The 69,927-nt window shown below is 53.9% G+C and overlaps 2 protein-coding genes across 4 annotated transcripts; one reads left to right on the forward strand and one right to left on the reverse strand.

Moving 5' to 3' along the window:
- Nucleotides 1-32,779: 32,779 nt before the first annotated feature.
- On the forward strand, nt 32,780-36,184 carry FXYD4 (FXYD domain containing ion transport regulator 4). Its single transcript, XM_040970405.1, has 8 exons — nt 32,780-32,835; nt 33,882-33,984; nt 35,059-35,091; nt 35,176-35,199; nt 35,546-35,620; nt 35,706-35,736; nt 35,912-35,949; nt 36,057-36,184. Exons 2-8 carry the CDS (start codon nt 33,945-33,947, stop codon nt 36,074-36,076), a joined length of 261 nt encoding a protein of 86 aa, XP_040826339.1. The 5' UTR covers nt 32,780-32,835; nt 33,882-33,944; the 3' UTR covers nt 36,077-36,184.
- A 7,959-nt stretch (nt 36,185-44,143) lies between these two features.
- Nucleotides 44,144-59,360, reverse strand: HNRNPF (heterogeneous nuclear ribonucleoprotein F). Of its 3 annotated transcripts, XM_040970498.1 has the most exons (5): nt 59,285-59,321; nt 58,850-58,913; nt 50,996-51,127; nt 49,874-49,935; nt 44,144-46,250 (listed from the first exon to the last, which is right to left on the reverse strand). In XM_040970498.1, exon 5 carries the CDS (start codon nt 46,197-46,199, stop codon nt 44,955-44,957), a length of 1,245 nt encoding a protein of 414 aa, XP_040826432.1. In that variant the 5' UTR covers nt 46,200-46,250; nt 49,874-49,935; nt 50,996-51,127; nt 58,850-58,913; nt 59,285-59,321; the 3' UTR covers nt 44,144-44,954. The 3 variants fall into 3 exon arrangements, with proteins under 3 accessions (XP_040826432.1, XP_040826434.1, XP_040826433.1); XM_040970500.1 differs by lacking the exon at nt 58,850-58,913 and having other exon boundaries at nt 59,285-59,360; XM_040970499.1 differs by lacking the exons at nt 58,850-58,913; nt 59,285-59,321 and adding an exon at nt 58,448-58,549.
- Nucleotides 59,361-69,927: the final 10,567 nt, after the last annotated feature.

Raw genomic sequence — 69,927 nt, forward strand, 5'->3', positions numbered from 1 at the left:
GCAGGAGCGTGGACATGCCGGGGCAGGACCAGGGGTCGAGCCGGGGAGACCCGGCCTTGCACGGTCCACCCCTGACTGGGGACCCCTGCAGGGCAGTGACCCCCGTTAACACGCAGGGCTAGACGCCTGCGAGCCAGGACCTGAGCTGCTCGTTCAGGGAGCCATTTTCTTCCAGGGTGCAGACATGTTTAGTGGCTCAACCCCTTACCAGACTGGCTGCCGGTGGTAATGCCTGCATCCCAGGTCAGAGTGCCTGGGCCAAGACCCACCGACCTGTGCAGGCAGCAGGCGACAGCCTGCGTGCGCGGGTCCCTGCCACCCTTGTGCGGGACTTGCAAAGGAGCTCCAGCTCCCAGCTCTGGCCTGGGCCCCGGTCCTGCCCACAACAGGCATCTAAGGAATGCATCAATGGATGAAAGATTTTTCTCTGTTACTCTGCCTTTTAAATAATTGTGTTAACTTTATTTAAAAATTTTTTTTTCTTTTAATTGCAAAGTCAGATAGAGAGAGGAGAGACAGAGAGGAAGATCTTCCGTCCGATGATTCACTCCCCAAGTGAGCGCAACGGCTGGAGCTGAGCCAATCCGAAGTTAGGAGTCTGGAACCTCTTCCAGGTCTCCCACGCGGGTGCAGGGTCCCAAAGCTTTGGGCCGTCCTCAACTGCCCTCCCAGGCCACAAGCAGGGAGCTGGATGAAAAGGTGGGACAGCCGGGATTAGAACCAATCCATATGGGAATCCTACCGCGTTTAAAGCAAGGACTTTCACCGCTAGGCTAGCGCACCAGGCCCAATTATGTTACCTTTAAATTAAAAAATTTAATGTTCAAAATTTAAAAAAAAAAAGACTAGCCCGGCGCCGTGGCCTAGCAGCTAAAGTCCTCACCTTGAACACGCCAGGATCCCATATGGGTGCCAGTTCTAATCCCGGTAGTTCTGCTTCCCATCCAGCTCCCTGCTTGTGGCCTGGGAAAGCAGTTGAGGACAGCCCAAAGCCTTGGGACCTTGTACCCGTGTGGGACCCGGAAGAAGTTCCTGGATCCTGGCTTTGGATCGGCAAAGCACCGGCGTTGTGCTCACTTTGAGAGTGAATCATCGGATGGAAGATCATTCCTCTTTGTCTCTCCTCCTCTTTATATATCTGACTTTCTAATAAATAAATAAATCTTTAAAAAAAAAATCTCAGATGAAAGCAGCTGGACTTAAAGCTTTGCAACCATTGGGGCTGGTGTGGTGGCATAGCAAGTTAATCCTCTACCTGCTGTGATGACATTTCTTATGAGCAGCAGTTCGTGTCTTGGCCGCTCCATTTCCAATCCAGCTCCCTGCTACTGGCCTGGAAAGCAGCAGAGGATGGCCCAAGTACTTGGGCCCCTCCAACCACGTGGAAAACCCAAAAGAAGCACTTTACTCCAAACAGGCTCAGCTCCAGCTTTGTAAATAGCAGGGAAGCTGTTCCTTTGGAAACCAAAAAGGATGGACTTGAACGAATACAGAGAAAGCTGCTCTCTCTGGATCAGATGCCACGAGTGGCAGAAACGCCCAACACCAGAGAAGGGAGGGAAGACAGCTGTGGCCAGTGCCCATTTCCACACGGCACAGGGCTGGGCCTTGTGGCAGCCTTGGCCACTTTCCCTGCTGGAGGCTGGGAGCTCTGAACAAACCCCACACTGCAGGTGACACCTGCTCCCAGAACTGTCACCCAGCCTCTACAAAGCCCTCCCTGTGCCCGGCTGCCGTGACCATGTCCCACAAGGGGAGCCACTTAAACAGCAGCAGTTGTGGGCTCAGTGCAGTAGCCTAGTGGCTAAATTCTCACCTTACACATGCCAGGATCCCACATGGATGCTGGTTTTTATCCCAGCAGCTCCACTTCCCATCCAGCTCCCCCCTGCTTGGGACCTAGGAAAGCAGTAGAGGACGGCCCAAAGCCTTGGGATACTGCACCTAGAAGAAGCTCCTGGCTCCTGGCTTCAGATTGGCTCAGCTCTGGCCAATGCAGCAGACAGAAGATCTTTCTGTCTCTCCTTCTCTCAGTATATCTGCCTTTTTTAAAGCAGGTATTTCCTCTCAGTCGCAAGGGCCATGTGTCGGGCATGCAGGGGCCATCAGGGCCACCCCTGGGAGTGGCGTGCTGTGGCTTCTGGGACGTGGCAGCCACCAGCACCCCCAGCTCTTGCCCTGCCCCACATCTGCTTCTGCAGTCACGTAGCCTTCTGGTCACCCTCTGCTGCTCTCCTCTAAGGACATTTGGTGTGGCATCTAGGGCCCCCCAGCTCATCCCTGCACACCCTGACATCAGTGGTCTGTACAAGAACCTTTTCCCCAAATAAGGCCGTGGTCACGAGTGCTGTCAGGGCTAAGACACATTTCTTTGTTTCTTTTTTGTTTGTTTTTAAAGATTTATTTATGTATTGGAAAGTCAGATATACAGAGAGGAGGAGAGACAGAGAAGAAGATCTTCCATCCGATGATTCTCTCCCCAAGTGACTGCAACGGCCGATGCTATGCCGATCTGAAGCCAGGAGCCAGGAACTTGTTCCGGGTCTCCCACGCGGGTGCAGGGTCCCAAGGCTTTGGGCTGTCCTCGACTGCTTTCCCAGGCCACAAGCAGGGAGCTGGATGGGAAGTGGAGCTGCTGGGATTAGAACTGGCGCCCATATGGGATCCCGGGGCGTTCAAAGCGAGGACTTTAGCCGTTAGGCCACGGCGCCGGGCCCTGTTTGTTTCTCTTTTGTGGATGCAAGGTTTCTTTGGGGGTATCTTTCTCCCAGCATCTCCGTGATCAGCAACCCGGTCTGCCACAGCACATGAGCTCACACACCGGCCCACGGCTGCTTTGCCTGGGCCTCTGCCCCGCTACTGCTTCCCAGCACCACCGCCCCGGACCCGTGGGACAGCAGAATTTTGAGTTTACCTCTGTCTAACCAGCTTGATCCTGAGCTGGCCTTGCACCCCTGTCTTCCACCTCTGTCAAATGCCCCAGAGGGACCCCTCCTGCAGGCCCAGCTCTTGTCCTGGTGGAACCGTAGTGGCTGACATGAAACCCCAGGCCCCAGCTGGTGCAGCTGACCTGAGCCATCCACCTGCTGGTACCGGGTCAGGTGGATTGCTACCCTCCTCCTACAGATGCTGGGGGAGGGGGCTGGCAGAGCTCAACACAAAATGGACCTTTCTGCTTCCAGCAGGGTCCTGTAGCAGGTTAGAGTGATCTTAAAAATATGTATATATTTATTTAAACAGATATAAGCAGAGACAGATCTTCCATCTGCTGATTTACTGCCCCCAAATGGCTGCAATGGTTAGAGCTGGGCCAGGCCAAAGCCAGAAGCCAGGGGCATCATCCAGATCTCCCGTATGGGTGCAGGGGCCCAAGCACTTGGACCATCTGCGGCTGCTTTCCCAAGTGGCTGGGCAGGCAGCTGCATGGGGAGTGAAGCATCAAGGACTCAAGCCAGCATTCAGACTTAGAACACTGCTCTCCAACACTGGCCCCAACATTGTGTAATTTAATTTTAAAAATGTGAAGACTTATTTATTATTTGCAAGGCAGAGTTACAAAGAGAAGGAGAGAGAGCTTGCGCTTCCATCTGCTGGCTCACTCCCCATATATCCACAACGGCTGGAGCTGAGCTGATCCGAAGCCAGGAGCCAGGAGCTTCTTCCTGGTCTCCCACACGGGTGCAGGGTCCCTAGGCTTTGGGCCATCCACCACTGCTTTTCCAGATCACAAGCAGGGAGCTGGATGGGAAGTTATGACAGCTGGCTTAGCATACTATGACATAGAGTTAGCCTCAATTTCATTTAAAACTTTTTATTTTCATCTTTAATCTTTTTTTTAAAAGATTTATTTATTTATTGGAAAGTCAGATATACAGAGGGGAAGGTCTTCCATCTGATGATTCACTCCCCAAGTGAGCGCAATGGACGGTGCTATGCCGATCCAAAGCCAGGATCCAGGAACTTCTTCCAGGTCTCCCACACAGGTACAGGGTCCCAAGGCTTTGGGCTGTCCTCAACTGCTTTCCCAGACCACAAGCAGGGAGCTGGATGGATTAGAACTGGCGCCTATATGGGATCCCAGGCGCTTTCAAGGCGAGGACTTTAGCTGCTAGGCCACGCCTCTGGGCCCTCATCTTTTAATCTTAAAGTCAATTACAGAGAGAGATCTTCCATCCAATGGTTCATTCCTTAAATGGCACAACAGCCAGGGCTGGGCCAAGCCAAAGCCAGCAGGCAGGAGCTTCTTCCAGGTCTCCTGCATGGTAGCAGGGGCCCCAATGACTTGGGCCATGCTCCATGGCTTCTCTCAGCCCTTTAGCAGCCCCGACTTGAACAGGCACCCATAATAAATGCGGGCATTGCAGGCACACGCTTAGCCTGTCCCTTGAATTCTCATAGTCGGGGTACACCAGGCCAAAGCTGTTTGCCCAGAACTCACTCTGGGCCTTTCAGATCGATAAATTGGGGGGTGGGGGCGGGTTCCTGTCCAGCACGCCCCCCCCCCCCAGTGCCCACCAAGGGGATGAGGCAGCAGCGGTGTTCCTCAGCACGAACCGCCAGAGACAGACTGATCAAGCAGGTCCATTTATTGTAAGGTACACACAAGCATATATAGACTAAGAAAGGGGGAAAGGCAGAAGGGCGTCTCCCGACAGGCCTCTCATCCAACAGCACTTGTAATTGGCTAGAAGGCCTGTCCATCTCTCTGGATCCTCCAATTATGTCACAGGTCATGTACAACACTCACGCCTGGCAGGCACACTGAGTCACATCAACCCGGTAAGCTGGCAAGTAGCATGGATGGCGCCTGACTTCTCAGCGTTGCTTGTCAAGGAAGCCCCAGCACAGCTCGTCCAAGGCCAGAGACTGGGGTGCAGCCCACCACTCTCACCTGTACGGCCAGTGATCAGGTGAGTCTGAGGTCTCGGTGAGCCAAGACCGTTGTCAGGGGTTCCCCGGGCACAGAGGGCGCCGTGTGTATGACCTCCCACGTAGGCCAAGCAGGCAGAGCTCCAGGGGCCATCTCCCACAATTTAAAAAGCTGAAACCACTGAGCACCATTTTACACTCGGGGTGGCTATTAATGAGCACACAAAGCGCTGACTGGGTGTGAGGAAGCTGGAAATTTGCACACGTGCTGCGAGGGGTGAGAGGGCACCACTCTTCCAGCAGACAGCCGGTCAGGCACTTAGCAAGTGCTGCACCCCTAGCCATATCCAGGGATAGGCATCCCGGTGCAGCACGGCTAAGCCAGTTCCAGGAGCCCTGGGCCATCCTCGACTGCTTTCCCAGGCCACAAGCAGGGAGCTGCACGGGAAATGGAGCAGCCGGGCCATGCACCAGCGTCCATATGGGATCCCAGCACATGCAAGCAAAGATTTAGCCACCGGGCCTGGCTGCCTCACTTGCAATCCAGCTCCTGGCTCCTGGCTTGGGATCGGCTCAGTTCTGTCCATTGAAGCCATTTGGAGAGTGAACCAGCTGATAGATTTTTCTGTCTGTCCTTCTCTCTATAAATCTGCCTTTCCGATAAAAAATGAACATATAAACATAATGTCCACACAAAAAGTAACATTCGAGCTGGTTTATTTTGTAATAGCTTAAAACTATTGTGGTGTTGAAGGTTAAGCTGCCACCTGTGATGGCTAGCATCCCAAATGGGCGCCGGTTCAAGTCCCGGCTGCTCCACTTCTGGTCTAGCTGCCTGCTGAGGCACTGGAAAAGCAGCAGAAGCTGGTCCAGGTGCTTGGGCCCCTGCATCTACGTGGGAGGCCAGGATGAAACTCCTGGCTCCTGACTTCAGCCATGCTCAGCCCTGGAGTTACAGCCATCTGGAGAGTGAATCAGCAGATGGAACTTTCTCTTTATTTCTCTCTCTGCCTTTCAAATATTTAAAAGAGAGAATTTTTAAAAGTGAAAAAAAATAGAACATCTTCAGAATCAAGGAAAAAGATCAAGTGACTGTGGATTAAGGACAATTGAAAACATTTAGGAACCAAGGCTGCGGGGGGCATCTGGCACGGTGGTTAGGATGGCACTGGGATCGCCCACATCCCAGTGCCCAGTTCCAGGTCGCGGCGGCACATCTGACTCCAGCTTGCTCCCGATGCGCACGCTCGGATGACAAGAGGGGGGCGATGACAAGAGTGCCTAGGCCCTGCGACCCACGTGGCAGACCCAGTCTGAGCTCTGGGCGCTCAGCTTTGGCCCTCTCTACCCTAAGTTACCACGGTCGTTTGGGGAAGGAACCAGTGGTAAGAAGGTCTCTCTCTCTTCCCCTCCCCTACCCTCTTTTCCCTCCTACCCCCGTGACTGTCTTTCAAAAAATAAATAAAATGAACCTAAAAGCAAAGGAGTTGAGACAGCCCGGTCATATCTGTATACGTGCTTCAAGTCTCAGCTCCTCACCCAAATTCAGTTTGCTGCTCATATGGACCCTGGGAAGCAGCCAGGGACAGTCCATCATTGGAGTCCTGTCACTCAGCTAGATCGGGATCCTGACCCCCAAATTCCACCAGGCCCGGCCCTGCGTTGGGGAATGGACCAGCAGAGCGGAAGTTTCCCTGTTTTGTATACGTATGTGTGTTTCTCTCTGCCTCTTAAAAACACATAGATAAGCCCTACGTCCCATTCAGATCCTGACTGAGCAGGCCGGCTCAGCTCCACACGCTGACACTGCAGCGCAGGCGCCGGGCCTGGCTCAGCCCCGACAGAGGTACACAGGATGCGGCTGTCACAGGAGGTGGAACAGCTGAAGAGAGAGAGGTGTGGGCAGAGAGCTGTGGAGCAGCAAGGACGGCAGCTGGGAGCAGGAAGCTGGGGGTGGCCGTCCTGACTAGCAGGCAGCGGGCATCGGTGGGGCAGGAGGTGGAGGGCTCTGTAAAGCCACATGTCCCCGTGGTGGTCACTTACACCTCCTCCCAGGGGTGGGAGACTGCTAGGAAGCCGAGCCGGACTCTAGCTTCTGTCCTGTCACCACCTGCCACATCAGGCCAAAACCGTGCAAGGCTCCCAAAGCTGTGTTGTGCCGGAATAAAACCGTCTGCCCTAAAAAGTTATTGATTGATCGATTTAAAAGCATAGAGACAGACAGCTCACATCCACTGGTTCGTTTCCCCCCAGATGCCACAATGGCTAGGGTTGGAGCCAGGGCCAGGACCAAGAGCCCAGTATGCAAGCCAGGTCCCCACACGAGAAAATAGGACCCCTAAGCCCGCTTCAGCGGTTAGACCTTCAGGACTGCTGTCTGTTCCCCAGGCCCCCACCTCCGGCTCGGTGAAGTGGCTGGAGCGGCTCCCAGAAGTCAGTGCACCCAGAGGCTTGCCCACAGGTGCCCGGTTAGCACAGGGGCACCCACAGGCAGCTGAGGGGTGGGAGGCAGGGAAGAGCCACAAGGCGGGTCCCCAGGGACCTGGCTCACCGTCCTGCTCAGCTGGCTGGAAGCTGCGGGTGCCCTGTGGATGCCCTGTCCCTCCAGGTTTTTTATGCAGAGTTCACTGCATGGACAGGTTGAAAATGCAGACAGACACAACTGGACAGAACAGGAAGGAACTGACGGTGGTGACAGACAGGCTGCTGACACAGGCCCTACTATGTGCCTGGCCCGTGGCAGGGCTGCAAGCATCTAGGTGCAGGGGACACGGAAGGCAGTCAGGGAACTGAAGGTGAGAGCTTCTGAGGGACAATGTCATGGCACAGTGCGTTAAGCTACTGCCCGGGATGCCCACTCACCACATAGAGTCAGTTCCAAATTCCTGTTCCGCTTCCAGTCCAGCTCCCTGCCCACGTACCTGGGAAGGACATAGAAGATGGCCCATGTGCTTGGGCTCCTGCACCCACGTGAGACACGCATGTTTCTGGTTGTCTCTCTCCTTTCCCTTCTCTTTGTCACTCTGTAAATAAATGAAAGGTTTTGTTAAAAGAGTGGGTAATTGCCCAGCAGGTAAGATGCCCCTTACTATTAGGAATTCAGTTCCTGGGCCCAGCGCCGTGGCCTAGTGGCTAAAGTCCTCACCTTGAATGCCCCGGAATCCCATATGGGCGCCGGTTCTAATCCCGGCAGCTCCACTTCCCATCCAGCTCCCTGCCTGTGGCTTGGGAAAGCAGCTGAGGATGGCCCAAAGCTTTGGGACACTGCACCCGCGTGGGAGACCTGGAAGAAGTTCCTGGCTCCTGGCTTCAGATCGGCATAGCATCGGCCATTGCACTCACTTGGGGAGTGAATCAATGGACGGAAGATCTTCCTCTCTGTCTCTCCTCCTCTCTGTATATCTGACTTTGTAATAAAAATAATAAATCTTAAAAAAAAAAAAAAAAAGAATTCAGTTCCTTCGGGCCAGGCGCGTGTACCAGAACCCTGGCTCCATCGGCCACTTTGATGGGCTGATGGGCAGGGGGCACGGCCTGGTCTGACTGCTTAAAAAGCAGCCGGCTCCATCTTAGTTGTGGCAGCCAGTGCGCCTGTCAGCTGCCCACCAGTGAGCTCTGGGGATTTGGGGTTGAGGAAAGATTGCCTAGGGACATCCACGGATAAGGCCACCACATGTGTAGGTGCGGAATGAATCCTGCGAGACATCCAGCAATAGGGACACTATACTTGCAGGTAAGCGAGGGGACAGAGACCTGGTGGTTTGGAGGAGAGGGGCTGGAACATCTGTATGGGTCAGACTGATTACCAGCCCGCATGGGAGTCCTGAGATGAGCTTGTTACCACAGAGCATCACTGACCACCACACGCCAGCCCACATGAAAACTAGGGTTGGGGGCCTGTCCAGCAGGGCTGGATCCCACTACCTGACTGAGTGTTGGAACAGGGGATGGGTCACAGCAGGCAGGGCCATGACACTAAGCAGCATTCGAGAGAACCAGGTCTGTGAGTAGATTTTGCGGGGGATAAGTGGCCCAAACCCTGTGGAAATACAAGTCCCACTGGTTAGCTCAAGAGTTGAGGTAAAGATGGGTTGAATTAGGTGTGATCATGGAACCCGCCAACACTCACAGGCACTGGGACCTAGACTAGGCTGGGCAGGTCCAGGCTACAGCACCCACATGTGCATCATAAAACAGGGTGTGGGGCAGGCCGGGCAGCAGCATCCACCAGCTCATACAAGGCCAAGATGGAGGGGCAAGCTATGCTGGGCAAGGGCCTGGCACCTGCCAGCGCATGTAAGATCTGGGTCTGGGAGTAGGCCAAGTGGGGGAACCTGGGAAACTCCCCTGCAGGGTCATAGATACTACTGGTGAGCACGTGGTCCAGACCTTGGGGTCAAGCCAGCTGGGCAAGGTAGCTCCATCTGTTGGCAAGTGTGGGTTGGTTTTGGAAGGGGGCAGACAGGGAAGGGCCCAGCAAACCCTTAGCCCACTTGTGAGTATAGAAACCAGGCTGGAAGGCAGGTCATGCTGGACTAGGCTGTCACACCTGCTGGTTTGCATGAGCCAAGGATGGGAACAGACTGTGCAGGACCAGGTTCCAGCACCTGCCAGTGAGAGTTGGGACTGGGGGCAGGCCAGCTCAGGCCAGGCTGCTCCATCCAAAGGCAAAGGCCAAGATCAGAGCAACCACTGGCACATGCAAGATCTATGGCTGGGCTGTGGTTCCCACTGGTGACTATGAGGGCCAGAGTGGGGGCTGCCGTGTGATCTGGACATGACTGCATTGTCCCTCGGCACATGTGTGGACTGGATCTGGGGTGCATCAGAGTTGTCCAGACTATAGCTCCCACTGGTGCTTGTGAGAACCAAGGTGTGTGTAGGACAGGCTAGGCTAGGTCTCTGCCCCTGCTGAGCCATGTGTGAGCTGTATCTGGGTGTGGACCAGGCTTGGCTGGGCTATAACACCCAACAGTAAAAACCAGAATGGGTGAGGGCTGGTCAGGAAAGGCCACTGTTCGTGCTAGGACAGGAGGTGGACTAAGTAGGACTGGCCCGTGGAGCAACCAGTGGATGTGAGATCTGGCATTAGGAGAGGTTCTGATTGGAGGATCTTAGGAAACTCCTTTGTCGGGAGATAGTCCCTGCAGGTGAGCGCAAGAACCACAATAGGGAGCAGCCCAGACCAGGCCAGGGAATGGTACCCACCGGCATACATTTTGGCTCAGGTTGGGAGCGAACCAGGCTGGGCCAGTTCATATCACTTGTTGGTGAATCTGAGTGCCAGAATGGAGTGTGGGTTGGGCCAGGTCAGGCCACAGCACAAGCCAGTTCAATGAGGATCAGGACTGGGGGCTGGCTGGGCTGAGCTAGGCTGTAGTCCCCACCAGCATGAGCTGGAATTAGGGGTGGGCTGGGCAGGGCCAGGTTACAGCATCCAACCAGCAAATGCCAAGGTGAGGTGGGTCATGCCAGACTGGGCCACACACCCAACCAGCACTCCTGAGACTCAGGGGGAGAAGGGGGTGAACACAGTAGGGGGACTACATGAGCCTCCCCTGCTGGACCCCCACTCTCACCGGTGAACATGAAAGTTGGGATGAGGGCAGACCAGGCCAGGCAGGGCTACAACACCTGTTGGCCTGCATGTGAGCTGGGTCAGAGACAAGCACCAGCTAGTAGATGCTAGCACAGGGGGCAAATTCTGTCAAGTCAAACTACATAACCACCTGGAGAATACAATATCCGGGAGTGAGAGTGGGCCCAGTAGGGAAACAGTGGGCACCTCCTTCTTGGGTTGCCACTCTGACTTTTGAGAATGAGAACCAGGACTGGGACAGGCATGGCTAGACAGAGAGTGGCACCTGTTGACACATGTGTGGGCTGGAGGGTGGGACTGGTTGGTTGAACTAGGTTTCAATACCCATTGACATGCATGAGAGATGAATGGAATTGGGGACAGACTAGAGCAGTCTGCTGTACATACCGGCAAGCACGGGAACCAGGGCAAGGGCAGGCCTGGTGGGGGATACTGCAGATAGCCACAACTAGGCTGCAGCTCCCGCTGGTTTGCATGAGGGCCGAGTGTGCAGTGGACAGGATTGGGATGGGCTCCAGCATTCACTAATCTGTAGAAGACAGGGCTGGAGACAAAACTGACTCAACAATTGTAACTACCAGTGTGTGCAATAGACTACCAGACCCTGTTGAGAAGCACACGCAAGAATCAGGTCTCGGAGGGCCCGGAGGTGTGGCCTAGCAGCTAAAGTCCTCACCTTGAACTTACCAGGATTCTGTGTGGGTGCCAGTTCATATCCCGGCAGCCCCACTTCCCATCCAACTCCCTGCCTGTGGCCTGGAAAAGCAATCGAGGACGGCCCAAAGCTTTGGGAACCCTGCACCCATGTGGGAGACCCAGAGGATGCCACTGCCTCTTGGCTTCAGACCAGCACAGCTCTGGCCATTGCAGTCACTTGGGGAGTGAGTCAACGAATGGGAGATCTTCCTCTCTGTCTCCCCTCTTCTCTATATATCTGACTTTCCAATAAAAATAAATAAATCTTTAAAAAACAAAAACAAAAACAACTTCCCTGCCTATACTTGCATGGGAAGACCGGAAGAAGCCCCTGGCTCCTGGCTTCAGACCAGCGCAGCACTGGCTGCTGCGGCCCTCTGGGGAGTGAATCTGTGGCATCCAACCCGAGCCTCTCCCCCAACAAGTGCAGCCCAGACAACTCTGCAAAGCAGGAAAGCTTATCGAGGAGGCAGATAAACAGACCAGCCGGCTGCGGTCAGCTCTCCTTTCTAGCAGAGAGTGACCCCGGGGTGAGAGTTAGATGGGTTTTTATAGACAGAGTGAGTTGTAAGGTCATGGGCACCAGGTGAGCTGGACAGCCACGGGAGGCTGCCGTGGGAACAATGAGTTGGCTCAGGCGGCCACAGGAGGCAGTTATAGGAACAATGGGTGAATAAATCATACAGTATTGGTTCCTGGAATGGAGGGTTGCTGGCAGGGCACGGTAGCCTAGTGATCTGACCCCAAAAGCAAGAAACTGGCACAGCATTTTGCACAGAACAGGTTAGCAAACTCATGCAGGCCTGAACCAAAGTGACTCCATTTTGTGTCTGGATTTTATAAACCAGCAAAGAGAAGATGTCACTCTCTCTGACTCTCTCTGTGGCCAAGTGTGTCCTCGTTACGAATAAAATCAGCCTGAGCCTGCGCGTGCTGGGCTCAGAGGGCGACCCGGAAGCCCGTAGTCACAGTGAGAGGCCACGGCGAGTGTGGCCCTGGTCACCGATCATCTGTTGGTATTAACGGGGAGCTTAACAGGGGCAGCTGTCCAGGTGACCGCATGGAGGTGATGGGGCGTGGAAAGAAGCAGGACTGGGAGCTTGGGAAGGAGGGGTGAGCGAGTGAGGGCGCCCCTGGTTCTGCCGGAGAGGACTGCCAGCCACGCCATGGGGCAGAGCCCAGGCCCGCAGCCCCCAGGCCAGGCCTGCCCGGCTGCAGGGAGCACAGTGTCAGCCCCGCCGCCCACGCACTCTCCCCCACGCAGTGTGGATGCACGGGGCGACGGATGACTTGGCAAGGTGGGTTGTGCAACAGATCTCACCACCCGATTGACTCTGAAGGGCCACATTCCAATGTAGGAGCCACTCATTTCTGGAATTTTCCACGTAGTATTTTGGCTCCACATTTCACTGTGACTCACTGAAGCTACGAAAAAAAAAAAAAAAAAGTTAAAATGCTGAGAAGGGGGAACGCTGCTGTCTTGCATACACATCTCTGTTCCCACGCAGAGTGCGGGCCGGCTTAGCTACTGTATATACCAAGAGCAGACAAGCGTAGGGTTCTCATCCACACCACAAGAATACAGCGATGTATGCAGAACAGTGCTCCAATTCTAAGTAAATATCATGAAAATGCACCTATCAAATACGTATTTTTGAGACCCGCTGCGATGGTTCAATGGCTCAATGCTCACTCTGCAGCAGCCCATGCACCTGAGCCCTCTCTCACCTGGGAAGGGCCCGCCTCTGTGGAACCTCCTCCAGCTGGGTTTCTTGGCTCGAGACAACCCCAAACTGCACCTGCGCACTCCTTAAAAATCACTGCCCCCCTCTCTCCCCTTCGGCACTGCCCCCAGCCAGCCTCCAGGCCACCTGCCTCACCTCTGCTCCTCCCACCCTGGTCACTCCCCGCACTAGCAATCTCCTTCTTAGCTGCCCACTCCACCCAACACACACACGCAGACAGACCCCGCTGCAGACCAAGGCCTTGCACAGGGAGCATGGAGGCGGCAATACGGTTCCCGAGCACGGTCGATTGAAAGAATATTTCAGACCAGACACGGCACAGGACAGGAGATGCCCGCAAAGAGGAGAAAAAAATTTTTTTAAGATTTATTTTTATTATTTTTCTTATTGGAAAGGCGGATATACAGAGAGGAGAGACAGAGAGGAAGATCTTCCGTCCGATGATTCACCCCCCAAGTGAGCCGCAACGGCCGATACTATGCCGATCCGAAGCCAGGAGCCTCTTCCGGGTCTCCCACACGGGTGCAGGTTCCCAAAGCTTTGGGCCGTCCTCAACTGCCTTCCCAGGCCACAGGCAGGGAGCTGGCAGGGAAGCGGGGCTGCCGGGATTAGAACCGGCGCCCATAAGGGATTCCGGGGCATTCAAGGCGAGGACTTAACCACTTGCGCCACCGCGCCGGGCCCTAGAAATCTCCTTCTTAGCTGCCCACTCCACCCAACACACACACACATACAGACCCCGCTGCAGGCCAAGGCCTTGCACAGGGAGCATGGAGGCAGCAATACGGTTCCCGAGCACGGTCGATTGAAAGAATATTTCAGACCAGACACGGCACAGGACAGGAGATGCCCGCAAAGAGGAGAAAATTTTGATGAGATATTCTGGAATTTGACAGCCTTCAAAACCTTTGCAAAAAAAAAAAAAAAAAAAAAAAAACCAGCAGGGATGGGAGGGGGAGTTGGGCAAGGTAGAAGGGAAAATCCCCAAGCTTATGGTACTGTACCGTGAAAAAATTAAAAAAAAATTAATTAAAAAAAATAACCCTTTCTAACACATTCCACACAGTCAACAGTGAGGCTGATAAATTGCCTAGGTTATCGGGAAAATGCAAGGCAATGAGGCGTGGCTCAGCCATGCAGGAAACGGGTTTATCTTCCTCTGTGCTTCACTGACTTAAGAACCCCCAGGCATGGTCCAGCCAGGGTTATCTTTCAAATTAATAATGTGACAGGTAAAAATTTTAAAAAGATTTATTTCTTTTTATTGGAAAATCAGAGTAACCGAGAGAATAAGACACAGAGAAAGGTCTTGTGTCCACTGGCTCACTCCCCAAGATGTCTGGCTGGGACAATCCGAAGCCAGGAGCCAGGAGCTTCTTCTGAGTCTCCCACACGCAGGTGCAGGGTCCCAAGGCTTTGGGCCGTCCTCGACTGCTTTCCCAGGCCACAAGCAGGGAGCTGGATGGGAAGTGGAGCAGCTGGGGTATGAACCGCTGCCCATATGGAATCCCGGTGCATGCAAGACAAGAACTTCAGCCACTAGGCTACTGTGCTGGGCCCAATGAGCAATTAAGGTTTAAAACATGTGGGGCTGGTGGTGTGGCAAACCAGGTTAAGCTGCTCCCTGCGATGCCAGTATCCCTCGTGAGTGCCTGTTGCATCCTAGCTGCTCCACTTTGGATCCAGCCTCCGGCTAACACACTTAGGAAAACACGATGAGGGCCCTGCACCCATGTGGACACACCCTGATAGAGTTCCAGGCTCCCACTTCCGGCCTGGCCCAGGCATGGCTGTTGTGGCCATCTGGGGAGTTACTAAATACAAGATCTGTCTCTGTCCTCTTCTCGGTAATGCTGCCTTTCAAATTAAAGAAATAAATATTTTAAAATAAAAATTGGGCCTGGCACAATAGCCTAGTAGCTAAAGTCCTCACCTTGGACACACCCGCTGGAATCCCATTTGGGTACCAGTTCTAATCCCGGCAGCTCCACTTCCCATCCAGCTGCCTGCTTGTGGCCTGGGATAGCAGTCGAGGACGGCCCAAAGCCTTGGGACCCTGCACCCGCGTGGGAGACCCAGACGAAGCTCCTGGCTCCCGGCTTCGGATAGGCTCAGCTCCGGCTGTTGCAGCCTTTTGAGGGTGAACCAGTGGATAGAAGACTTTTTTTTGTTTTCTCTGTAAATCTGATCTGCCTTTGCAATAAAAATAAATAAATCTTTAAGAAAAGAAACGACATGGGCGCCGGTTCTAATCCCGGCAGCCCCGCTTCCCTTCCAGCTCCCTGCTTGTGGCCTGGGAAGGCAGTCGAGGACGGCCCAAAGCTTTGGGAACCTGCGCCCGCGTGGGAGACCCGCAAGAGGCTCCTGGCTTCGGATCGGCATGGTATCGGCCCGTTGCGCTCACTTGGGGAGTGAATCATCGGATGGAAGATCTTCCTCTCTGTCTCTCCTCTCTGTATATCCGCCTTTCCAATAAAAAAATAATAAAAATAAATCTTTAAAAAAAAAAAAAAAAAAAGAAAAGAAACGACGCATGTGACTTTGGGGTGTCACCGGGGGCCTCCACACGTGCCGTTGGCTTGCATTCGTCCCACTCTGCGTAACCAACCGAATGTACAGCGACTTGAAAGACAATCTCCACGCGTCCATCCGGGTTCTTTTCTCACGGCGCTTGGTCCAGTTTCCACGCCTCGGTTCCCTTGTTCCCGGGCGGCGGTGGCACTCAGGGATTCCCTGAGGCTGCTGAGTACCCATGTGCCCCACATGCACTGGGAGAAGCCAGAGCTGCGGACGGCTGTCCCCCACGGCGCATCAGAGTAGAAAAGCACCGAGACCCACACAGCCTGCTGCGCCCACGCACAGGATCAGGGTCACCACTGCCACAGAAACAGAGGAAGGCAGCAACCCTTACCCTTCCCTCCAGGGAAAAAGCTGGTTCTCCACTCATTGGTTAGTGGCTTTGGACCCTCTGTGTGGAAAATTCCGGTGTTGATCGTCAGGAGTTAATATATTAATATTTTACTAATGTATTGAGACTCCAGGAGGGCCCAGCACGGTGGCCTAGTTGCTTAAGTCCTCGCCTTGCACGCGCCGGGATCCTATATGGGTGCCGGTTCTAATCTCGGCAGCCCCCTCCCATCCAGCTCCCTGCCTGTGGCCTGGGAAAGCAGTTGGGGACGGTCCCTGACACTGGCCACAGGAGGGAGTCTCTGCATCCCCACACCATCAGTCAGTGCCTGAAGTTCTCTGAGCCAGTGCTTCCACCCAAAGTTCACACTTTTTTCTTTTTTTTCTCCAAAGTCAGAGAGGAGGAGAGACAGAGAGGAAGATCTTCCGTCCGATGATTCACTCTCCAAACAGCCTCAGCAACCAGAGCTGAGGCAACCCGAAGCCTGGAGCCAGGAGCTTCTTTCCAGATCTCCCAGGTGGGTGCAGGGTCCGAAGGCTTTGGGCCGTCCTTGACTGCTTTTCCAGGCCACAAGCAGGGAGCTGGAAGGGAAGCAGGGCCGCTAGGATTAGAACAAGCACCTATATGGGATCCCGGCGCGTGCAAGACGAGGACTTTAGTCACTGAGCTACTGCACCGGGCCCCAGTGTTCACTCTTGAATGCCTCCTACACCTGGGACTGCACAGCGCAGAAAGCAGGAGCAGAGAACTCCACCCGAGCCCCCCACCCTCGGCTTCCCTGGGCCCATATCAGCAGGAATCGGGAGTCAGGAGCAAAGCTAGGACTCAAACGCAGGCATGTGATGTAGGACTCCGGCAGCCCAGCGGACACTGAGTGGCTAGCCCGGCATAGCACAGTGAGCTCATTCAAAACTCAGAGTTAGAGAGAGATGCTTCCGTCCTTTGTCTCACTCCCTAAATGTCCCAGCCGACAGAGTCGTGCCAGTCCAAAGCCAGGAGCCAGGAGCATCTTCCAGGTCTTCCAGGTGGATGTAGGGGCCCAAGGCCTTGAACCACCCTCCTGTGCTTTCCCAGGTGCATTGGTAAGGAGCTGGACAGGAAGTGGAGCAGCCAAGAACAGGAACTGACATATACGGGATTGGTCTGGTCACATGACCACACCAGCCCCCTGTCTCTCACTCCCTGTCACTATGTCCTTCAAAAATAAATCCAGCGGGCCCGGCGCTGTGGACTATCGGCTAAAGTCCTCACCTTGAATGCGCCAGGATCCCATATGGGCACCAGTTCTAATCCCGGCAGCTCCACTTCCCATCCAGTTCCTTGCTTGTGGCCTGGGAAAGCAGTAGAGGACAGCCCAAAGCCTTGGGACCCTGCACCCACGTGGGAGACCCAGGAGAAGTTCCTGGCTCCTGGCTTTGGATGAGCTCAGCTCCGGCCTTTGTGCTCACTTGGGGAGTGAATCAATGGACAGAAGATCTTCCTCTCTGTCTCTCTTCTTCTCTTTATATATCTGACTTTGTAATAAAAATAAAATAAATCTATAAAAAAAATACACTGCCTACAGCACCATATCTCACCTGGGCTCTGGTTCCAATCCAGCTCCCTGCTAAATGTGCCGGGAACACAGCAGAATGCAGTCGAGATGGTGGGACCCCGAAAACGCTCACAGGAAATCCAGATGAAGCTGCTGGACTCAGCTTGGCCTAGCCCAGACCACCGCAGCCAGCTGGTGTGTGTGCCAGCAGATGCAAAATAACTTCCGTCTGTGTCTCTCCATCTCTTTCTATAACTCTGATCTTCAATAAACAAACAAATCTTTAAAATAAATAAAAAGTAAATCTTTTAAAAAAAGAAAAGACACATCAAAGAGAGCTATTTTTACACGCACAATCTTGGTGAGCCACTGTGTGGTTTAACTGGGGGAGCTGTTTGTGAAGTGAATCATGTCCTAACAAAGCTGTTTTAAAATCGCAGTAAAAAGAAACCACACACGGTTTTATAAGGACAGCGGCAGTTAAATGCTGGCTGGCGCTGGGGCCAGGCAGCACCTGCCACTGCGTGACTCACGCCAGCTAGCCCCGTGCCTCTCACTTCCTCATCCTCCCACGGGCAGTGGGGACAAGCATTGGGTGGTGCACGTGTGTGAGGGGTCAGAAGCTGATCCACCACAGAGCCAGAGCTCAGGGAACCCCCAGAGGCACAGCGAGCATGGGGTTTCCCATGGAAGGAACGTTCCAGAACAATAAGAGGCTACTTGGGTCAAGTGCTACGGGTGAAAGACAAAGAAGACGGAGGCCAATGCAGAAAATAGGTGCCTGGAACATGAATGGTCCAAAAATTCTTTTTCCACTGAAAAGAAAAACATAAATTTTTAAAAAGGTTTTTTTTCCACTTCCTTATGATCAAACTACGGGCCTGGCGCCATGGCACGGTGGCTAAATCCTTGCCTTACATCTGCTAGGATCCCATATGGGCACCGGTTCCTGTCCCAGCTGCTCCACTTCCCTTCCAGCTCCCTGCTTGTGGCCTGGGAAAGCAGTAGAGGACGGCCCAAAGCCTTGGGACCCTGCGCCTGTGTCAGAGAAATGCAAGAGGCTCCTGGCTCCTGGCTTCAGATGGGCTCAGCTCCAGCTGTGGTGGCCACTTGCGGAATGAACCATCAGATGAAAGGTCTTTCTCTTTGTCTCTCCTTCTCTCTGCAAATCTGATCTGCCTTTCCAATAAAAAGTTTTTTAAGATTTATTTATTTTTATTGCAAAGTCAGATATACACAGAGGAAGATCTTCTGTCCGTTGATTTCACTCCCCAAGTGAGCGCAATGGCCGGTGCTGCGCCGATCTGAAGCCAGGAGTCAGGAACTTCCTCCAGGTCTCCCACATGGGTGCAGGGTCTCAAGGCTTTGGGCCGTCCTCGACTGCTTTCCCAGGCCTCAAGCAGGGAGCTGGATGGGAAGCGGGGCTGCTGGGATTAGAACTGGTACCCACATGCGATCCCAGTGCATTCAAGGCGAGGACTTTAGCTGCTGGGCCACAGTGCCGGGCCCCAATTTTTTTTTTTTTTTTAATAAATCAAACTCTCACAGTGCCCAGATTCTACTGTCTATGTTGTCACTTAGCAATTTTATCTTAAAAACAGCAATACTATAAAACATCATGGACGTGATATCCTGTGCAACTACGCTTCGGATGAAAACATTTAGCAAGCAACATGCAACTGCACAAGAAGCATCCTGGCAATACAGGTAGCTTGCTGCCTGCGCCATCAACGTCCTATATGGGTGCTGGTTCAAGCCCCGCCGCTTCACTTCCAATCCAGCTCCCTGCTGATGACCTGGGAAAACCACGGGGTCGGGGGGAATGGCCCATGTCCTTAAGCAGTTACCATCCCTGTGGGGGACTAGGAGGAAGCTCTTGGTCCCTGGCTTCCACCTGGCACAGTCCAGTTGAAGTAAGTGAATGGGAAGTGGAGCAGGCAGGATGAGAACCAGCGTCCATACGGTGTGTGCAAGGTGAGGACTTCAGCCGCTAGGCTGCTGCACCAGACCCGCCCTCTTTGTAGCTCTTTCAAAACAAACCATTCCACAGGCATGTCATTTCTCCAGCAGCACACCAGAGGCAACAGCCGGGGCTGACACTTTCAACAGGTTGTGAGGAAGCCGGCAGACCCCCTAGGGTCCCTGGCTGCCTGTGAGTGGGGGGTCAGCACAGAGAGACGGTGTGTTCCAGCAGGGTCTCAAGCTCGGTGTGCCACTCGGAGCAGCAGCGAGAGGATGAGTCCACCGTGTTCCAGAGGCCAGACGGACTTCAGGGGGTGGGGCAGGCCCAGGCTGATGCGCCGGCCTTCGGTTTGACCACTGCAATGGGCAGCGTGGGAGCGACCTGGACATCCACATCGGAGACCTGGCGCGTGGTACCAGGAATCCACTCCCCTGGCACCGCCGAGGGGCGCAGGACGCAGAGCGGAAACGCTTCCCCATCCCACGTGCTTGCCTTCCCCTCTCCATCCGTGAACAAGCCCCACGTGTAACTGGGATCTCACCTTAGAAATAAGTTTTTTTAAAAAGTCGCTGCCTGGGCCCGGTGCGGTGGCGCAAGTGGTTAAAGGTCCTCGCCTTGCACGCCCCGGGATCCCATATGGGCGCCGGTTCTAATCCCGGCAGCCCCGCTTCCCTTCCAGCTCCCTGCCTGTGGCCTGGGAAAGCAGTCGAGGATGGCCCAAAGCTTTGGGACCCTGCACCCGCGTGGGAGACCCGGAAGAGGCTCCTGGCTTCGGATCGGCATAGCATTGGCCGTTGCACTCACTTGGGGAGTGAATCATCGGACGGAAGATCTTCCTCTCTGTCTCTCCTCTCTGTATATCCGCCTTTCCAATAAAAAAATAATAAAAATAAATCTTTAAAAAAAAAAAAAAGTCGCTGCCTGGGCGTGGCCTAGTGGCTAATGTCCTCGTCTTGAACGCCCGGGATCCCATATGGGCGCCGGTTCTAATCCCAGCTGCTCCACTTCCCATCCAGCTCCCTGCTTGTGGCCTGGGAAAGCAGTTGAGAACGGCTCAAAGGCTTGGGACCCTGCACCCGCGTGGGAGACCCAGGAGAAGTTCCTGGCTCCTGGCTTTGGATGAGCTCAGCTCCGGCCGTTGTGCTCACTTGGGGAGTGAATCAATGGACAGAAGATCTTCCTCTCTGTCTCTCCTCCTCTCTGTATATCTGACTTTGTAGTGAAAATAAAATAAATCTTGAAAAAAAAAGGTTGCTGCCTGCTGCCCAGAGCTGGGCCATGGGTGGCCTTGCACCGGCCCCGTGCGAGGCCTCCTAGATGCTCTGCGCCTGCGTCAGGGCTGCTGGGGCCACGCAGGGGTGCACGTGCTTCTGGGAGGGCTTTGCCACTAGGGAAGCCTTGACACCCGGGGCCGGCATGTCCAAGCACAAAGGGCCACCCGGGGCAGCCCGGGGATTCTGTCTGCAAGCCTGGGCTTCGAGCCCCACCCCCACCAGCACCACACCCCTAACCTGTGCTTTAGTTTCATCTAAGCCCAAGTTTACATCCTTAGATACACAGAGAGGAATATCTTCTGTCCGATAACTCAATTCCCAAACAGCCGCAACAGCTGAAGCTGAGCTGATCTGAAGCCAGGAGCCAGGAATTTCCTCCAGGTCTCCCATGCAGGTGCAGGGTCCCAAGGCTTTGGGCCGTCCTCGACTGCTTTCCCAGGCCACAAGCAGGGAGCTGGATGGGAAAGGGGCCGCGGGAATTAGAACTGGCGCCTATATGGGATGCTGGCGCGTTCAAAGCGAGGACTTTAACCGCTACGCTATCTCACCGGGCCCTACATTTTAGAGAGAGAAAGGCCTGTGTTTATTTCAGGGCACAGCAGTCTGAACCTGCTGCTGGAGACAGGAGGCCGGCAGAGGGCAGGGGGAGCCAGCGCCCAGGAGAGACAGGGGGCAGGGGAAGACGGTCCCCATGAGGGCACCCACTCCATCCAGGTACCGTCCAGTAGTCTCGGTCATGGAGGGCAGGCCCAGTGGGCACGTGCTGAGGACTGGGATGCAGACAGCCCTGGAGCCCCCCACGGGGCAGGCTGCACGCTGAGGGATCAGCATGCATTGCTGGAGGGGGTCGCGGGCACACGCACGCACGACTGCTGCGGGTGGAAGGGCTTGCTGGCCAGGAGCAGTGGGGCACAGGGGGGTGGACAACTGCAAAGACAGGAGCAACACAGAGCTGGCTTCGTCAGGGGTCGTCGGGGAAGGCGCGGTGCCCAAGGCCCGGCGCGTCCGGCAGGAAAGGGCACCGGGCCCGGCTCCCCCAAGCTCACGGTCGCAAGGAGGCCCTCGCAGGCAGAGACCCCAATGGCGCAGGCCCCGAGGCCCCGAGGCCCCGGGCGGGCTCCACACGGCCGTCCCGCAGGCGGCAGCGCAGGAGCCGCGCCGCTCGAAGCGCCCGAGCCGCACGAAGCACCCGGGACGCGCGGCCATCACAGGGAACCGGCCGAGCGGGCCGCGTCACCACAGCGCCGGGGCTGCGTGACCGGCAGCTCCGGACGACAGAGTCAGCCAATCGGCGTGAGGCGTGGGCGGGACCACCGTACGTCACAAAGGCCGCGCCCGCACATCCGGGGCCGCGGGCCGCCGCTGCCGCCCTCCTGGGCAGTCACAGAGGGCTGTGTGTTCGCGGCCGCTCAGAGGACGAAGGCTGCCGGAGCCGGCCCAGGCCTCTGGGGACCCGCCTTGTTCTAGAAAGAGCGGCGTCATGCCGTGGGCAAGTGAGTGGGCCACGTTGGGGTGCAGCGCGTGAAGCTGCCACCTGTGACACGGATACCTCACTTGGCCAATGGTTCGAGTCCTGGCTGCCCTACTTGTCATCCGACTCCCTGCTAATGGTCCTGGGAAAGCAGCGGAGAATGGACGGAACCCTTGGGGCCCTGCACCCACATGGGGGTCCTGGGTGAAGCACCTGATTCCTGGCTTCAGATCTGATCAGCTCTGGCTCTTGCGGCCATTTGGGGTGCATGCACGACCTCTGTCTCTGCCCTCTCAGCAACTCTACCTTCTTTGTTTTTAAGATTTATTTATTTTTATTGGAAAGGCAGATTTGCAGAGAGGAGGAGAGACAGGAAGATCTTCCGTCCGATGATTCACTCCCCAAGTGACCGCAACGGCCGGTGCTGCGCTGATCTGAAACCAGGAGCCAGGAACCTCCTCCGGGTCTCCCACGCGGGTGCAGGTTCCCAAAGCTTTGGGCCGTCCTCGACTGCTTTCCCAGGCCACAGGCAGGGAGCTGGAAGGGAGTGAGGCTGCCAGGATTAGAACCGGCACCCATATGGGATCCCGGGGTGTCCAAGGCGAGGAGTTTAGCCGCTAGACCACCACGCCAGGCCCCAAAACAAGTCTTTTGAAAATTTTCAAAATAGGTATGCGTGTGTGTGTGTGTGTGTGTGTGTGTGTGTGTGTCTTAGGCAGAGCCTGATTAATCCCAGAGTGAGAAAACAGCCCAGTCATCAGGGTTCAGCTATTGTTCTGGCTGGGGAGGGGGGCGGGGCGGGGATGTGCTTAGCCCTGGGCCAGTGGTCAGTCTGCTCCAGTATTATCTTTACAGGTTGGGTGTTAACAGCCCATCCCATCTGACCCTTGAACCCAGGCTTCTGGATAGACCTGGCCTAAAACAACTTGTGGAGTGCTTTCAGACGCCCCGCTGCTCAGGGCTGAGGACACTTGATCTTAGCCTTGGCTTTAATCCATGGTAGCAGCCAAAATACTCAGCAGGTGTCTTCCCACGAGTGGGATTGGCGGGCAGGCATTCTGGTGCCCACTCGGGACTCAGAGAGGCAGGGTTCAGTCTCAGGTCCTTTCCTACGCCAGGTTCCCACTAGTATGTTCCCAGGGAAGGCAGTGCTAATGACTCAGGTGGTTGGGTCCTGGCCATCTCCGTGCAAGTGCTGGGCTGAGCTCAGGGCTCTGGGCCTTGACCCAGCCCCGCCCCGTGCACCACAGGCAGAGCAAACCATTTAGATGGAAGACTTTCTGCCTCAGCTCTTTTTCTGACTTGGATTTTTTTTAAATAATCTCTTAATTTCCACACCAACTGGTCATTTCGGTACAATTACAAGTGTTTGCGCGGTGGTCTAGCGGCTAAAGTCCTCACCTTCAACACTCCGGGATCTCATATGGGCACCAGTTCTAATCTCGGCGGCCCCACTTCCCATCCATCTCCCTGCTTGTGGCCTGGGAAAGCAATCGAGGACGGCCCAAAGCCTTGGGACCCTGCACCCGTGTGGGAAAACTGGCAGAAACTCATGGCTCCTGGCTTCAGATCGGCTCAGCTCCGGCCGTTGCAGCCACTTGGGGAGTGAATCATCAGATGGAAAATCTTTCTATTTCCCCTCCTCTCTGTATATCTGACTTTCCAATAAAAAATTTAAAAAAATTTTTTTTTCATTTTACTTGAAAGAGTTACAGAGAGAAAGATCTTCCATCTGCTGGCTCACTCCCCAAATGATCACCACAGCCGGAGCTGGGCTGGTCTGAGGCAGGAGTTTCTTCCAGATGTGTCAAATGGATTCTGGATCCTGAGGCTTTGGGCCATCCTCCACTACTTTTTTTTTTTTTTATATCTTGACAATCTTTACATAGTTAAATAGGGTAAAAAGGTTCAAGGGCTACAGGAAAGTAGGTAAGACTATTGGTTCCATATTGTTTCCTTCACGTATCTGAGGTAAAGCGGGATATTGAGGGAGAAGCCCCACCCGGTTTCCCACCCACCCCAGGTCCTGCATGTGGGGCATGCTCTGAGATACTCGCTCAAGTGGTTTTGATAGTTCACCAGTTATGAATCGCTGCCAGTCTCACCTCTCCAAACACGATGAGGTCGTTGAAAAATCCACTGATTGACATTGTCCATCACAGCGTCTCTATTTGCCTGGTATTTTGTTGCCAGCCTATAGCTGAGGTGGTTGATTAACTTGTTCCATCTTCTGTCTTTTCATGGTTAGGGTTCTGAGTCCGGCATTTCAGTTGGGGAGATCCCCAAAGAAACTTTGTCTGAGGTGTTCCCAGGCCAGATTCTTGTATGTGCTAGCAAGCACAGGGCCCGGCACAGTCCATCGCCCCAATCAGTGGTGGTTGCAATTGCTGGGTTGATTCTGTTTTCAGCCCCGCCTTCCACTGGAAGCAATGGGTGTTGCAGTTCAGACTGGTTCTGCACAGCCCATACTTGGCCCTCACCTAAATCAGTGGGAGCTGCAGCCTGGTGAGAGCGACCCACAATACCCCCCACCAGGCCCACCCCCTACCCTGGTTTGCCAGTATGTGTAGCAGACCAGTCCAGTCTGTCCCACCTCCCCCTGGTTCTCGTACATGGCAATTGGCATTTAAGCTTAGATCCATCTAACCAGATTAACAATCAAGCCCTCACGGGGGTTGTTGAGTGCCTCTCTGTCTAGCCACCCCAGCCCCTGTCCTAGTTTTCATGCCCTCCCGTGGGAGTGGTAACCCAAGAAGGGGGAAACCCACTATTTCCCTCCCAGGTCTCTCACTCCCGGACCGTGCACTTTCCAGGTGGTTCTGCAGTTTAACTTGACAGAATTAGCCCCCAGTGCCAGTTTCTGCCAGCTGATGCTGCGGCTATGCCCAAACAACCCTCTCCCACTCTAATTTTGATTGCACCAGTAGGAATAATCAGCCCAGCCTGGCTTTTTCCTGATCTAGTCCACATGAGGCCCACTTGTGTTGTAGCCCTGCTTAGTCTGGTCTGCCCCCATGCCAGTTCACGCTCTCCAGTGGGAGTAGCTGTCCAGCAAGGGAACACCCTCTTATTCCCCCTGCCGGTTCTGCCCCCTCCCTTCCTGGTTCTCACATGTGCTGGTTGGGCACTGCGGTCTCATCCGGTACAGACAACCCCACCTTGGCATTCCGTATTGTGCACTGGTTTTTGTTGCGACCGAACCTGGCTCGACCCTCACTCTGTTCTGGTGCTCGGATTTGCCAGTGGATGACGTGAACTGATTCAGCCTGGTCTGCCCCCGACCCATGCCTAATGTGTGCCAGTGGGAAACTTCTCGTGGCCTACTCTAGGCTGTTTCCATTCATGCTTCTTGCGCTTACCCGCAGGGTCTGTGTCCTGCCAGAGGAGTTGCCCAGGCTCCTCCATCAGAACCCCTCCTGATGCCAGATTTCGCGCATACCAGGGGGTCCATGAGCCAGCCCTCCTCAGTTCACCTCCTGTCCTAGCAGGAACAGTGGCTTTTCCTGACTGGCCTTCGACCCAAGCTGGCTCTGGCTTCCTTGACTACTTTTTCAGGTCACAATGAGGGAGCCTGATGGGAAGTGAAGCTGGGACATGAACCAGTGCCGATATTGGCACTGGTGAGGCTGGGACATGAACCAGTGCCGATATTGGCACTGGTGAGGCTGGGACATGAACCAGTGCCGATATTGGCACTGGTGAGGCTGGGACATGAACCAGTGCCGATATTGGCACTGGTGAGGCTGGGACATGAACCAGTGCCGATATTGGCACTGGTGAGGCTGGGACATGAACCAGTGCCGATATTGGCACTGGTGAGGCTGGCACATGAACCAGTGCCGATATTGGCACTGGTGAGGCTGGCACATGAACCAGTGCCGATATTGGCACTGGTGAGGCTGGGACATGAACCAGTGCCGATATTGGCACTGGTGAGGCTGGGACATGAACCAGTGCCGATATTGGCACTGGTGAGGCTGGCACATGAACCAGTGCCGATATTGGCACTGGTGAGGCTGGGACATGAACCAGTGCCGATACTGGCACTGGTGAGGCTGGCACATGAACCAGTGCCGATATTGGCACTGGTGAGGCTGGGACATGAACCAGTGCCGATATTGGCACTGCAGGCATAGCACAGTATATACTATCACACTAGCCCCTCTGTCTTTCAAATTCTTCTTTTTTGTTTTTTAAATAAGTTTTTAAAAGAGTGGATGGTTCATTTCAGGACGTGCAGAAACACGTGAGCCAGAAGTCTCCATGTATTTCCTTTTTTGACACTCTTAGATGTTTTTAGTTATTAATAGAGGAAGTGGCTGCATTGTCAAAAAGAATCTCGGGCCCGGCGGTGTGGCCTAGCGGCTAAAGTACTTGCTTTGAATGCACCGGGATCCCATATGGGAGCTGCTTCTAATCCCAGCGGCTCCACTTCCCATCCAGCTCCCTGCTTGTGGCCCGGGAAAGCAGTCGAGGACAGCCCAAAGCCTTGGGACCCTCACCCGCGTGGGAGACCTGGAAGAAGTTCCTGGATCCTGGCTTTGGATCGGCATAGCATCGGCCGTTGCAGTCACTTGGGGAGCAAATCATCGGACGGAAGATCTTCCTCTCTGTCTCTCCTCCTCTCTGTATATCTGACTTTGTAATAAAAATAAATAAATCTTTAAAAAAAAAAAGAATCTCGAGTTTTGCCTTGTGTATGCCTGAGGTTGCTGGGGTTCCCTAAGTAGAACAGGCTCCGAGCCCTCCCCGCTCCTCAGATATGCCTGCTCTCAGCGTGGGATACCTTCCTGCGTGGACACACTGGAAGGGTTCAGTGGATTGCTGGTCTTTGTCAGTTAGGGGGCAGTCCTTGTGGGGGCACCCTCTCATCCTCTGGCATGGACTGGACATCAGGGAACAGTAAAAGCACATGGGGACCGCACCTTTCTGTCGCTCCCTCGACTTGCTCCTCCCTAAGCTCACAGCTCCTCTGGTGCCTATAGGGCCAGCCAGGCCACCAGGATGGGGCACTTGGTGCCCACCAAGCCACCCCTGCAGGTGCAGGCCGGCCTCAGGAGCCCACGACACCCTCTTGCAGTTCTTCCTTTTTTCCGATTCAGTTGCCATTTCAGTTTCCATCCTGGGGCATCCAGAGGGTGAAGGCACAGCCAACCACGCCTCCTGGGAGACGATGACGCTGCCCCTGGAGGAGGCTGGCAAGGCCCAGCGGCTCCGGTGAGCATTCAGCCAGACAAGGGACAGCAAAGTGGCAACTGGCGAAACCCTGGGCAACACACGAACAAGGAAGGGCAGCTTTCCGGGCATGATGCCAACAGGGCACAGACTGATGAACCAGGACATCACAATTGTTGCCAGTTCTGGAACACCAAGTTCCTTGTAGAGATCTCTCTGTTCAGAGGTATCCTGAATAGTGCCACACCTACTGTAAGCAACCCGGAAAACCAGACCCAGAACATTCTCGGCCTCCTCACGCCCGGGGCAGGACCTATTCCAGCATATAGAAAAAGTGGTGCCTTTCTAGTGCCCAGGTCATTGTTTTGTTTTGTTTTTAAGATTTATTTATCTTTATTGGAAAGGCAGATTTTACAGAGAAGGAAAGACAGATCTTCCACCTGCGGTTCACTCCCCAAATGGTCACAATAGCCAGAGCTGAGTCAATCTGAAACCAGGAGCCAGAAGCCTCCAAGACTCCCACGCAGTGCAGGTTCCCAAGGCTTTGGCAGTTCCCTGCTGCTTCCCCAGGCCAGAAGCAAGGAGCTGCATGGGAAATAGAGCAGCCAGGACACAAACCCATTGCCCATCCAGGTGTCGGTGCTTGCAAGTGGTGGATCAGCCAGTCGAGACATCACACCAGCCCCATGCCCAGTTCGTTCCCTCCTGATAGTGCTATGAGAGAGCGATGCCAAGGCATTATCCGAGGCCGGCGTTTGGAGCTGGGTGTTAAACAGCTGTCTGTGACGCTGGCATGCTGTGTGAGCATCGTTCCACTCCCGATGCACCTGGGGAGGGAGCAGAGGATGGCTCACATTCTTGACCCCTCCACCCCTGGGGACTCAATCAATGTGGGGACCATCTCTTTCTCTATAACTCTGGCTTTGAAACAAATAAGTACATCTTCTGATTTTCCTCTCTGTCTCTCCTCCTCTCTGTAGATCTTTGTAATAAAAATAAATAAATTTTTTTTAAAAAAGAAATAAGTACATCTTTTAAAATATTTAACCTACAGGGCCAGGCACTCTAGCCTAGTGGCTAAAGTCCTTGCCATGCACACACTGGGATCCCATATGAGCGCCAGTTTGTGTCCCAGCTGTTCCACTTCCCATCCAGCTCCCTGCTTGTGGCTTGGGAAAGCAGTGCAGGATGCCCCCAAAGCCTTGAACCCTGCACCCTCCTGAAAGATTTGGAAGAAGCTCCTGGCCCCTGGCTTCGGATTGGCTCAGCTCCGGCTGTTGTGGCCACTTGGGGAATGAACCAGTGGATGGAAGATTTTTCTTGTCTCTCTTTCTTTCTATAAATCTGACTTTCCAATAAAAATAAATAAGTATTTTTTTAAAAGAACCATTTAGCCTACAGATATAAACAGCAATGACCAACAATAAAGCATAATAACAATAAAAAGGCACATAATAAGTGGGGTCAGTGCGGGCACAGAGTTGGCCAATCCCAAGAGTGGGCTGGCTGGGAATGCTGCTGGATCCTGTAGTTAATGGATTTCCCTCTCATTCTGTCCTGGGACACACCTTCATTCAGGAGCTACTGCAGTCACCCTTCTGGGCTGTCCAGAAACCGTGTTCCCTGCAGTCTGAAAATGCAGTCCAAAAAGGTATTTTGAAAGAGAGAAAGATCACACTCAAATCATTTGTATTATATTGTGAAAAACTGTTCTATTTCATTAGTTGGTCATTATGGTTTTTAAAAATTATTATTATTGAGACCCTCACCCACATGGGAAACCCAGACGCTCCTGGTTCCTGATCTCAGATCAGCTCAGCTCTGGTTGTTGTGGCCACTTGGGGAAGTCCACCAGCAAATGCAAGATCTTTCTGTCTCTCCTCTTTGTAAATCTGCCTTTCCAGTGAGAATAAGAACGTGTGCCCTGGGAGGCAGCAGGTGCTGGGTCAAGCCCGTGGGTTCCTGCCATGCATTCGGGAGACCCGGCCTGAGTTACTGGCATCTGCCTGGGCCCCCAGTCATAGCAGGCCTCTGGGGGGGATATCTTTGGTTGCTTACAGTTCCTTTATGTCTCTATCTTTAATTTTAAAATAAAGCAGATAGACCAGTGTTTACTAAACTTATCCATCAGGGTGGCCAGATGCTTTCTGCCACGCAATTGGCCTGCCAGCGAAGGGTGTTTTCAGGAAGTCCCAGCCCAGCTCCTGAGCATGCATTCCTGAACAGACCCCTGGAGCCATGCATTGCAGCCTGATCTCATGCCTGCAAGCAGCTGAGGCAGCTGGGTTGAGGTGGGTGGGGAGGGACAGTGAGAACCACAGGAAAGCCAACCTGGGATGACTAGGCAGAGTCAGCCAGGGCACCTGAACTGCAGGTGGTGCAACTCAAAACCTACAAGGGCTCACCACAGAAGCCTAGTGGCTGAAGTCCTCGCCTTGTATACACTGAGATCCCATATGGGCGCCAGTTCTAATCCCAGGCTGCTCCACTTCCCATCCCAGCTCCCTCCCTGTGGCCTGGAAAGCAAATGAGCACAGCCCAAAGCCTTGGGATCCTGTACCCACATGGGAGACCTGGGAAAAGCTCCTGGCTTTGGGTCGACTCAGCTCTGGCTGTTGCAGCCACTTAGGGAGTGAACCAGCAGATGGAAAATCTTCCTCTCTGTCTCTCCTCTCTGTACACATGCTCTTCCAATAAAATTAAATATATCTTTTAAAACCCACAGGAGTTGAAAGACTTAGAGCAAGGTAAAATGAGCAGCCCCAGCATCAATTCTCTTTGGTTGGTTGGTTGCTTGCTTTATTTATTTAAGATGCAGGTAGATAGATGAGGAGAGCTCCCACCCAGTGGCTGGATTCCCAACATGACCACAATGGCCAGGCCAACACCAGGAGCGGGAACTTCAGCCAGGTCTCCCAACCACCAGAGCCATCAGCTCTGCCTCCCAAGGGATGTGTTAGTGGGAAACTGGAGTCAGGCGCCGGGCCAAGACAATAAACCCAGACGGACACTCTGGTGGAGATGTAGGGACTTGGTCTCTGGGGTACACACCTGCTCTCCACTTTGGCCTTTCCTCCCTGACTGCAGCCAACAATGCCAAGGATACTGTGGTCAGGGGAGGGCAGTCTGTGGCCCAGAGTGGCTGCTGAACATCAGGGGTCACACCTAGCTCCCTCTCTGCTCTGGTCAGTCATGGCCACCTGGCCTCCTCCCAGTCCCACAGACACGCCATCCTCTTCTCCCAGCTCTGCCTGTTGCTTTGTGAAGCAGGAAGCAACCTCGACGTTCCCTGAACAAAGGGAATGGAACAAATCACTCCAGACTGACAGAGAAGGGCCAGCACAATGGCTCAATTGATGCTGTCAGCACCAGCACCCCACATGGGTACCAGATCGGGCTCCGGCTGCTCCACTTCTGACCTAGCTCTGCGCTATGACCTTGGAAAGCACTGGAGGATGCCCCAAGTCCTTGGGCCCCTGCACCCAGGTGGGAGACCTAAAAGAAACTCCTGGCTCCTGGCTTTGGATGGATTCAGCTCTGGCCACTACAGCCATTTGGGGAGTGAACCACTGCATGGGAGAGCTTTCTCCGTCTCTCCTTTATTCTGTAAACTACATTTCCAAGATTAAAAAATATTGACCAGGGACCCCTGCCTACTGTCCTCCAACTAGAAGGATGGGTCCCAGAGCCAGCCAACTCCACACTGGCAGGAATACACACATGCCTGCAGGCCTGGGCAGAAAAAGCCTAACCCTGCACCTGCTAGCACCAGCATCCCATATGGACCTCAGTTCCTGTCCCCACTGCTTCACTTTTTATCCAGCTCCCTGCTTGTGGCCTGGGAAAGCAGTCAAGGACGGCCCAAAGCCTTGGGGCCCTGCACCCACCTGGGAGACCTGGAAGAAGCCCCTGGCTCCTGCTCAGCCCAGCTCTGGCTGTTGCAGCCATTTGGGGATTGAATCAGCAAAAGGAACATCTTTCTCCTTCTCTCTGTGACTCTTTCCAAGAAAAGTAAATAAATCTTTTTAAAAAAAAAGGGAAAGTGACAGATGGGTGAGCAGCTCCATGAGAAACCCTAGGAGGAGAAGCCGAGGCAGTGAGGGTGGTTGTGCCTGGCACACGCAGGGCTGGAGTCTCCCCTCACTGCTGGCAGCACGGCTGGGGTCTCTGCTCACTCCCCACTGAGGGCCTGGGGTCTCCCCTCACCACCTACCACATGGCTGGAGGCTCACCTTGCTGCCCCTCTCCTCTAAGATTCCCTGTGTGAAATGCAGTCACAAAATGGCGTCACTTTGGTTCAGACCTGCATGAATATGCTAACCTGCTCTTCATGACAAAATGCTTTGTACAGTTTCCTGCTTTGGGGGCCAAATCACAGGGAGTAACAGTTCCAGGAACCAATACTGTATGATTTATTCACCCATTGTTCCTATAACTGCCTCCTGTGGCCGCCTGAGCCAACTCATTGTTCCCACGGCAGCCTCCCGTGGCTGTCCAGCTCACCTGGTGCCCATGACCTTACAACTCACTCTGTCTATAAAAACCCATCTAACTCTCACCCCGGGGTCACTCTCTGCTAGAAAGGAGAGCTGACCGCAGCCGGCTGGTCTGTTTATCTGCCTCCTGGATAAGCTTTCCTGCTTTGCAGAGTTGTCTGGGCTGCACTTGTTGGGGGAGAGGCTTGGGTTGGATGCCAAACCCGCCCTGCAGGTGCTGACAATGACAAGTGCTGCATAAGCCTCCGGGGCAGCACAATGAGAACCATTACCTGAGACTTCTTAGATGCCGCTTCTGCCAGGCCCTGGGCTACACTGGCAAGACCCCAGCCAGGGGGGCAGTACATCCATATCCGTCCTCAGCCACACCATGTGCACTCTGCCCTCATTCTCTGCAGAGGGTCAGAGATGACAGGGGTACCAGGGCTTAAACTCCCTTCCCCTCCAGCTCCTGCCTCTAAGACTCCCTTTTTGCTCTCCATCTCTGACCTAGCAACCTGGCACGTACAGTGCCCTCCCTGGCTAGAAATACCCCCACCCCCCAATTCTTTGCCAGCCACCCCCATAGAGCCCTGGACCAGGACAAAGTGGAAGGCTATGGTCTGGCCTCCTGGAGTCCCCTCCATGCTGGTACTGGGAGGTGTTGGTAAACCCCCTGGGCCTATCCTTGTTGATTCCAGCCTTGGATCTCTGCAGGCCAAGTGGGACCAAGCAGAGTCACGGCATGGTCAAAGGTCCCCTCAGCTCCCAACAGGGATCCTGGAAGCCCCACTGCCCGAGATCCCAGGGACATCAGCCTCATAAGGCACAGAGGGGCTCTGAGGTCAATCTCTTCCCTCCCCTCTCCCTCATCCCGCAGCTCCCAGGAGCCAGCCCTGCCCTGCCCTGCCCTGGGTGTGGCAGACAGGCCCTTGTCCTTAAGAACCAGTGGGGAGGGAAGCTGCTGGAGTCTAAGGAATCTGACCAGTTCCCTCCAGCCTGCAGGCTGTGTGGCCCTGGGCGGGGCCACCCAGACTTAAAGAGCGGAACCCACCCAGGCCCTAGTCATCCATTGCCCCAAGCAGCCTCTGTGGCCCAGGTCTCGCTCCAGTTGCTCCGGCTGCAGGTGAGCTCCTAGATGCAGCAGGCAATCTGCAAGGGTGGAGAGGGTGGACACAGGGCCCGGAGGGGTGGAGATGCTCTGGGATTCTGAGTAAGGGGTCCCTGTTTGGGGGAGGTGGATGAGGACAGCAGGTAGCAGCTCTGGGGCTGGGGTCCCTGAGGACCCAGGAGTTCACGGGGACCGACCAAGCACAGAAGCAGCCCAGCTTCGGGCGGAGGCGGCCACCAGCCTAAGGTTTCAGAAGTGCTGTCCCCCCTCTTTCCTCTCAAGGCTGATGGATCCATCCGCCTGCAGGTGTAGTTACTGTGTCGGCACAACGGTCATTGCACTTGACAAAGGGGTGCTCACTGAATTCACTCGCTGCAATTTTACAAGGGCTCAGTGTGCTGCGATTCTCCTCCTTTGGTCGGACACTGGGGCCTGGGCAGGTGTGGGGTGACCTCCTCTGGGTCACGCGGGTCTGGGACTGAATGAGAATCCTTGGTTGGGGTGTTGAGCACCTGATAACGCAGGAATGCCATGGAGGGGAAGGACCTACCTCAAGCTCTGATCCAACCCCAGGGCCAGGTGGCTAGGCTTCTGGGCAGCACAGGAGCAGAGTCCCTGGGCAGTGCCAGTGTTCACTGAGGCACACTGCCTGGATCCCTCCCCCCCCCCCAGTGGGGCTGGACGGGCACAGGAAAGCCAAACCCTGGGGCCACAGGAGGCCCAGAAGTTCATCAGCAGGAGCCTGGGGAGCTGGAGGCCAGGCCCCTGGGGTGGGGTTGCAAGGGTGGTTCCAAGCCTTGACTTCCAAGAAGCTGCACCTGGCTGTAGGAATCCGGTCCTGCCTCCCTGAGCACCCTTATTTTCTCCTGCGGAAAACTGAGCTGATAAGGGCCTCCTTGCTGGGGTGGGGAGGGGGCTGGGGGAGGGGAGCAGGAAGGAGCAGCATCTGCCACTCACAGGCTGCGGACGCTGCTGCTCTGAGCCCTGACCTAGAACCACTGCAGGCCTCGTGACCCCTGCTCACCCGTGTCAGAACACCGACTGCGCTCTCCCACCTCCAGGCTCCGCCGCCTCCTGCGGAGTGTGAAGCAGCAGACCCCAGCCCCCACCCTGCAAGCCCAGGCATGGAACGAGGGATCTGGGCCCTTCTCCTGGCATTAGCAAGTAAGTTCCCCAGCTCCTGGATGGGACCCTCCTCCACACTCCGCACCCCCAGGCAGAAAGCAAACAGCGCCCACCAGCAGGGCCCGGTGCCCACTCCACGAGCACAGAGGACAGCGGGGGCAAGGGTGGGGGGGGGTGCAGGTAAGACAACTCTCCAAGGGGCTGCCAGGAGTATGAGAAAAATTGAACCATGTGTAGCAGGGGCACAGGAACAGCAGACGGAAGATCTCTAACTCTCCCACTCTAACTTTGCCCAGTAAAAAAATAAATCTTTTTTTTTTTTTTAAGATTTATTTTTATTACAAAGTCAGATATACAGAGAGGAAGAGAGACAGAGAGGAAGATCTTCCATCTGATGATTCACTCCCCAAGTGACAACAGCCGGTGCTGTGCCAATCTAAAGCCAGGAGCCAGGAACCTCCTCCAGGTCTCCCACACAGGTGCAGGGTCCCAAGGCCCTGGGCCGTCCTTGACTGACACAAGCAGGGAGGCAGATGAGAAGCGGGGCTGCTGGGATTAGAACCGTCACCCATACGGGATCCCAGCATGTTCAAGGTGAGGACTTTAGTCACTAGGCCAAACTAGATAAATCTTTTAAACAGATAAGGAAGGATAGCAGGAGGGGCTGGTACAATGGATCAACTGGGCTAATAATCCTCCAACTCCCAGAGCCTGGGTTTCCATATGGACTCCAGTTCTAATCCCAGCTGCTCCACTCCCTGCTTCTAACCTGAAAAAGCAGTCAAGGACGGCCCAAAGCCTTGGGACTGTGCACCCATGTGGGAGACCCAGAGGAAGCTCCTGGCTCCTGACTTCAGATCAGTTCAGCTCCAGCTGTTGTAGCCAGTTAGGGAGTGAACCAGAGGATGAGAAGATCTTTCGGTCTCTGTAAAATCTGCCTTGCCAATACAAATTCATATTAAAAATAATAATAAAAGGAAAGGAAGGCTAGCAGGAGGCAGACATGGTGTATGGGGCTGGGGAAGGCCCCAGGAGGCTTCTGGATGCCTGGGACTGACCTATGGGTGACCTCGGGCCGTCACCCACCCCTCTGCTTCTCCTCCCACCCCCCAGGCCTGCCTGCCTTGGAAGCCAATGACCTGCAGGGTGAGTGAGGCCCGGTATTCCCCCCCACACCCACTCCCCGCCCCGCCCACTCCGGCCCCTGACTCTTGTCTTCCCTCCCCGCAGATGAGGACAGTCCATTTCACTACGGTAAGTAAGGCTGGCCGGGCCAGCCACAGGAGCTGCTGAGGGAGGGCTCAGGACATGCAGGAGAGCGTGGGCCCAGAGATTTCACTACCGGACCTTCCCTCCACGCTCCCCGCTCTCTGCTCGGGCCTCCCCTGCAGAGCCTTTCATTGCTCAGTACCTTCCACTCAGCTGTGTCCCCGTGGCACACCTCCCACCAGATGGCCAGCCCGCGGTGGGGACAGAGGCGCCACGGGCTGGGGGTGGGTATCTGTGTGCCGCCTCCCCCAGCAGGTGCTGGCAGAGCAGCCGCCGGGTGAGGCAGCCCTGGCCAGCCGGCCAGCTCCCTCACTCCTCAGTGCATCCGCAGACTGGGAAAGCCTGCAGCTGGGCGGGATGATCATCGCGGGGCTCCTGTGCGTCCTTGGCTTAGCCCTGGCTCTGAGTGAGTGCACTGGCGGGGGGGGAGGGGGGTAGTGCTCCGTGAGCGTCGGCTCCTGGGGACGACCTGGTTCTTCCTCCCCTCGCAGGTGGCAAGTGCAAGCGCAAGGGCAGTAACAGGTGAGAACGCGCCCTCTGCTGGGCAGCGGGCTTGCTCCGCGGCTCGCGGTGGCACCCGAGGGACCCTCCGCCAGGGTGGGAGGCTGGAAGCACGGGCGGGCGGGGGGGAGACAGGGAAGCTCCCAGCACCAGCAGCAGCCAGCCTGCTGCTAATCCGATGCTGCTCTCCCCGCAGCCCCTTACCTGAGAAAGCCAAGCCGCTCATTACTCCAGGTGAGCGGGCCTCCTGGGCGGCAGAGTGGGGAGGGCAGGGGGCGTGCCCGCCTAGGCACTGTGCCTAAAGGGCCTGCCCTCCTCCTCCTCCTCCTCCTCCTCCCCAGGTTCCGCCCAAAACTGCTGAGTACTCGCCGCACCCCGGATGCCACAGAGGACCGCGCTGGAGGCCTCTTTCTCCTCTGGCACCTTTTGACTACTAGACTGCAAAGAGCTTCTTTGTGCATTAAACTGATGTCGCCCCTCCCTGCTGTGGCCCTGAGAGCCTCTTTCTGTGCAGCGAGGGGGGAGGGGGTGTCTGGTGCCCGCAGTGGCCCTGGGGGGAGGTGGAGAGGGGTGTCCTTGAGGGCCCCACCTTTCTATTCACTATAGGACACACCACAGTATCCGCGCTGTCAGTTAGATGACCTCAAAGCTTGCCTTGGGTTGGGTGCCCGCACCTGCCAGCTACTTCCTGTGGTTCACACAGGCCAGGAAATGCAGCAACCGTTCACCGACTGGCCCCACAGACTATCTGAGCCTCACGTCAACCCACAGAACCCTCCCACCCCAATCTCCTGTGGAGCCCTGCGTGGCAGCCCTGCACACACATCAGAGCTCCTTGCTTTGCCCGCATGCCAGCGCTCGTGAGGCCTCGCTGGAATTCTCTTTTTATTGGAAAGGCAGATTTACAGAGGAGGAAATATAGAAAAAGATCTTCCTTCCACTGGTTCGCTCCCCAGGTGGCCACAACAGCTGGAGCTGAGCCAATCCAAAGCCAGGAGCCTGGAGCCCCTTCAGGGTCTGCCATGCGAGTGCAGGGTCCCAAGGCTTTGGGCTGTTCTCAACTGTTTTCCCGGGCCACACGCAGGAAGCTGGATGGGAAATGGAGCAGCTAGGATTAGAACCGGCACCCATATGGGATCCCAGTTCATGCAAGGTGAGAACTTTAGTCACTAGGCTACCGCTCCAGACTCCCCTCCCCCCCCATTTTTTTAAGCTTATTTATTGGAAGTCAGAGTTAGGGAAAGAGGGAGATAAAGAATCTTCCATCTGCTGGTTTACACCCCAAATGGCTGCACTTGCTGGAGCTGGTCTGGTCTAAAGCCAGGAGCTTCTTCCAGGTCTCCAAGGTGGGCAAGGAGCCCAAGCCCAAGACCCTGCATTGGACTACTGCTCTTCCCAGGTCATTAGCAGCGAGCTGGATGGAAATCAGAACAGCCAGGACATAAACCCAGTGCCCATATGGGATGCGGACACTATAGGCAGAGGCTAAACTTAGTATACCATGGCACCAGCCCCAAATCAAAAAAAAATTTTTTAAGTGAAGGTTGGATCCATCACTGTGGCAGAAGATTGCCACGTGTTAGGGGCCCGGCGCAGTGGCACAAGCGGTTAAGGTCCTCGCCTTGCACACCCGGGATCCCATATGGGCGCCGGTTCTAATCCCGGCAGCCCCGCTTCCCTTCCAGCTCCCTGCCTGTGGCCCGGGAAAGCAGTGGAGGATGGCCCAAAGCTTTGGGAACCTGCACCCGCGTGGGAGACCCAGAAGAGGCTCCTGGCTTCGGATCGGCATAGTATCGGCCGTTTGCGCTCACTCGGGGAGTGAATGATCGGACGGAAGATCTTCCTCTCTGTCTCTCCGCCTTTCCAATAAATAAATAATAAAAATAAATCTTTAAAAAAAAAACCAAGACTGCCACGTGTTGCATCAGTATCCCATTGTGGCACTAGTTCACATCCTAGTTGCTCCACATCCCTGCAGCTCCCTGCTAATCCATCCAGAAAAGGCAGCAAAAGAGCCCAAGGGCCCAGCGCAATGACTCAATGGTCAAAATGGCCAAAATCCTCGCCATGCATGCACCAGAACCCATGTGGGTTCCAGTCCATATCCCAGCTGCTCCATCCAGCTCCCTGCTTGTGGCCTGGGAAAGTAGGCAAGGACGGCCCACATCCTTGGGACCCTGCACCAGCGTGGGAGACCTGGAGCAAGTTCCTGGCTTCAAATCTGGCGCAGTACCGGCCGTTGCAATCACTTGGGGAGTGAAATCATTGGACGGAAGATCTTCCTCTGTCTCTCCTCCTCTCTCTATATATGACTTTGCAATAAAAATAAGTAACTTTTTTTTTTAAAGGCAAGGTCTCTTAAGAAGCAGAGAAAGGCAGCAGGGACAGGAATGCAGAATGTTGGTGATAAGTCAGAGGGGAGGCCAACATTGGACGAGGTCAGGCAGGGAGCCAGCCAGGAATCCTCAATGCACACCCTGAGGGGGTGGGCAGTGCCTGCTGGGGTCCTATCCTGAGGCATGGAACCTGCCCCTGCCCAGCATGGAACGAGGGGGACACAGCTGTCCACCCCTGCCACGGAGTTAGGTAGCTTTCTAATTCCTGAGGGAAACAAGTGCTCCTCCTTCCCAGCCTTGAAGTGGAAACTCCAGGAGTCCCTTTGTGGGATGGCGTGGGAACCCCCCATAGACACAGGTCCCCAAGCCCCAGGCAGACACAGCAGTGCCACCTAGGTGACGCCAGTGTGCCCAGCCTCCTGTGGGATGGGATTTCAGAACACTGTGTACATGGGGAGCCCAGGGTGCTAACAGGCCACCCCGTACCCAGGTAGTCCGACCTGGAGCTGTGTCTCCAGTGCACATTTTTCTGGCATTTTACCCCTGCTTGGCGGAGAAAAGCACATGTTGGGACACACAAGAGGGGAGGGTCTCTGCCCTAAAGGACCCCAGGGATTCTCCAAATGGAACATCGCACTGCTGCCCCACACATTAATAGGCCTTGGTCTTTGCACATCAAAATAAACTTAAGTCTTTTTTTTCCCTCTGTGAATGTTGAATACACTCACCTCCACACTCGTATATCACTCCTGTTAAGTTTATTAATTTTTTACAAGATGTACTTATTTATGTCATTAAAAGGCAGAGCAAGAGATCTTATTTTTAAAATATTTTTATTTGAAAGGCAGATTTACAGAGAGAGAAAGATCTGTCTCTCCCTCTCTGTAACTCCTTAAAGTACAATAGATTGAAACAACACATTTTTTAAAGCAACAATTAAAAAGAAGCTAGGAAGACCACCAGTACACTGCGGCATAGCCAGTTAAGCCACAACCTGCACAAGGTTGGTATCCCTTATGGGCACCCACTCAAACTGCTCACTCCCCATGCAGCTCCCTGCTAACGCGCCTGGGAGAGCAGCAGAGGATGGCCAAGTGCTTGGGCCCCTGCACCCACGGGGGAGCCCGGAAGAGATTTCTGGGCTCTGTCCTTTGCAGGTGTTAGGGGAGGGTATCCGGGATCAAAGATTCTCTCCCTCGGCCTCCCTCCCTTCCTCTCCCACTGTGTGTGTTACCCTGCCTTCCAAGTAGTAAACATTCAATAAAATATGAAGCTATGCACGGGGCAGGCATCACAGCACAGCGGGTTAAGCCTGTAACGCTGGCATTCCGTACCAGTGCTGCTTCGCATCCCAGCTCCCAGCTCACGACTCTCGGAAAGCAGCACACAGCCCCACCCAGCCACCCACTCGGGAGACCACAACGAGCATCTCAGGATCCTGACCCAGCCCTGGCTGCTGTGGCTGGGTGTGAGCCACTGGGTCATCTCGTTCTCTTACCCACTCTATCACATACATGAATCTTCAAAGAGAAATATCAACAGGGAGGGAGATATGCTGTGACACAGCGCATTGAGCTAGTACCCTTGATGCTGGTTGGAGCCTGGCTGCCCCGCTTCTGCTCCAGCTGTCAGTGTGCCTGGGAGAGGCACCGGAGGATGGCTCCTGCACGCTCGTGGGAGATCTCAATGGAGCTTCTGGCTCCTGGTTTTGTCCTGGTTCAGTCTCAGCCTTTGCAGCTTTCTGGGCAATAACCCAGGAAATGGAAGATTTCTAACTCTTCCAAGTAAACAAATCTTTAAAAAAAAAAAAAGCTGCATGTATTTAAAAAACAGGCAGGCTTACACTCCATGTAACATATATACTTTGAAATTTTTTTATTTGGAATGCAGAGAGCTTCTCTCCACTGGCTTACTCCCTAAATACCTGCAGCGGTTTGGGTGACAAGCCACCGCCTGCCACCTGCCAAGCTGTGCAGCTGCAGGGAGCTGGACTGTGAAAACCAGTTACAGCATCCCAAGAGGTGGCTTCCACCTGTTGCACTGACACGTTTTTCACACATTCTTAAATCCCATTTCTCCACCAACTTCCCGAATCTCCCTCCTATTATAATTCCATGTCTAGGAGCAAATTTTCAGAGATAAAACGTAAAGGCGCCCTAGCAGCGCAGCGTGACTGGGACGTGCCTGGCTGCAGAGGGCTGTCTCGCACAGGCAGTTTGACATGGCTCCAGACCCACCTTCGCATCCGTCCTGCCTGGACGCGGCTTTGGGGATAGTTAACCACCAGGCCTCCTGGGGAACAAGTGCCTTTAAGACTCGGGGTGTGTCGGAGACGAACACAGTACCTCTGTGACGAGGTCTGCCATTTGCAGCAGAGAACAGCTGACAGGTTCTTGCTACCCCAGACTCTCCCTTTTCATGGTGATCCGAGTTGCACTGTGCCATACCTTGACCTTTACCCTGGAAGGAATGCTCCAGCTATGCCAGAGGCCTCAGGTCGGTCAACGCTTCCTGCAAAGGTTGGCTGGCTTCTGTAGGCCACGTGTTCTCAGATGCAGCTTGTCAGTGCTTTGCTATGATCCTCTCTGAGGGCTGCTGGAGAGAAGCCACAGACATGGCTGTGCTCCAACATTCCTACAGGGACAGGCAGGAGGCTGGCTCTGGGCCAGATCCCTGCCCACGGACTACCAGACAAGGTGTGCCCCACCCCGCCTCCAGCGCCCAAGCGCCTGGCCACTTAACTCCGCACCAAGTCTACCCAAGTATGTCACACCAACGCAGATCCCTGCTGGCCGGCCCATGTCACCAGGGCAACAGCACCTTGAGTAAACGGGGTATGTCTCGAGGTCGTTGTTTCTACAATCAGCTGTAACTGTGATTGAGCTTCAATTCCTAGCGATTGCTATCAGCTGTCACAGCCCACCTTTCACATTGCAGCTGGACGGGCAAAAGGGATTGGGGTCTCCACGTGCAGCCCAAACCTCCGAAGCCACACACGCTTCACGGCCCTTCTGTCCTTATTCCCTGGTTCTGCAGTGTCACCTGGCCTGTCCTACCACTACGGAGTCTGTCACAAGCCAGGGACTTGGTGAGACGTCTCAAGTACTCCTTGTGCTGACAAGCTGGAGATCTGCAAAACCTTGGAGATGGACCTGAACCCACACCTGCCCAAGCCAACTCAGAGCCCACAGCAGACAGCCCTGCAGATGGCTCATTCCCTCAGCCTGGACTGGGCGGTTCAGAGCATTCGTTGTTGACCTGTAAATCCATGCGGCTGCCTTTCACCCATCCACCTTGACAGCCTCTGGACCCCAGACTCGATTTTGCTCAGGAAACATCCAATGCAAACAGCACACATCAGCTTCCAGCCCACAAACTACTGAACCCCAGTGGCACTGGTAAGCTGTCCTTGCTTGTCACCCAGGGACAAAGGAAACCAGGCCCACACCAACCCAGGTCCCTCAGGACAACCATGCTTGGCAAACATCTGAGAACTGCCACTGGACATTCATAAGTGCCAGCATCATGGCCCAGCAGGAGAGCTTCCCCTCGCAATGGCAACAGTCATCAGAGTTCTGATGGGGCTGTTATGTGGCCCACCTGGTAAAGCTGCCCCACCTTGAACAAGACCTGGCCACCCCATTTCCAACTTTGTTTTCACCTGGAAATCACTGCCCCCACATGAGCAATCAAGAGAAGGCTCCGAGTTTTTCCATCTAACCCATACCCCGCCCAGCCCTGGCAGGCTACCTGTGGAGGTCTCCAGTCTTCAGACACCTTTGCCTTCCACACAAACAAGCCTTGAAAAGTTCTGGCCACTCATGTCCCGGCTCCTGAGTAATGCACCTGAGAACACATCAGGCAATCCAACAACTTTGGCCCTGCTGCTCTGCCATGAACTAAGAACCACAGGTGGAAATGTCCTAAAATCAGGACTTGCGGGGGTAGAGGGATGCACCTTGGAGGTGCCAGCAGCCCATGGCCTTTAAGAGGACCGCAACCCCTGCTTCCTCCAGGTCTTCCGACTTGGAAGCCAGCACGGGATGGGTAGTTACTCTCCCCTCATGGCATATCTCTGGCTTGCTGTTTTCTCTTGTACATGGTGGAAGAGCAGCCAGCAACAGCCAGTGAGAACAGAAAATGGAAGGACTCTAAAAAACGAGTTATAGACACTACAGGAAGACACTGAGGTTATATCATATGGCTATACTTGAACAAGCAGCAACTCCCTTGCTAGGTTGCAGCTTCTGATGAAGAGTGCAAACGAAGCTGGGAGGGCAGGCCAGTCCACAGCACACACACGGACAAGAGTCAGAACAGGGCACATAGGACAGACTGGGTTGGACCCCAGCACCCACCAACTCACACGAAGGCTGGGTGTGGGCAAGGATGCTGCACCCCACAGTGCTGGGACTGCAGGTGGGTTGAGCCAGGCTGCAGAACTTGCTGGCAACTGCCAAGTCTGGGCCATATCATCACTATAACTCAAGGGCTGGGAGAGAACCTGGCAGTTTGTGGACACTCCCTGATAAACTGCAACTCCTGCTGCCAGGAAAACCAGGTCTGGGGTCAGACCAGGTCAGGGTAAGGTGTGACACCCACAGCTGAGAGCCAGACAAGAACAGAACCCACCAGGCTGGGCCACAGCATGTGCAGACTGAGGCAGTGGGTCAGCCTGGTGTGGGTTAGTGAGGGACACAATTACTAGGATGCAACACCTGCTGGTGTGCCTGAAGACAAAGTCTGGCAGGCTGAGCCATGATACCGTGCTGGAGGATAACTGACCAGGCAGCTGCTTCCACTTGTCTTGCCATGTGGTGTGGTTGGCCAACCACACCTGAACCTGCATAGGATGGTGCACACAGGACTCAAATCTACCAACCCCAGTGAAATTTCTTCAAGGATTCCCCAACTAGATGGCTGCATTCAAACCCCAACCAGAGTGGGGGGGGGGGGGCGGGGGACGGGACAGGACTGTATGGATCAACCTTAGAGAGCTGGTGTCAGCACTGGGCTGCCTCACTGCAGTGCACAGCACTCCCAGACACACACAAGGGATATGAACCAGCTCATTCAGATCAGAGCTTGTCAGAGCATTAGATTGCACAACTCTCCTGGCCAAGCTTTGCTGCAAGTGTCTGGGTCTGTGAATGCACAAAGCTAGACTTGGTCAGCCCACAGAACTTGGCAGCACCTTCCAAGCTATAAAGCTGACATCAGAGAAGCACCAGAACCACTCAAGTTAACACCCTGGAACTCCACCTCCCCAAGTGCTGACGATTTTAAGGAGTGGGTCCACCCCCTCCCTCCCCACAGACTCGGGACAAATGACACGTTGCACCCACTTTGCTCTGTACCCACACCATCACCACCCTAACCGGCAATCAGCATATGTGCAGCCCATAACTATGCAGACAGTATTAAACAGAAATTTTGCAAAAAGTAAATATTTGAAGAGATATTAGCCAAGACCAGACTTCTGGCTCAATACTTTAGCTAGTCTGCAATGCTGGCATTGGATCTGGCTGCTTCACCTCTGGTCAAACTCCCCACAAAAACGCCCCTGGAAAAGAGCTAACCCCAGAGTCTTGAGCCACTGCTGTCACCACCATGGGAGTCTGGGAGCTCCAGACCGCTGGCTTCCACGGCCACAGGGGAGCCAATTCGCAGAGGGAACACACCGCTTTCACATCTTAGAAAGCAAGCAAGTAGATAAGCATACCAAGACTGGCTAGCCAGTTGCTCTGATGGTTTTTATTCAGGCTACATCAGAAGACCAGAAACTGGTAATGACATGAAGTTGTTTGGAATCTGGATGTTGTTTCCCACTACGCAGTAGCATTTTTTGGTGGTGATCCATGTAACAGGTAATATGCAGCCTGCAGCAACTGGCTATTGCTAAACCCCAAATTCTGCTTCCGGATGTCCAGAGTCTAAACGTGGGATAGTTTGTAGCTTGGAACATAAACTAATGATTACCTCCAGCACTGAGGGAGCCCTCAGGACAGCATCAGCAGTCAGGAACAGTGTACACAGGGGCCGGGGGGCTACGCTGCTATGCCACACTTCCAAGGATGTGTGTCTAGTCACCATTTCCAACATGCACAGTTTATCTTTATTAGATTTTTTATTTTAGCCTTATTGTAAGAATATAAGGGAGATCATAGATTTACTAAATTATTTCACACCAAAATACATTACGATTAAAACGAATTTTCAACCACCCAATTTTGCTACCTTTTGCTCAGCAGATAATCTGTGCCAGTCATTGTGAAAAAGTCTTTATTTTAAGAAAAAAATTTAGTTAACAAAAAAATTTAACAAGTTTCACTTAGCAAAATACACCCCAAAGGAAATCACAGTACAAAGAAAGTTTTAAGTCAAGGCCTCACCAATTCCTACAGTATTAGTATTGTGTCTCAATTCTCAAAACTAACTTTTTAAAAAGCTTAAACTTAACCTAAAAGATTTTAAATGAAAATATATATAAACTAGAATGAACAAACATGAGAAATGCTTCTCTTTGAATCAGGGATCTAGCACCTTTGAGTTTTCCAAAAAAGTACGTCTCCCCAATGTGTTCACTGTGGTGTGGTGTACAAGAGCCACGATTTAAACAGACTGAAGCTACTTTAACAACTCAGGTAACATCACTCTGGATACTACTAAAATGTTAATCGAGAAAAGCGGAAAATAGTTTTAGTTTACTCAATATCACATGCTAGAAGAAAAGTTTGCATGAGAAAACACTGAAGAGGTAATTTTTTTTAATCCAGATTTCACAAACTCATGGTGCAAAATGGGTCCCACCGCTTCCTCTAGGGTAGTAACTGCTCTTTACTGCTTGTTTGTTGGCTGCCTGTGAAAATTTGATTGAAATAACTCAGATTTCTCTCTACAAAACTAGTCATAGCCACCCATGCTGTTCTGCCCGCTGTAGCCAGTGCCGTAGCAGCCACTCACTGACTGGCTCTCGAGGCCACTGTAGGTGGCCTGTGCGGCAGACACGCCCATGCCCTGCATCACCTGGCTGCTGTACGCCCCGTTGCTGGCCCCTGTCGTCGAATTCAGGAACAGTTCTATGTATCTGTGCTGCATGTTGGCCCTATCCTTCGACATAGCTGCCACGGCTTCCTCGTGGGTGGCAAACTCCACATCAGCTTCGCCCGTCACTCTTCCATCCGGGCCAATCTCGATGTGAACTCTCACCGGGTTGAGAGGAGAGAAGAAATTGTAGATGTCGTTCTCGGTCGCTTTGTAGGGCAGCCCTCTCATGTGCACGCAGTGGCCGGTGGTGCTCTGCACGGCGAACTCGCTATCTCCGTATCTGTGGTCATACATTCCTGAGAGACAGTAGCTGAGGTCTCGGCCAAACAGATCAGTGGTAAAGCCGTAGCCATCGCTGAGGCCACTGTACTCCTCATAGCCCCCGTAGCCGGCGCTGTAGGCGCCAGGCCGCATCCTCTCCAAGCCTGCCTGCTTTACAATGCCAATATACCTGCGCGCAGTACCGGGCCGGTCATAGGGCCCTGGCCGCTGAACAGACATGAACTTGAGAGGAGGATCGGAATAGGACCTCACTTCCTCCTGACTGCTCTTGAACACCTCGATGTATCGGTGCCCTATTCTCTCCTTGTGCTTCCCTAGTGCCTTCTCGGCTAGCTCCTGGGAGGCAAACTGCACAAAGGCCTCCCCTGTGATCTTGCCCTCGGGGTCCACAGGCAATGTGATCCCGTTTGGCACGATCTCCAACCCTGAGAAAAACTGAACAATTTCTTCCTTGGTGCATCCAAATGGGAGTCCACGAAGCCGCACGAAGCCATCAGCGGTGTCAGCGCTGTTTGGACCGCTGTGCTTCAACACCCAATCCATCTCGGTTCTGTGAGACTTAAACACCTCAATGTATCGATGCCCCATGCTTTCCCTGTCTTTTTTCAGGGCCATTTTTACATCATCTTCCGATTCAAATTCAACGAATGCCTCACCACTCTGCCTGCCTTCTCTAGTGTAGACGAAATGAACCCCCGCGGCCCCATCGTGAATCGTGCAGTCAGACAGGAAGTTCTGCACGTCCTCAATAGAGCAGGACCAGGGCAGGCCACGGAGCTTGACCACAAAGCCTTCACCTCCCTCAGGACCCAGCATCATGGATTCTTGAGTGGGCAGATGTCAGACAAACGTGGGTGCAACTTTTTATGGCTAAAAAACAAAGACAAAAAAAAAAAACCCTTCACATAAAATTCATTTACTGTGTGTAACAGAATGCAGTAATCAATTTCATAGGCCAGAAAGGTAAAGATGAAACAGGAGACATTAAGACATTACACCCTTCCAATCACACAGGGGCACAGGCTCGCGGACGCAGCAGTTAGGCAGCTGCACACAGGGCCTGCACCTCTCAAGATCGCTACCTGTCAAATAACAATTAAAAAACAAAGGCAAAAGCCTACAAATTCTACAGATCAGCTGATGTAGTGTATGGATTTCACTTTCTTGCCTATGAAATGCACCTACCTTTTATCACAGGACGAGTTCTGTGAAATGCCCATCTCCTACTGTGTAAGAGGGAGAGTGGCACCTGGGCGTCCCTAGTTTCACTTAACCCAGACATGATGAGAACTTTCTATGAGCTCCTCACTAAGCTTCCTCTTAAACTCTTAGACTTTATAATGAACCACTTTCTGCGGCCTACTATTTCTGTTCAAATAAGGAACAGGCACGGCACACCGGCTTGAAACCACAGCACAATGCAATACGGACTCACTATTCCCACAATGTGCAAAACAGCCTAAAAATGTCTAGCAAAGTAAACGCCAAGCAAATGAGGTCACACTGAAGACAAATCCAGACACAGAAAAATGACAAGCTTGGTATACTCAACTCTACATAAAGAGTGTGCGCATACACACACAAAAACAAGAATGACCGTACTGTCTTGAAGACCTCGAAGAACCCATCTGGAAGGAAATCAATATCCTTATCAACAGGTCTCTGAGCTGTCCTTGCTGAGCCAGGAAGCCAATCTTGAGGATATAGCCATTCAAACCGATGGCCCCACACTGTGGGGGCTAATCTTCCACCTTGCAGTGCTGACAACAAAACTCAGGCCATTACATGGTGGGAGCTCTTTAAACACGCAAAACTGCAGACACATTTAACTGAAGGAAAACCAAGCTCACAAGCTTGCAGTTAACAGGAAACACACAATTACTTGATCGTCAGGGAAGGCTCAGCTGTAACTTCAAAAATTTGGTGCAGCCATTTGATACGTGACAACCTTCACAGAGAGTCAACGTGCTGAATGCGGACTTCTGTAGCTGGGCGTTCCGCACCTGTGCCACCAACCCAACACAGGACAGGAGGTGCTTACAGAACTACCCATGAAGTCTGTGCTGAACACTCGCAAGCAGTAATCTCCAAACACAACTACCATGTATGCAGTTTTACACCAATGTCACTGCATACAATAACCACAACCAACTGGGAATCCTGGTGGAAATACCCTGCCATGATGAGGAAGACCCCCAGTGCCAAGGCCATATGGCCCTGCCAAGGCAATTGCAGACAGAACTCAACTTCAATAAACCTAGGGAATGCAAATTTTTAAGTTGACAATTTTGTCTGAACTGATATTCTAAACATCCAAAGAGCACTAGGCAAATAGTCCAACCACAAAACAAAGACCCGTAGTTCTTGTTGATTAACAGACGGCAGGGTAGCCTCCAAAACAGAAGTCAAGGGCTAAGCAGCCTCTACTGAGGCCTCACGCAGGAAGTAGCACTAAGCTGGCCTTCATACATCCTGCTGCATTGAAATCATTGAGTACAATGGAGCATGCATCCCTGCTTCCAGACCAAAGGTGGAAGCTGTTGGACATGTGTAGACAATGGGACGCTGGACTGCCTGACATTGCCTGAACCAACAATGTCAGGTACACTTAAATAAGAGACTAATAGATTGTAGATTCCTTATGAAGGACTACATCATTGTAGTAAAATGGGGGAAATCTGTCGGGGGGACTTTGGGGGTGGGGAATCCCAGCCTGCACAAAATTGTGCCACATCATTCAAAGTAAAACCAGATTTTTAAAAAAAATTCCGTCCATACAATGGACATGTCAACATCTTACCTGGACTCGTGTATTCATGACTCAGCTCCTCTTAAAAATGTTTTTTTTTAAAGAACTTTAAATTGTAAAGGCAAATTCACACAGAGAAGGAGGAGAGATGCTCTACTCCCAACTCCCTCCTGCCCCTGGGAAAGTGACACCAGACGCCCGTGTGTTCCGTGTGCACCCACGTGGAATGCCTCGAACAGCTCCTAGCTTAGCAGCAGTTTCACTCCGGCCAGGAAGGCCATTTAGGGAGTCAAGGAGCAGAAGGAACAATGTTTTCATCTCCATTATATTTTATATATATATATAATTTTATATATATAAATTTTATATATATATTTTTAAAACAAGTCAATCTTAAAAAAAAAAAACCTACCTATTTATTATGTCATTTTCTTTCTGCATCCTTCAATTTGTCACGTTCTTTCCTATTTCCACTAGGAGCAGCTTTATTTTTCATTTAAAAACCTGTCAGCACAGTCATCAATCCTTACTGTGATCCCATATCCTCCAAGACTAGCACTCCACCAAGCCCTGCCACGGTCTTGCCTCTCGGCCTCAGGCCTTGCTGGGCCGGGCCTGTCTGCTGCTCCATCCCAGCGCCCATGATTTCCTTCATTCGTCCTGGATACCTCAAGTCGACCTGGCTCCCTTAGGGATTTGACACGCAGTAATGCTCTCCAGCTAAATCCCTGTAATCTATTAACCACCCACCTTTCCACAAAGCTCCCTCCTTCTCTAGTAAGAGGACTGCCCCCTGCACTCCAACTGGGACTTCTGAAAGGGCCTCTTCAAATTCACAGAGGGGGACCCTCATTCCCAAAGGCCAGAGACCCCACCCTCAACAAAGACCAGATACAATGGGTTGAAGATTAGCAAGGGATTAACTAGTCCATGGAGTCAACACCTTATGCAAGAATGCTGCGGCCTCACCCTGCTAAAAGACCTCTAAGAAGCATAGAACATAAATGTCTCCTAAACTAAGTACTAGATGTGCCTTACAGACTGAGTGAGCTCCATGGTGAAGACCCAACTACGTGTGGCTCACCTGAAAATACCACCTGGCTCAGCTTCTGTTCTTCATTACTTATCTTTAAACTATCTCAGATTCAACACAAAGTTTAATTCAGGGCCCCATAAAATTTGTTCTGCAGTCAACATCCAGGGATCGGGCCCCTGCCATGCCGGCATCCCACACTTGCACCAATTCGAGTCCTCTACTTCCCGATCCAGCTCCCTGCTTACAGCCTGGGAAAGCAACCAAGCAAAAGCCAAGACCTGGGGCCCCTGCATCAACGTGGGAGACCCACAAGCCCCTGGGTCTCCATAGACCCAGCTGCAGCCTGTGTGGCCCTTTCAAGAATACCAAAAGATCAAAGATGTCCGTCTCTCCCATTTTTTAAAACATTTTATTAGTGTCATCATTTTATGATACAGTTCCACAGGCTCCTGGCATTTCCCTTATCCCCTCCCCAATTCCCTCCCCCCCACACACCTAGTTCCTCTATATCACTGCTAAAGTCTCCCTTGCAGGTCCAAGGCTTTTGGCTGTCCTCCATGCCCTCCCAGGCCACAAGCAGGCACATGCAAGACAAGGACTTTACTTTTAGACTACTGCAAAAGGCCCTCTCCCACATTTTTTAACAGCCTTTCCTTAAATTGCTACTTTAAAAAGATAGAGAATGAAAAATGACTGCAAGCAACTCACCTTATAGTACCACCAAGGATACCTTCAGTGGGCGAGATTTCTGGCAGGCAACCCCAAATGTTCTGAAATGACAAGAAATAAGTTGGCGTCCCACCAGAACCACACCTTGTTTGAAGAGCTCTGAGCAGTCAGGGACCCCAACAGCTTCAGGCTTTATAGCCACAGGGCGGGGCAGACCCGATCAGACACCAGCCCATCCTGAAAGGCTTATCTTTTCATAGGGCAATACAGAGGGCAGGAGGAGAAACACGCCCATTAGCCTTGATGAGACTAAGTGGGGAAAGGATGAGTGTCTGTAGACTTTTAAATATCCAGGAGGGCCTGTGGGGGTACTAGGTACTAGGTACTCTCCAGCTGTCTGCTAGGAAATTGTTCCCCCTGGCTTGCAATTTTTAAGCACCCCTCTGGGGGCAGTGCAGAGGCACTGGAAACCCTTTTATCTAAAGTTTCTGGTGAACTATTATTTCATCTGACACTAATCCTGTAGAAGGCTGAAGCAAACTTGGGGGAAAAAAAAAAAAAAAAAGCAAAACAATCCCTCACACCAAGAGCCCCAAATGAAGCTAATGCCGGAGCTAAAGTCTAGGGAACACCCCGAGCTCGGGAGTGCCAATTTGGGGGAGTGCGTTGTCTTAAAATAGATCATTCTACCCGCCTTGTCCTGCAAACTTCCTGTGATTCTCCTGAGCTAACGTGGTGTGGAGGAGGTCCTGCACTAACGAAAGCACTCGCTTTGGGGATTTTCTGAAAAGCGTCAGTCAACGCCGAACACCAGCGGGCTTTCTAGACACTTCTGCCACCCACAATCCCTCAGTCACCCCGACTGCATCGTCCTGTGCCTCGCGGCGGCATGGCGTCCGCACCCGGGGCGGCCCCGGCGCCCGGCGGAGGCCTGGGCGTCAGCAATGGCGGGAGCGCCCGCGGACTCTGCCCGGGCGCCGGGGGCGGGATCCCGGCTGCCCGCACGGCATTCCCAACCTCCTCCCCGGAAGCGCCTCCTTCCCCCCACACTGGTCAGACTGGCTTTTCCAGGTAGATCCAATTAAGAAACAAGATAAACAGCCCGGCCGCCCCGCGCGGCCCCCCGGCGGCCCCCACTCCCGGCGGCCCCCGCCGACTCACCGCTGCGCACACCGAGGGCTGCTCTTCTCATCCAGCGACGGCGGCGTCCGGCCAAAGCACCGCACACTCCCCCGCAGCTCAGACACGCAGAGGGCTCCGGGCGGGCGCCAGGTGCATCTTTTTGTTCTCAGCCTGAAACGGAAACTCCAGTGGCCGGGGGCCGACGCCGCGCGCCCGGCGCGTTTTGGCGGGAAGCGCGAGGAGCCGGCGTCCGTGCCCCCACCTGGGAAGGTCGAGGCCGCGCGGCCCGGCGGGAGCTTCCGGCGGGAGGGCGGTGGGCGGGGCGAGCACGGGGCGGGGCCGCGGTGGGCGGGGCAAAGGCGCGCCGGGAGCGGTGGGCGGGGCGGGGCCGCGGTGGGCGGGGCAAAGGCGCGCCGAGGGCGCGGGGCGGGAGGAGGGCGCGGGGCGGGAGGAGGGCGCGGGGCGGGAGGAGGGCGCGGGGCGGGAGGAGGGCGCGGGGCGGGAGGAGGGCGCGGGGCGGCCGCCCGCAGCTCCTGCAGGGAGCGCTCGCAGCTGAGGGCCGCGCAGGGAGCGCCGCGCAGGGAGCGCCGCGGGACGAGCGGGGCCGCGGCCGGGCCCAGGGGCCATCACCGCCGAGAACGCCCCGCGTTAGGAAGGCAGCCCCGAGGATTAACGCATTAAGCCCATTTCGTGAAGCCTAATACAACGAAAATGGGGAACAAGTATAGAGCAACAACAGTACGCTGACAGTGACCAATACTTTGCCGTACTTCATTTTCCTCAGGAGACCTTTCTCTAAGAGTAGTGTTTTCTGATGCTCAAGCTCCTTGAATTGAAAGTGGATGGAAATACATGAAACAGAACGAGCATCATTACAGATGCTGGAGTTTGCGAATTCGAAAACTACCTTTGAATACCTGACATTTTTTAAAGGGAATACTTTAGGAACAACTCTTAATAGTCTGCTTATAGGGCCCACGTGGTAGCCCGGCAACTAAAGGCATCACCTTGCATACACCGGGGCCCGCTTCCCACCCGGCTCCCTGCCTGTGGCCCGGGAAAGCAGCCTTGGGACCCTGCACCGCGTGGGAGACGGGGAAGAGCTCCTAGCTTCATATGGCACAGCACCGGTCACTGCGGCCACTTGGGGAGTAAGTCACCAGACAGATCTTTCTCTCTCCTCCTGTTTATCTGACTTTGCAATAAAAACGAATTTAAAAGAAATCTAAATGGCAGGAACACATCTCCCACCTAGTTATTCCCTCCAAATGACTGCACGAGCCAGGGCTGAGGGCAGGCCCCAACTCAGGCGCACGCAGCCGTGTGGTGCAGTGGGTAAGTTGCCATACTGGAGTGCTGGCACGTGAGGTGAACTCGGCCAGGCCCCGCCCTGGCTGTTACAGCCATTTGGGGTGAATCTTTCCTCTTGTTAACACTGCCTTTCAAATAAATTTTTACATAACTGATGCTATCAACTGCACAAGAGAGAAACAAAGCAAGTACCTAAGCACCCACTGTGATGAGGCTGTCTGCAGCACTCGCATCCCATCCCAGCTCCCTCAAGTGCCTAGGCAGGCAGATGTCCGAACACCTGGGGCCCTCCACTCTTCAGGCACTGCCCGGCTGCTGGTTTCCACCTAACCAGCCAGCTGTGCAGGTGAGTCAAACAGTGGCCAGATCAACAAAAGAAAGCCCCCGCACTCAAGCAAGAACAGCAGCCTCTGCAAACACGGGTTCTTAAACATCTCTCCAGAAGCACACTTCCTTCCAAGACCAGCGGGCTCCTTCTCGCTTCCCATGCACCTATCCCTTCCTTGGCCAACCATTCACGACTGACCAGTCCTCACCCGGTCCCTCTCGGACGACGGAGCCACCTGGGCAGAGGACCTGGGGCGGGAGAGCAGAGCCCCACACAGCAACACAAAGCTGCAACTCTGACAGAGGAAAACCCTCGGTAGCCGTCAGGTGCTGGAAATCACTCAATGTGGCGATCTGAATTTTATTTCTAAAGAACAGTATAGATGCTACTTGGAAAATGAACAGCGCGAAGATGGACGAAAGTGAGTTTAAGAAAACTGGTGAAAAAGTGAAAGTGACGTGCAGAGGCAAAACGGATCTCAAATGCATTCATTCCTGGAGAAATAGCCATCAGCGCTGGACTTTCTCCCTGGCATCCTCAATGGCCTGGCAACCAGCAGAGCAGCTAATGGGGCCTACCTGGGGATATTCAGGGTCACACAGGGTCAAAGCCACCGCCTGGGTCATCAGAGCCCCTCTCCTGTCCCAGGTAATTCCACTTCTAAACCAGCTCCCTAATGTAGCTGAATGCAGTGGAAAATGGCCCAACCCTGACCACTGGGAGGTGGGGGTCGTCCATGTGGGGAATTAATCTAACAGATGGAAGCGCTTTGTAACTGCCTTTGCCTTTCAAACCTAAATCTTTCCTAAGATGCAGTTAAAACCATTACAAGCATGGACTATTAAGCCTGGCTGGCAACATGCTCGAATGTCACACCAGAACTCCTGGGTTCAATTCCCAGCTTGGCGACGCTGTGAGGAAGCACTGATGGTTCCAGTATTAGGCTGTTGTCACCTCCCGGGAAACCTGGCTCGCACTGCAGGCCCCTGGCTCTAACTGGGTTGCAGGCTCTTGGGGGCGAGGAACTAAGAGGATTGAGGTGCTCTCAATCTACTTTAAGACAAGGCACACAGATGCTTAGTGGCAAAATCTGACCTGAACAAAAAAATAGCGGTGTTGGGGCCTGGAGCAGTAGTTGGACTCCTTGCCTTACATCCACCTCGATCTCATATTGTGCACTAGTTCTATCCCGGCTGCTCCACTTCCCATCCAGCTCCCTGCTTGTGGCCTGGGAACGCAGTGGAGGACGGCCCAAAGCCCTGGGACCCTGCACCTGTCCGAGAGATCTGAAGGAGGCTCCTGTCTCCTGATCGCCAAGCTCCAGCTACTGTGGCCACTTGGGGAGTGAACCAGCAGATGCAAGATGTCTCCCCTCTTGTAAAATCTGACTTTCCAATGAGAATAAGTAAATCTTATAAAAAAAAAAAAGAGTTAGTGGTGTTTAGCTAAGAATGGAGTTCGAAATTAGTGACAGTTTAAGAGCATGAGCAGAGGTGGGAGTGTGTGGGGGTTGGAACTAAGTGACAAAATTGCAAGTAGAAAAAGAACAAGAACTTTCCCAAACCACAAATATCTAAGGTTTAAAAGTAGAAGCCCCCGGGTATACAGCAAGTTAAGCTGCTGCCTGGGACACCAGGTACCCACCACCCACGGATCACGTCCAACCCGGGCTGCCTGCCGGCGGGCCTGGGAAGGCACCAGACGATGGCCCAGTCCCTCCTGCTCCTGACTGCGGCCTGGCGCAGCCACAGCCGCTGCAGCCATCTGGGGGCTGGGCAGGAGATGGCAGAGCGGACCCTTCTGAGATTGCTGTAAAGTCTCCTGTTTTCTCCCCCCCTGTACCTCACATACCCTTGACATGTGTTCCAATTACATTTTTAAAATTTAGACTTTTTTCTTCACTAGCTTTATGCTAGTGCCTTTTCTGTGGCAGAATATTTTCATCTTTACATGTAGTTCAAGTCCCAAAAGGACTTGGCATCCATTTTCTACTGTATGTGTTGGTTTCCCACGTAAGGAACAGGGATGGTACCAGACAAACCATTCCTTGACAACACAACACATATAAGCAAAATCTTTCTAAAGTATTTCCCTTTCTGCTTTAAAAAAAAAACAAAAACAAAAACAAAAAAAAACTCATACTGGGAACTGATTTGGCGACTCCAAGCCTCTTCCACAGCATCAATGTGGTGAGGCCCCAGTGTAGTGGTTCTTTGCCATTTCTTGCCATCATGAATACTTAGGAGTATCCCGCAAGCCTGGACCAACTTCCTAACAGACATGCATCAAGACACACAGCTGACCTCTTTGGATCTGAGGTCTGAGAATTCGGACCCAACCCACATCACTCGTGCCAGGTTCGGTACACACAACTGCATATTGAAGCTGTCGATGCATTACTGTATTTTAAGGTTGTAAGTGCCGATTCCTTCAGGACATCTGCATGTCAGTGGGGACATGTCACAATCTGTACCCAAAAGGCAGCGCTTCTGTTACCTGTTCGGCATGACTAATTTATCTTCGCCAAGTCTGGGGTAATACACTCCTTTCCTCCCCATTCATTTCTCGACAGCTGCTATTGAAAAGCTCAAACAGCAGCAAACTGGAATGGCAGGCCGATTTCATCTAGCTGGCCTTACTCTCTGGTATCGTCTTGTAATGAGATTCAACAGACCAGACAACTGCCCAACTCAGAACTATTGCCCTGCAATATTGATCAAGACGCTAAGGTAACACAATTACACAACAGGTGAAGTTTCTTTAAAATGCTCATAAAAAACAGCACTGCTTTGGGAAGTTCAATCTGCACTATTTCTAGTAATTGGAAGCTGTTTCCCCACAGGAGACGGTACCTCAGCCAGGCTGAGGAGGTGTGACCAAACGCTCGGCTACTGACTCCCAGGCCATCTCTGGCACCGACTTTCACATACCTCTCCCCTGAGAAGGCAGTCAGGCTCAGAGGCCACAGGGTTCTGTCCTCGGTCTTCTTGGGGGAACATGCCCATTCGCTCATCAGGAAGATGGGTCCCCCCTTAAGGGACATATGAAGGAGTTTTCACAGAAAGTCCCTACAGTGTTAGTGCTAAGCCTCCTTGGATTATGTCTGCTGCTCAGGGGACCGCATCATCATCCTGCCCCAGGGAAGTGCAGACAGAGAGCCAGGAGTGAAAGAACAGACATGGCACACGGCAAGGGGACACTACCGCACAGGACACACTGCAACCCTGTGCTCCACTGACCAAAAACTGCTTAATTAAAAAAAACAAAACAAGCAAAAAAAAAAAAAACCACCCCACAACGGACTATAAAATACACAGGCGAGACTCATTAACTCATACTGATATTGGGGGGGAGGGGGGGGAACATCGGCTGAATTAGCACATGCTACGGCTTCAACTATGCTGAACTATGCTAAGCTTGACCAGTGCTCTTGCCATACAGATTTTCTCACAGGAATCAAAGTGACTTATGGCAGCAAAGTTCCTTTTCACTAGTAACTGACAATGAGCCGGGTGACAGCAGCAAGGCTCGCAGCTCAGAGCACACCCATCACGCCGTGCCTCCTGTGGGAGCCCGGCGCCTCCCCAGTCCTACCCAACACCCCTCGGAAGGTAGGGTCGTCGGACCAGGAGGAAAAAACTACCCCCAAAATGCATCAGCCGAGCCCAAAGCACAGAGAAGAACTTCCTGAGGCAAAACTGACTCAGCCAGAGTATACATACGGCAGCAGGAACCCACGCAGACACCGAATTCTGGTCACAGATCAACATGAACTCTTTAGCATAGAATTGATGAGTTTTGATGATTTTGTATGAAAGGCATTATCTTAACACACGAAGACGCCGTCTGGAACGTTTTTACATAATGAAGGTAAGCCATGCTCCCTTTCACTACAACGGCATATAAGACTGTTTATAACCTGCACTATATTTCTACTGGACAGCGGTACTTACCAAGCTCAACGAGGGCTATCACTCGGACTCTTAAGCCATACACCTGCACAAGCATAGTCAACACAGAAAACCAAGGGCATCTGAGCCCCGTTAAATTTCATGAAGCAGTTGGCTTAAAAGAAAAAAAATTCTCCTGGAGTCGTGTTTTAACAGTCTGAAAATGTAAGTAGGAATCATTTGAAGAATCCCAGGGTACCCCTCCCGGGAACTGCGGCAGGCCCCCAGCACGGGGCCGGGGCTGCGGACAGAGGGCTGCCCCAGCGCAGACTGCAGCCCAGGCCCAGGCGGTCGGCCCCAGCCGACTCGGCCTCCATTTTCTCACTGGTGCCAGGGGTAATAGCAAGCAAGCCATGTTAGACTGATTAACATGTGATTAGCAAAGGGGCGACCAACCCAGACAGGGTCAACCCCAAGAGCCTCTCGCCATCGCAGGCGCTGAGCTCCGGATAGCAGCTTCCCCCGCGGGGTCTCTTCCGTCCTCAAACTCTCCACGCCCGTGGCCGCGGGGAAACTCTCTCCACTCCTGCTTGAATATTCTACTTAACTCCTATTCTCCCCCAAAGCAACTCACACTTCGAGTACTGTGTGCTAAACAGGAAGCCTTGCAGCAGAATCGCTAGGTGCACCAAGTCACCTCAACTTTTCATTTAAAAAGTAGAGAGTTCCACAAAATATTGAAAGTACAAAACCGGAAATTCAATTATAAGCAAAATGTAAAAACTGCAGTCACTTGCAGTTTCCTAATGAAACGTTACTTCACGCCATAGAGGGCCTTACTTAAGGTAATAGAACAGCCACGTCCTGATAACCGTTAGTAGTAGAAACCTTCTCACTCTACGCGTAAAAAGCCGGGGCTGGAAATGAATACGAACGCACTACTTCCCGCTGCTCAGACGCCACCATCGCCCAGTTTCGTCTAACCGGAAGACCCCGCGCCTTTTCACGCTTAGATAGTTCGGGCAGAGCAACGTGGCCGAGGGCACGGGGTGAGTAGCGCAGCCGGCGCACTTCTGGAACTTTTCGGAGCGCGGCAGGCCCGGCTGGCCGACCCCGCCCGGCCGCATGGTCGCCCCGGGCGCGCGCCCGCCGCCCGCAGTTGCGAAAGGCCCGGAGCGGGGGAGGGGGCGGCCGCAGGTCCGCGCTCGGCGGGGCCACCCCGGGTCGCAGGCCGGCCCCTAGGCCCTCCGCTGCCCCCCTCCGCGCCGCGGGGTCCCGCCGCCCCCTAGGCCCTCCGCCCGACCCCCTCCGCGCCCCGGGGTCCCGCCGTCCCCTAGGCTCTTCCCCCGACCCCCTCCGCGCCGCGGGGTCCCGCCGTCCCCTAGGCTCTCCGCCCGACCCCCTCCGCGCCCCGGGGTCCCCGCCCGTCCCCCTAGGCTCTCCCCCCGACCCCCTCCGCGCCCCGGGGTCCCGCCGTTCCCTAGGCCGTCCCCCCGACCCCCTCCGCGCCCCGGGGTCCCGCCGTCCCCTAGGCTCTCCGCCCGACCCCCTCCGCGCCCCGGGGTCCCGCCGTCCGGGGACGCAGGCCGGCCTTCGGCGGGCGGGCCGGGGCGCGGGGCGCGGGGCGCGGGGCGACCGGCAGCCGAAGGACCTGTTCCCCCACTCCGCGCCCGTCGCCCGCCGCCCTTGGGCTCGGCCCGGGCCCGGGCCCGGGTCCCGCTCTGCTGCCCCTCGGGGACGGGGCCCGCCGGGAGCCCCGGGCAGCGCCGGGCCCAGCAGGCCTCCGCCGAGCGCGGGCCGCGGCCCCAAGTTTCCGGGGGAGAGGGGGGAGGGAGCGGCGAGGCGGTTAACAAAAATACCCTGCGGAGCACAAAGAGGCGCAGGCCGGGGGCGGCAAACGGCCGGCGCGGCCCACGCGAGGCGCCCCGGGGGCCCTTCCCGCCCGGCCCGGGGCCGCGTTACCTCGGGGGAGCCGGAGAGCCGCGCGGAGCCGGCGCCCAGGGCCACACGCGCCGCCACGAGGAGGAAGAAAAGGCCGCGGCCGGAAAGCGGCGGCTCGGGGCGCGGGGCGTGGGAGGAGGGCGGAGCCGGCGCCGCCCCCCGAGGGGCCGGGACCGCTCCGGGCCGGCCGGCCGCCCTCCAACCGCGGCCCGCGCGCCGCCCCCGGCCCCGGCCGGCCCCCAGGACGCCGCCTCCCGCCCCGGACCCCGGGGGTGCCCACCTCGGCCTGGCCCACCACGGCCGGCCCTCGGACAGCCGCGCCTGCCGCCGCCGCCCCACGCTGCTCCGGGCCCCCCATTCCCGGCTAGCGTCGTCGAGCTCCGCCCGAGCCCGCCAGCCCCAGCCCGGCCCGGCCCTCCTCACCTCAGGACCCGATCCCCGCGCTCCCCTCCACACGCCCGGCAGCCCGCTCGTCCCCGCCAAGTACCTAGAGCAGGGTGGAACGCGGGGCACTTGGCAGTTGTACGGGAGGCAGTTGAGGCTTGTTTACGGTCACCATGGAAACCCCCAGGTCGAGCAGGGGGCGGGGCCCCGGCGGCGGGGCGGAGTCACCCGCGAGGGGCGGGGCCTTTCGGAGGGGCGGGGCCTGGCGCGCGGCGCGGCGGGCCTCGGTCGGCGGCGTCCGACCGTCGAGCGCACGCGGCGCTTCCGGAAGCCCTCCGGCTCCCGGCTGACTCGGTCCCCGCCGGGGCCCTCCCCAGGCCCAGCCACCCACAAACAGCCACCCAAGGACCCAAACCCGCATCCCAGGCCCGGTGGCCGGCGTGGCCGCAGCCTAGGAACCCCCGAGAACCCCACCTTCTCGAGGAAGACGCGGCGCAATCCTGCTTCCACGACGGAGCCGGAAGGACGCAAGGACAGGGCCGGGGCGGGGCGTCCCAGAGTGAGCTTCCGGGGGCGGGGCCTCGGAGGCGCCATTGTGACGTAGGCCGAGCGCAGTGCCGGCATTGGCGGACTGCGCCCGGGGCGGAGCGGGGTGGGGGCGGGGAGGGCCCACGCATGCGCGGTTCCGCCCCAGGCGCGGTGGGGGCCGCCCGGACCGGCGAGCCTCGCGCGGCTCTGAAAGGGGAGCTCAAAGGTCGCCTGTGGGAGAGCCGCGTGAGGCTACAAAATGGGAGTCGTCCTCTGCGAGCGGAGGAAGGCGGCTCGGGGTTGAGGGAGATGTCGTCAGGACAGCATTGCTCATGGGCTGGTCACATGGGACTTTCCCTTGACCTTAGGTTTTTCGGTCGGAGTGCCTGAGCCAAACGGATGCCCGCAAGTCGTCATCGCCTGAGGCCAAGGAGAAGATTATTTCGGAACAGTAATGCTGCGTATTTAAAACCAGAGTTAGGCAGAGGCAGATCTGACATCCGCGGGCTCCGTCGGGCTGGCCTCGGAGGTCGGGGCTGAACCCGGTCTCTCAGGGGCATGGCCTCGATGCGCTTGTGCTTTTCGGGGTGCAATAGCAAGGAACAGAACCGGGAGTGGAGCATGTGGGGCGCCCTGGCAGAGCCCACAGCAGGAACCCCCCTTTTGCGCCTGGTTTTTCTAGTTCTGCCTCACAACTGCCATTTTGTTTTGGGAAGATCCCGTGAAACGTTAACGCAGCTGGAGGTTGTTTTTTGAATCACTAAAGAGGAGCCAACGTTGTGGGCACTGCGCGTTGAGCAGCCACCTGTAGTGCCAGCATCCCATTAAGGCATTAGTCTAAGTGCCAGCTGCCCTACTTGGTTGGGATCCAGCTGCCTGCCACCCACCGAGGAGACCCAGGAACTCCAGACTCCTGGCTTGGAAATTGTCTGGATCGGAAACTGGAAAAAAATACATATTTTTTAAGATTAATTTATTTATTGGAAAGTCAGACTTAAGGCAGAAAAACTGGAAAGTTCTCTGTCCACTGGTCCACCCCACAGGCAACCACAATGGCCAGAGCTGAGCCGATCTTAAGCCAGGAGCTTCTTCCAGGTCTCCCATATGGGTGCAGGGTCCCATCTCTTGGGCCGTCCGCTACTGCTTTCCCAGGCCACAAGCAGTGGAGCTGGATGGGAAGTGGAGCAGCCGGGATTAGAACTGACCCCCATGTGGGATCCCAGCACATGCAAAACAAGAGCTCAGCCACTAGGCTATTATGCTGGGCAAAATATATATATATATATTTAAAAATAAGCTGCTCTTTTTTTTTTTACAAAGTCAGATGTACAGAGAGGAAGATCTTCCATCCAATGATTCACTCCCCAAGTGAGTGCCGGCGCTGTGCCAATCCAAAACCAGGAGCCAGGAATTTCCTCCAGGTCTCCCACGTGGGTGCAGGGTCCCAAGGCTTTGGGCCATCCTCAACTGCTTTCCCAGGCCACAAGCAGGGAGCTGGATGGGAAGTGGAGCTGCTGGGATTAGAACTGGCGCCCATATGGGATTCCTGGCACGTTCAAACTGAGGACTTTAGCCACTAAACCACGCCACCAGGCCCCAAAATAAGCTGCTCTTAAAAAAAGAAGAAATTTTAAAAAATAATAAGCTGCTCTCTAGAAGCCATTCAGAAGTTGGGGTGTCTGGAGTCTTAACATCTTGCAGTTTGTAACCCTTGGGGAAAAAAAACACTACTCAAAGCTGTGGTCCCTCTCTGCCTGCCTTTCCCACGTGGAAGCCAGCTGAACTGGCACAGCCGTGGACTTGGTCCGTGCTTCTTTTGTCCTTGCGGCCATGTGCTCTAGTAAGATCAGGGGTAGGATAACCCCGGGCTGGGAGGGAGCAGACAAACGCAGGAGTCACACCTGGTCTGGTGAGTTTTCTGGGCCCGGAATGAAAAGCATTCAGGAGTGAGCCACCTCCTGGAGGCCTGGACACCCTGGGTATTTTTGCTTCATTCAGATCATTTGACAGTTCTTTGAAAGAGAACTCTGCTGAGGTTTAAATTGTGAAAGAAGAGGTTGGCATTGCACAGCACCCTCTTTTAAGTTGTTGCCTATGACACCAGCGTTATGTTCATTTTGCATTTGAAATCTTGTTTGGGGGCGGGTTGGGGTTGGCTTTGTGACATGATGGGTTAAACAGCTGCCTGCAGTGCTGGCATCTCCTGTGGGTTCTGGTTCACACCCTGGCTGCTCCACTTATCTTCCAGCTCTTTGCTGATAGACTCAAGAAAGCAACAGAGAACAACCCAAATGCTTGGACTGCGCGTTGGGTGCATGTTCCAGCCCTATTGGCTCCATCTGACATGGCTCACTGCTACTGTGTCTGGAAAAGCCGTGGGATTTGGTTCAAGTCCTCGGGCCTCCGCGTCCACGTGGCAAGTCCAGAGCAAGGCTCCTGGTTTCAGATCGGTTCCATTCTGACCATTTGGGAAGCGAAGCAACAGGGAGATCTTTCTCAGTCTCTCCTCTCTGTAGTTCTGCCTTTCAATTTGCACCTTTACACTATAGCTTTTTCAAAATATCTGGGGAAGGGAGACTGTCTTATCTAACCAGATCCAGAGTGGAGCACCAGAAACGCGTTCCCAGGCCTGGTGCAGTGGCCTAGTGGCTAAAGTCCTCACCTTGAATGCGCCCTAGGTTCCCATATGGGCGCTGGTTCTAATCCCAGCAGCTCCACTTCCCATCCAGCTCCCTGCTTGTGGCCTAGGAAAGCAGTCAAGGACGGCCCAAAGCCTTGGGACCCTGCAGCCATGTGAGAGACCCAGAAGAGCTCCTGGCTCCTGGCTTCGGATTGGCTCAGCTCCAGCTGTTGCGGTCACTTGGGGGAGTGAACCATTGGACGGAAGATCTTCTCTGTCTCTCCTCCTGTCTGTATGTCCACCTTTCCAATAAAAAGAAATAGATCTTTAAAATATATGTATTGCGTGGACTCTGGCGCTGTGGCGTAAGGTGCAATCCTTGCCTGCCACACGGAGCTCTCCAGTGGGTATTAGTTCATACCCCGGCTGCTCCACTTCTGGAGCTGCTCCTTGCTGGCGTACCTGAGAAAGCAGTGGCGAAGAGCCCAAGTGGTGGGTTACTGCACTCCTGCTGGAGACGAGAGAAGCTTCTGGCTCCTGTTCCTGGCCTGTATACACCTCTTCATCGGGGAGAACCCACGACCAGGCCAGAAGCTGACCACTGAGAATGTAGCCGGATCTAGAATTCAGCCCTCTAACAGCTGTGGCCAGGCCTGCGGGGGGAACTGGGCAGGGGCCCACTCCCACCCAACCGAGCCAGAGTCTTCTTTTATATTGATCCCTGTCACCTGCATGGGACGTTTGGGGATTGAGTGCCTGGCTCCTGACTTCGGCCTGGCTGTGGGGGGTCTCTTGGGAAATTGGAAGAACCCCTCTCTGCTTTTCAAATAAATGCATTTTAAAACTTTTTGTGTAAACTTCTGATGGGTGAAATATTTCAAATTTTTGGAAAACTACTGTCCTTTTCGGCACGGGGAACTAAGCTCCGTGCTCCATTTGCATGTATTCCTTTGAAGGGCATCATTTCCCTGTAACGTAGCGTGCCTAGCATGCCTGCGTGTGCTGTCTTGACCCAATTTCCAGGCCCTGGCTAGAAGCCAGTCAGTTCCTCTTCTTGAGCAACTGATTAAGTCCACTCCCCTAACCACCTCCTTTATCAAGGCTCTTACACTGGTGGACTAAGACATGGGCACTGACCCTAATCACCCCAGGACCAAGGACAACCGGGGACATCCTCCGTGCTGCTGAGCCTCCTAACGTTTCTCAGATCAGTCGCTCCTGAAGCTGTGTGCCCTGCTTAAACATTTCCTTCCTGCAAAGCCCACCACCAGCCTTGCCCACAGTCCCCCGTCCATACACACACGCACAGTCTCCATATGACCTATCCTGGTCATCTCCCTCCCTCCTCTCCAGGGCCCTGTTCTCTCCCCCAGGGAGCTGGGAGTACAGTAGTCCCCTCCTTTCTGGTTTTGTTTTCCAAGGCTTCCGTTGCCCAAGGTCAACTCGAGTCCAAAAATAATATGTGGAAAATTCCAGAAATAAACAACTCGAAGGCTTCCTATTACCCTGTTCCACTCGCGTGATGAAATCGCACTGCTCTGCCTTGGGTCTCCAATGGTGTCTTTTTTGCTCAGAATATCAGCTGTATATGCTACCCCCTTGCTCGTAGCAAGTTGTCTTGCAGGAGGCCAAATTTTCTCACAAGATCTTTTATCGCCATAATTGCACTTTTATTAGTTTTAAAGCTCTTACTATGTTCCGCTTACCAATTAAACTTTGTCACAGAGAAAACAACAGAAATAGGGTCTGGTTTCTGAGTTCCCAGGCATCCCCTGGAGGTCTTGGAACCCAGCTCCTGCCGGTGGGAAGGGGAGCGGTGACTCCTGTGCCATAAAGTTTTTCATTCTTCCCTGGTTTCCCTCTCTGGGTCTGAATAGGACCTTCTCCTATTGTACCCCAAGGCACGGATCTGAAACAGTTCCTCACTGTACCTTCCAGGGGACCAGCGTGGTGGCTGCATGGGCGGGAGGGAGCCTGGTCCCTGATTAGGCGCCTGTTCTTGGCGGCACACCAGCCTCTGGGGGGAGGGCCAGCAGGCCAGCCCTCTGGGCTCAGCAGCTTTGCTCTGCTCTGAGGAAGGCAGCGCGGTGTGGACCCGGCCCTGCCCACGCCGGGTGCTAACCATACACTAAGCATTTTATATTACCTGGGCTTTTTTGTTTTGTGTTTTAATTGCATTGTCTTCGAAAGGCCAAGAGCCGGAAGTAGAGCTAAGCTCTACCTGTGGATTCACTTCCCACACCCATAGCATGGACCGCCAGGCTGCTGAAGCCAGGAGGCAGCGACTCGATGATACTCTCAAGGGGGGCAGGGACCCGTGTACTTTAGCCATCACCTGCTGGCTGCCAGGGTGTGCGTTAACAGCAGCTGGAATGCAACATCCCAGGGTGTGGAATGTGGGTGTCCCGCCCACTGTGCCAAAGGAGTCCCAACATGTTACCTAGACTTTCATCAGATTTTTTTTTTTTTAAATCCATTGGGAATTACTGAAAAACAACGGGACCTCTTGACGTTCACAGTTTGGCTACTTAGAAACACAGTGGAATAGCAATGTTTGGCGTGTAGCTGGCCTGCATCCCACAGCGCCTGCCTGCAACCCCTGCCCTTCTTGGAGGTCTCCGGGGCACGACGACGCCCGCTCTTTCCTTCCGCGGGGTCCTGGCTTGCGGCCCGAGCTGCGGGAGAGCCCGGTGTAGGCTTCGGGGTTGGGAGCAGCCTTGCCTGGTCCTCCGAGCTCGGCTTGCCTCGGGCGGCTCCCACACGGTCCCCGAGCCCTGGGCCGATGGCAGGTGCGCCGTGCAGAGTCCCCCCAGCCCGGCTCCCCGAGGAGGCCCCCCACTGCCGAGGACTCAGGGCGGGAAGCCCGGAGGGTGGGGGTTCCGGCTGTGCCGCACCCCGCCTCCCGGGGTTGCATAAGACCCGCTTCCCGGCCGCGAGTGCCCTGCGCTTGTCTGCACTCTTTCTGCCTTTGGACTTTGGCAGGCCCGGGTGGTTAGACCTGTAACCCGGAGCTCGGGCAGCTGGTTCTTCCTGCCCGGCTGGGGATACCCGTGGGGTAGGAAAATGCCCTACTGCGGGGAACGGTGACCTCTTACGGCCCTCCCCCAGGAGTGAGGTGATCTAGACTTGGAGAAAGAGTGAACCCGTGTGCTTTTTGCTTTAGTGACAGAAAACAGTGGCGCCTTTAAACATAGTGGATGCACGAACTCTTCGCTTTACAGAAATAAAGTGTATATATACACGCGCGCGTGTGTGTACAGGGTGTTATCTGCTTGGCTCTTTCTGGTTTTCGTTTGTTTGTTGTTTGTTTCAGTTCTCCCTCTGCAGCTCCTGCCTTACCTCACCCACAGTTCTCATAATCTCTTGGCTCTTAAGTGCCGCTTATCCAAGCCGCTTGGGCCGGCTGCAGGCATTAGCGTCCAGGAGCAGAGAAGTAGTTCTGAAATACTCCTCAAAGACTATTTTAGAGACACCCGGAATAATGAGGCTAAAGACCTTAGCTCTGAGTCATGGACTTTGTTATTCACAGGCCAGTGACTCAGCAATAAATCTGCGCTTCCCCACACACAGAGCACAGGAGCGTGCAAAACCCAAGTTGGTTAACTTGGCATGGTTGGCAGTGGACTTTGCCTTTACAAACAAGGAAGGAAGAGGAAGCTCCCATGTAAATTTTTTTTTTTTCAGATTTATTTATTGGAAAGGAAGAGCTACACAGTAGACAGAGACATCGGAGAGGTCTTCCTTCCATCACTTCCCAAATGCCTGCAAAGGTCAGAGCTGAGCCAAAGGAAGCCGGGAGCCTCTCTGGGTCTCCCATGTGGGAACACGGGCCCAACTTTTGGGGCCATTCTCGTCTGCTTTCCCAGTCGTTCACAGGGAGCCAGATGGAAAGTGGAGCTGTGTTGGGATCCATGCAGTGGATGTGGGGGACACGAAGGTGTGAAGAGTATTGTTCCATTGCAGGCAAGGCCGCAGAGAACTTCCCGCTGTGTGGCAGGGCCCCGTGGACGTCTCTGCAGCCACCTGAATGCAGCTCCACCTTCTTTTGCGTGGACACCGGACGATCCTGCCCGGGAATTCTAATCCATCCAGGCATTGTTTGTTACTGTGGGGCTGGCCTTTTGCTCAGTATGAGCTTGGAGGTTAATGTCGGTGATAGCCTCTTGCAAAAGGGCCTTCTATTGTTCCTACCTCTTGGCTGTCCCCGTTGATCTTATGCTAATCAAGGGACCTATATTTAGGTTTTCATTCTTTCCTTGATCTTTAAGTTCCCTTTTTCTTTGGGATACAAGATTAAGTTGTAGAATAAGAATTGTAGCAGGAACGTCTATTGTTTCTAGGTAAAACTAATGGCAGAATTATCCTTAGAATTTCCCATCTTGATCTTGATGTAAAAAGTCTGAGCCAGAGTTTGACTATTTCTGTATAAATAAAGCGGACCGCTTTCATGCATTGTCCATTATGATCATGAAATCTTAGTGGTCCGTCTTTCTTTCCTCTTTGCGCCTCATCCACGCACCCTTTGCGAGTTCTGAACTCAGCTGGGGCTGCCAGGACTTGACCTGGCATCCATATGGGACGTTGACACCACAGTCAGGAGCTTTATGTCACAACACCAGCCCCTTCCAGCGTGCCTTTAATTCTGAATCACAGAACGTCATGTCATCCCTTTCCTTGCCTGCTGCCTCCTTCCAGTGTCTTCGGTGATGTCTTAGTATCTGGAGATGTTCCAGCTTGCTTCCTCATCCATGTAAACAAAGCAGCTCGGGCTACTGTAACTTTCAGACCAGAGGAAACTGAGTCGATTTCTTTTTCCCAAAGTAGTTCACATTTGTTTAACAACACCAGTAGGAATTGCAAAGCAATCTTGGAATTGGCTGTGGAAAACTTAGGCTCTAAGCTTTCTAAGAAAACTTCTGCAGCCACAAGCACCTCTCTTCCTGTTCCCTTGCTGGGCATCTGTCTTCACAGTGCAAAAGATTTTTGGGAGGGCCCGGCACTGTGGCTTAGCTGCTGAAGTCCTCAGGATCCCATATGGGTGCCGGTTCTAATTCCAGCAGCCCTGCTTCCCATCCAGCTCCCTGCGTGTGGCCTGGGAAAGTAGTCGAGGATGGCCCAAAGCCTTGGGACCCTGCACCCGTTTGGGAGACCTGGAAGAGGTTCCTGGCTTTTGGCTTCGGATAGGCTTAGCACCAACTGTTGTAGTCACTTGGAGAGTAAACCATCGGACAGAAAATCTTCTCTGTCTCTACTCCTCTGGATATATTTGACTTTCCAATAAAAATAAATAAATGTTTAAAAAAATATATATTTGGGGAGGAGCTGACACTATGGCATACAAGTAAAGCTCTGTCTGCATTGCCAGCAACCCATATGGGCACTAGTTCTGGATGCTCCACTTCTGATCCAGCTCCCTGCTAATGCGCCTGGGAAAGCAGCGGAGGAAGGCCCAAGTGGTTCTTAGGCCTCTGTACCCATGTGGGAGACTCAGAGGAAGCTCCTGACTCCTGGCTTCAGATGGGCCCAGCTCTGGCTTTCGGGATCATTTGGGGAGTGAGCCAGCAGATGAAAAATCTCTCTCTGTCTTTAATAAAAGCTTTAAAAAGAAGAAGAAGAAAAAAAAAAAAAACCTACAGAAAACTAAGTTGCACCCTGACACAAAAAAGCCTCGAAGTGTGTGGATTTTGCTTCCTCTGGTCGTGTTAAATGCTTCACAGATCCTGGTATGAACTGTCCCTGCAGGTCAGTGAGAGGAAACACCATGTTCGGGGGTCCAGTGCTGCTTGGGCCGAGTCTGCGGGTGACCCCGCTGCTGTGCACGCACAGCTCCATTCACACACGGGTTCAACGCGTGCAGCTGTGTTGTCTCCTTACCTGGTTCTTAACCCCTGTGATACTTTCACAAAAACGGACGATCAAAGGAGGGAATTCACCGGCGACGATGAAAGCTCGGCCAGTAAACCACAAATGACACCAGTGGGTGTGAAGCGCAAAGAGGATGTCTTTTTCTTCTCTTTTCCTTTTTGTTTGCTTTAAAATTCGTTTTCTTTTCATTTAACTTTTTTTTTTTTTATGTTTTTGTTTTATTTCAGTTTGTGTTGTTTGAGAATTACTTTTTTTTCGATGACGAGGATTTTCACATGGTTGATTAGGGTCGCAGAGGTCATTAGGGTCCACGGTTACAGGAAGGTGGGTGAGGTCACCATTTCCACACTCTCTTTTTTCCTTCCAGGATCTGGGGCAAAGAGGGGAGTCAAAGAGAGAAACCACAGGCAGCCTCCCCAAAGCCTCTGCGCCCTGGGATGGAGAGCAGCCACCTGACGCCATCCCAGGGTCCCCAGTGTGGGGCTTGTTTTGGTTTTGGTTTTTGTCTTTTTCAAATAAAATGGCATACAAGAAATCCTTTGGGGGGGCGGTAGGACATGATACCTCCACTAGCTCTGTAGCTGCAGGAAATGGAGCAAGGGGAACTTAACACAAAGGAAGAGAGTTTCTGACAAAACAATGAAGGTGTTAGGAGGAAGTGATAACCACACACACAAAAAATTCACCCTAAAGGGACCTTGGGGGCCCCAGCACAATAGCCTAGTGGCTTAAGTCCTCGCCTCGCACACACTGGGATCCCATACTGGTGCCGGTTCGTTATCCTGGCTGCTCCATTTCCCATCCAGCTCCCTGATTGTGGCCTGGGAAAGCAGTTGAGGATGACCCAGAGCCTTGGGACCCTATGCCTGCGTGGGAGACCCAGAAGAGGCTCCTGGCTTCAACTCAGCTCCGGCCATTGCGGTCACTTGGGGAGTGAATCATCGGACAGAAGATCTTCCTCTGTCTCTCCTCCTCTCTGTATATCTGACTTTGTAATAAAAATAAAGAAATCTTAAAATAATAATAAATTGGCTAAAATAAATAAATAAAGGAGTGTTGGAGAGAACTAATGATATTAAAATGCAAAAGATAAAATGCTGGAAGCTGGAGCTGGTGTTGTGACGTCACAAGTCAAGCCACTTCCTGCAACAAGTCCTGACTGCTCGGCTTCCAAAGCAGCTCTCTGTTTAAGTGCTTGAAAGACAGAGGGAGAAGGCCCCAGTACTCAGGTCTCTGCCAGCCTCGTGGGAGACCTGGGAGAAATTCTAGGCTTGTGGCTCTGGGACAGGTCCCTAGCTGTTACAGTTACCTGGGGAGCAAACAACTGGATGTAACCTCTCTCTCTCTTTGTCCCTCTCTGACTGTAACCCTGCCTTTCAAATAACTGAGAACAACTTTTTTTTTTTTTTTTGACAGAAAGCTGGATCAGAAGTTAAGTGTCGGGGCCCGGCATGGTGGCGCAAGTGGTTAAGGTCCTCGCCTTGCACGCCCGGGATCCCATATGGGCGCCGGTTCTAATCCCGGCAGCCCCACTTCCCTTCCAGCTCCCTGCTTGTGGCCTGGGAAAGCAGTCGAGGACGGCCCAACGCTTTGGGACCCTGCACCCGCGTGGGAGAACCGGAAGAGGCTCCTGGCTTCGGATCGGCATAGCATCGACCGTTGCGCTCACTTGGGGAGTGAATCATCGGACGGAAGATCTTCCTCTCTGTCTCTCCTCTCTGTATATCCACCTTTCTAATCAAAAAATAATAAAAATAAATCTTTAAAAAAAAAAAAGAAGTGTCCAAGAGTTGGGCTGTCATTCTAAAACGAATGGTGGTGTTGCCAGTGACAGCTCAACTCATTGAGCCACAGTGCCAGCCAGCCCTTCCTAACGTATTAATTAAGACAGTACTGAATAAATGTTGGTTTTGGTAGTTTACTTCCACCTTGTACCCTTATGACAGAATGAAAGATTTCTAATGCTTTTGCTAAAAATTTTGAAGGCGGTGCGAGTGTCCGACCTAGTGACTAAGATGCTGCTTCGGATGTCCCTGTTGGAACAGCTGGATTGGAGACCTGGCTTTGCTCCAGATTTCCACTCCGAGCTGTGCTCCCTGGGGGG

This window comes from Ochotona curzoniae, unplaced genomic scaffold (genome assembly GCF_017591425.1).
Source record: "Ochotona curzoniae isolate NIBS_2020 unplaced genomic scaffold, NIBS_Ocur_1.0 scaffold_4763, whole genome shotgun sequence".
Lineage (NCBI taxonomy): Eukaryota > Metazoa > Chordata > Mammalia > Lagomorpha > Ochotonidae > Ochotona > Ochotona curzoniae.

What these genes read in the sequence shown, in the direction of transcription:
- HNRNPF (XM_040970500.1), bottom strand. Translation starts at nt 46,199, where the DNA reads ATGATGCTGGGTCCTGAGGGAGGTGAAGGCTTTGTGGTCAAGCTCCGT.
- FXYD4 (XM_040970405.1), top strand. Translation starts at nt 33,945, where the DNA reads ATGGAACGAGGGATCTGGGCCCTTCTCCTGGCATTAGCAA. An exon ending in CCTTCTCCTGGCATTAGCAA is followed by an intron (nt 33,985 to 35,058) that starts GTAAGTTCCCCA and finishes CCCACCCCCCAG; the next exon opens with GCCTGCCTGCCTTGGAAGCC. An exon ending in CAAGCCGCTCATTACTCCAG is followed by an intron (nt 35,950 to 36,056) that starts GTGAGCGGGCCT and finishes CCTCCTCCCCAG; the next exon opens with GTTCCGCCCAAAACTGCTGA.